Raw genomic sequence first — 62,875 nt, 5'->3', positions numbered from 1 at the left:
GCCCAACTCAAGCACTCCCAAAAGATGCCTTTCTGAACTCTATATAAAGGCTTAAGAACATGGTGGAGTCTTGGGATCTTAGAGTTGGAAGGGTCCTCCAAAGGCCACCTAGTCCAGCCCCTAATGCTTTGCAGGCACGCTCAACTCAAGCACTCCCAAAAGATGCCCATCTGACCTCTATATGAAGGCCTAAGAACACTGCGAAGTCTTGCAATCTTATGGTTGGAAGGGGTCTCCTAAGACCATCTCGTCCAGCCCTGTAGTGCCATACATGCAGGCATGCCCAACTCAAACACCCCCTAAAGATGCCCATCTTTTGTAGATCTAAGAACACTGCGGAGTCTTGCAATCTTATAGTTGGAAGGGGTCTCCAAAGACCCTCTAGTCCAGCCCTCTAGTGCCATGCATGCAGGCATGCCCAACTCAAGCACTCCCAAAAGATGCCCATGTGATCACTATGTAAAGATCTAAGAACACTGTTGAAGGGGCCCCCACAGGCCATCTAGTCGAGTTCCCTAGTGCCATGTATGTAGGCATGCCATGTATGTAGGCATGCCCAACTCAAGCACTCCCAAAAGATGCCTTTCTGATCTCTATATAAAGGCCTAAGAACATGGTGGAGTTGTGGGATCTTAGAGTTGGAAGGGTCCTCCAAAGTCCACCTAGTCCAGCCCCTAATGCTATGCAGGCACATTCAACTCAAGAACTCCCAAAAGATGCCCATCTGACCTCTATATAAAGGCCTAAGAACACTGTGGAGTCTTGGGATCTTAGAGTTGGAAGGGTCCTCCAAAGGCCACCTAGTCCAACCCCTAATGCTTTGCAGGCACTACCAACTCAAACACTCCCCAGAAATCTCCATCTGACCTCTATATAAAGAACTAAAAACACTGTTGCGTCTTGGGATCTTGGAGTTAGAAGTGTCCTCCAAAGACCATCTAGTCTAGCTCTCTGGTGCCATGCATGCAGGCATGCCAAACTCAAGCACTCCCAGAAGATGCCCATCTGATCACTATGTAAAGATCTAAGAACGCTGTTAAAGCTAGAAGGGGCCTCCACAGGCCATCTAGTCGAGCTCCCTAGTGCCATGCATGCAGGTATGCCCAACTCAAGCACTCCCAAAAGATGCCCATCTGACCATGTAAAGGCCTAAGAACACTGTGGAGTCTTGGGATCTTAGAGTTGGAAGGGACCTCCAAAGGACACCTAGTCCAGCCCCTAATGCTTTGCAGGCACTACCAACTCAAGCACTCTCCAAAAAACCCTGGAGTTTTGGGATCTTAGAGTTGGGTCCTCCAAAGGCCATCTAGTCCAGCCCCCTGAAACCATTGAGGCACGCTCAACTCAAGCACTCTAAAAAAAATGCCCATCTGATCCGTATTGATAGATCTAAGAACAACATGGAGTCTTGGGATCTTAGAGTTGGATCGGATCCAACGAGGCCATCTATTCCAACCCCCTTGCCTTGAAGGAACGCACAACTAACCCGCCCCTCCCAAAGTATTATTCTGCACTGGATCATCTTGCAAAATGGTGATGTTCAATGGCAGATCTTCAGAGTTGATGGAAATTGACACAAAGTCATAGAGCCAGCAATAGGTCCAAAGGATTTATTTTCTGGTAGCCTTTGCTTCTTGCATGGTCTCCTTGAACCCAGAACAACCTAGTTGGGTTTTTTCTCCCCCTTTGAGGCAAACAGTGCAACCAAGTTCAGATTCGGAGGGTCTGCAAGAGTGGAAATTACCCCCTTCTTCATTTATTTTGCACCGTCTTCAATTGCAAAAGAAATATTTTGGGGGTGAGCTGGGAGCAATGGGGCCACAGAATAAAAAAGTTACCTCAAGAGACTAAAGTTTGTTTATTTATTGGAACAGGGATATCTCCAAATTTATCTGGAATGATAAAAAACCAAGGATACATTATAAAAATTTAATAGAACAAAAAGAAAAAAGAGGATTGGCTGCACCGGACCTAAAAACATACTTCGAAGCATGTGCCCTAACATGGGCCAGAGACTGGACCATGTTAAAGAAAAAGAAATTATTAACATTAGAGGGGATAGATCTAAGAGCAGGGTGGCACCACTATATTTGGTATAAAGGGAAAGAAAAAGAAAAAAACTTCGGGAATCATTTTATAAGGTCTGCAATTTTAAAAGTGTGGGAGAAATATAAATTAAAACTGTACAATAAAACACCAATTTGGATATCACCTCTGGAGGCGACGCAAAGAAGGTGTCTGGGGTGGAATGACTGGCCTGTTTACAAAGAAATACTAAAAACTAAACAAGGGGAGATAGAAATAAAAGAACAACAAGAACTAGTCCTAATTGACAAAAATATATCATGGTTCCAATACTGGCAAATTAAAGAAAAATTTAAGCTGGATAGGAAATTAGGATTCGCACAAGGAGACGAATTCTGGGATACCATCATGAAAACAGAAAGAAAATTAATAACCAAGTTACACAAAAAACTACTAGAATGGTATCTGGAAAAAAATGAGGAGAAAAATTACATGAGAAGATGGAACGAAAATATTCAAAGAAATATTAGAAAAGAAGAATGGAAGGTAATTTGGAAAAAAAGACTAAAATTTACATATAGAATCATAGAATCATAGAATCAAAGAGTTGGAAGAGACCTCAAGGGCCATCCAGTCCAACCCCCTGCCAAGAAGCAGGAATATTGCATTCAAATCACCCCTGACAAATGGCCATCCAGCCTCTGCTTAAAAGCCTCCAAAGAAGGAGCCTCCACCACACTCCGGGGCAGAGAGTTCCACTGCTGAACGGCTCTCACAGTCAGGAAGTTCTTCCTAATGTTCAGGTGGAATCTCCTCTCTTGTAGTTTGAAGCCATTGTTCCGCGTCCTAGTCTCCAAGGAAGCAGAAAACAAGCTTGCTCCCTCCTCCTCCCTGTGGCTTCCTCTCACATATTTATACATGGCTATCATATCTCCTCTCAGCCTTCTCTTCTTCAGGCTAAACATGCCCAGCTCCTTAAGCCACTCCTCATAGGGCTTGTTCTCCAGACCCTTGATCATTTTAGTCGCTCTCCTCTGGACACATTCCAGCTTGTCAATATCTCTCTTGAATTGTGGTGCCCAGAATTGGACACAATATTCCAGATGTGGTCTAACCAAAATATGCAATAGAATTAAGAGAAAACTGGGTAAAAATATCGCAAAGGTGGTATTTGACACCGAAGAAATTAGGCAGAATATATAATAATACAAGCACGACCTGCTGGAAATGTAAAAATAAAGAAGGGTCCTTTTATCATGCATGGTGGACGTGTGACAAAGCGAGAAAATTCTGGAGGGGAATACACAAGGAAATTCAATCGATGATGAAAATACAATTGCCATTGAAACCAGAGATCTTTCTATTGGGGATGTATAATAGAAAATTAGATGAGAATAAAGATAAAATACTATTCTTGATATTAACAGCAGCAAGGATGTGCTACGCCAAAGTATGGAAGCAAGAAGAGATACCAGAGATAAATGATTGGGTAACAAAAATATTGGATATAAGAAACCTAGATAAGCTAACTTTTCTACTGTTAAAGAATAAAGAAATCAAAAGGAAAGAAACGGATTGGAGTGATGTTACAGAATATCTAAAAAAGAAGAAAAAAGAAATAGTATTATAAGAAATACAAAAATAGACTGAATTACGCCAAAAAGAGGGAAAGAAGAAAATCCAAGGACATAAACAGCAAGAAGACTGATAAGATCCTCCGAAGATACCAGGAGGTCAAATTTTAATATTTTTTTTTCTTTTTCTGTTTCTGTGGTCTGCCTTTATTTTTACCTTTTTCCATTTCCTTTTTTTTTCTCTTCTTCTTTTTCTTTCTTTTTTTTTCTTTTCCTTTTCTTTTTCCCTGCTATGTTTTATGAAAATCTCAATAAAGAATATTTATAGAAGAGACTAAAGTTTGTTTATTTATTTCGGGCTTTTCTATCCCGTCCTTTCTCAACCTCGGCAGAGGGACTCAGGACGGCTAACAAAGCGGCACCCCATGGCGCCCACATCGAAACATAAATATACAATTAACAGCAATGTAATAATAACAGCAATATAAAACAGTATAAAACCATATAAACAATATAAAAACAATATAAAAACAGACAACCAATAGTCAGTGGTCACAGATTTAAATCATTATCCAAGGGCAGTCCATCAATTGAAGAGAGAGATTGACAAGCTGGAATGTGTCCAGAGGAGAGTGACTAAAATGATAAAAGGTCTGGAGAACAATCCCTATGAGGAGCGGCTTAAGGAGCTGGGCATGTTTAACCTGAAGAGGAGAAGGCTGAGAGATGATAGCCATGTAGAAATATGTGAGAGGAAGCCACAGGGAGGAGGAGGGAGCAAGCTTGTTTTCTGCTTCCCTGGAGACTAGGACGCAATGGAACAATGGCTTCAAACTACAAGAGAGGAGATTCCATCTGAACATGAGGAAGAACTTCCTGACTGGGAGAGCCGTTCAGCAGTGGAACTCTCTGCCCCGGAGTGTGGTGGAGGCTCCTTCTTTGGAAGGTTTTAAACAGAGGCTGGATGGCCATCTGTCGGGGGTGATTTGAATGCGATGTTCCTGCTTCTTGGCAGAATGGGGTTGGACTGGATGGCCCATGAGGTCTCTTCCAACTCTTAGATTCTATGATTGTATGAATTCTAAATAAGTCAACATGTCAGTAGGTCAGCCTATTCCTCAAAGGCCTCATCCCATAGCCAGGATTTTACTTGTTTCTGGAAGGTCAAGAGGGATGCAGCAGGTCTAATTTCACTCAGGAGGGAGTTCCATAGCCGGGGGGGGGGTCACCACAGAAAAGGCCCTGTCCTTTGTCCCCACCAGACACGATTGTGACAATGGGGGGGGGACAACGAGCAGGGTCTCCTCAGATGATCTTAGGGCCCGAGGTGGATCTTAGCGAGAGATACGTTCGGACAAGTAAACTGGGCCAGAACCATTAAGGCAGCGTTTCTCAGCCTGGGGATCGGACCCCTGGGAGGGTCGTGAGGGGGTGGTAGAGGGCATCAAAAGTGGACCAAGCCAGAGCAGCTGTGGCCAAACTCCACAATCATAGAATCATAGAATCAAAGAGTTGGAAGAGACCTCATGGGCCATCATCCAGTCCAACCCCATTCTGCCAACAAGCAGGAATATTGCATTCAAATCACCCCTGACAGATGGCCATCCAGCCTCTGTTTAAAAGCTTCCAAAGAAGGAGCCTCCACCACACTCCGGGGCAGAGAGTTCCACTGCTGAACGGCTCTCACAGTCAGGAAGTTCTTCCTCATGTTCAGATGGAATCTCCTCTCTTGTACTTTGAAGCCAATGAGACCCAATAAATACTCAGGCATCTAATGAAGGACACACTCAATTAAAGCTTAGAAGCCAAGGACTTGAAGTGGCTGCTGCAGCGGATCTCTTGTTGGCATTTCTTTGGTGGGGATTTGGTTTTCCTGGCACCTTGGAGAATAATAATAAACCATTTAGAAACTATTTTCAACTGGTCATTGGGTGCCTCTGTCTCAGGCCAGCCTTCCTTCTCCTCCAGGCCAACATCCTGAACGAGAAAGACAGAGAGCCAGGCATTTACAGTGAGGTGGATCTGGAATTGGTTAAATGGACGAACCCAGAGGGTGCTCACCAATGCTTCCTCTTCATCCTGGAAAGAAGTGACAAGTGGAGTGCCATCAGCAGGGTTCCGTCCTGGGCCCGGTCCTGTTCAACGTCTTTATTAATGACTTAGATGAAGGGCTAGAAGGCAGGATCATCAAGTTTGCAGACAACACCAAATTGGGAGGGATAGCCAATAGTCCAGAGGACAGGAGCAGGATTCAAAGGGATCTTGACAGATTAGAGACATGATGGGCCAAAACTAACAAAATGAAGTTCAACAGTGACAAATGCAAGATACTCCACTTTGGCAGGAAAAACTAAATGCAAAGATACAAAATGGGGGACAATGAGGCCTGGCTCGAGAGCAGTACGTGTGAAAAAGATCTTGGAGTCCTCGTGGACAACAAGTTAAACATGAGCCAGGAATGTGATGTGGTGGCAAAAAAAGCCAATGGGATGTTGGCCTGCATCAAGAGGAGCATAGTGTCTAGATCTAAGGAAGTCATGCTCCCCATGCTCTATTCTGCTTTGGTTAGACCACATCTGGAATATTGTGTCCAATTCTGGGCACCACAATTCAAGAGAGATATCGACAAGCTGGAATGTGTCCAGAGGAGGGCGACTAAAATGATCAAAGGTCTGGAGAACAAGCCCTATGAGGAGCGGCTTAAGGAGCTGGGCATGTTTAGCCTGAAGAAGAGAAGGCTGGGAGGGGATATGATAGCCATGTATAAATATGTGAGAGGAAGCCACAGGGAGGAGGAGGGAGCAAGCTTCCTTTCTGCTTCCCTGGAGACGAGGACGCAATGGAACAATGGCTTCAAGCTACAAGAAAGAAGATTCCATCTGAACATGAGGAAAAACTTCCTGACTGTGAGAGCCGTTCAGCAGTGGAACTCTCTGCCCCGGAGGGAGTGTGGTGGAGGCTCCTTCCTTCTTTGGAAGCTTTTAAACAGAGGCTGGATGGCCATCTGTCAGGGGTGATTTGAATGCAATATTCCTGCTTCTTGGCAGAACGGGGTTGGACTGGATGGCCCAGGAGGTCTCTTCCAACTCTTTGATTCTAGGATTCTATGATTTTCCAAAGCAGTGCTCTTGCCTGGAGGTTTTCCCCTGTTTTGATGGAAGCAAAATGTTCTGTTTGCTTTGCGCCTCTTCCATCCCATTCTTGCAAAGGAGGTTTGATGCCATGCAGGGCACAAGTGCAAAGAACACTCCAAATGCAAAGAAATCTTTTCTTTGGCTGCTGCCTTTGCCCATAGAAGGAAACAGGTAGGGCAAATGGAGACCATGCAATTGAGTGGTCCCCCTCCCCACTCCCATTCAGCCCCACTGCAAGATCAGCCCCCTCCCTCTGTATCTGTGGGAGGAGGGCACATCCCTTGCGATGTATGGGCAAAAGGTGGCAGCCTAGATAAGGCTAATGAAAGCCAAGCCCCAAATCTCTGGGGAGGAATGGAGGGGATCTGGGCGGAAAAGGGGGGGCTTTTGCCCATCTTGGTTTCAGGCAAACAAGGGTCTCCTCTCCCTCTCACATACTTTGCACCTGCAAAGACGCCGTTATCACAAACACACACTTGTGCATCTGTCTGGGATAAAGACCTACAAGTGTGGGCCTTTGTGCCATACACAACTGCAACATGCCATCCGTGGACCATGCATAGCTCAAGGTCCCCTTGCCTGGACCTTCAGGTCAACGAGGAGGCATCTCAGGGTGAGAGTGCTGCCTTAAAAGAGACAGATGCATTACTTACTTACTTACTTACTTACTTAGGCAATCCCTCGTAGTCCAAGGATGATGGTCCTCCAAGTTTGGTGTCCTGGCGGTGGGTTCGTAGATGACTGTGGAGCCCTATTCTTGACCTGCATCTTCTTCTGCAGTGAGGGCATCGGTTTCCAGGTGGAAGGATGTCCCGGTCGAGGTTGGCTTGACGCACCTTCCTCTTGGCACATTTCTCTCTTTCACCCTCCATTCATGCCTCTTCAAATTCTACAGCACTGCTGGTCACAGCTGACCTCCAGCTGGAGCGCTCAAGGGCCAGGGCTTCCCAGTTCTCAGTGTCTATGCCAGAGTTTTTAAGGTTGGCGTTGAGCCCATCTTTCAATCTCTTTTCCTGTCCACCAACATTCCATTTTCCATTCTTGAGTTAAGAGTAGAGCAACTGCTTTGGGAGACGGTGGTCAGGCATCCGGACAACATGGTCGGTTCAGTGGAGTTGATGGCGGAGGACCATCACTTCAATGCTGGTGGTCTTTGCTTCTTCCAGCACGCTGATGTTTGTCCGCCTGTCTTCCCAAGAGATTTGCAGGATTTTCCGTAGGCAGCGCTGATGGAATCGTTCCAGGAGTTGCATGTGACGTCTGTAGACAGTCCACATTTCGCAGGCATAGAGCAGGGTTAGGAGGACAATAGCTTTATAGACAAGCACCTTGGTCTCCCTACGGATGTCCCAGTCCTCAAAAACTCTCTGCTTCATTCGGGAAAATGCTGCACTCGCAGAGCTCAGACGGTGTTGTATTTCGGTGTCGATGTTGACTTTGGTGGAGAGGTGGCTGCCAAGGTAGCGGAAATGGTCAACATTTTCTAATGTTACACCATTAAGCTGTATTACTGGCATTGGAGAGGGAGATTGGCTGGTGACTGCTGGAACAGCACTTTGGTTTTCTCGATATTCAGTGACAGGCCAAGCTTTGTGTATGCTTCTGTGAAGGTGTTTAGAGTGGCTTGTAGATCTTCTTCTGAATGTGCACAGACGATGTTGTCATCAGTATACTGGAGTTCTATAACAGGTGTTGTTGTAACCTTGGTTTTGGCTTTCAGTCTGCTGAGGTTAAACAGCTTGCCATCTGTCCAATAGATGACTTCCACTCTGGTGGGAAGCTTCCCATCAACAAGGTGAAGTATCATAGCGATGAAGATGAAGAATAGAGTTGGGGCAATAACACATCCCTGTGGATAAAGGAGGAGGCATCTCAGGGTGAGAGGGTTGCCTTAAAAGAGACAGATGTGCACACATGTTGCAGCTCAAGCCTGTTGATTGTGTTCCCTTAGATAGAACTCAGCACCCTGGACAGTTCCTGGTCTCAGTTAAAGCCATGGAAATCAGTGGGACTTGACAACATGTTGACCCATCATTCCTCAGGCTCATTGTTTACCATAGGCTATGCAACAGGATTCTAGATCTGGATAGATAAATAGATAGACACACACACATACACGCGACACATATCGGATTCTAAGTTAACACACATGCATGAGGATTGCTAGAGGACAGATAAATGTTGTTTCTGGTTGCTTAAGAGAGATATTCGTAAAAATATACCTAATTAATACTATACTCCATGCTCTACTGTACCATACGATAGATAGATAGATAGATAGATAGATAGATAGATAGATAGATAGATAGATAGATAGATAGATCAACCCCTGTACAGTGGAACTCGCTGCTGTCTTGGAGCCTGGTGCAGTCTCTTTCTCTGGAGGCTCCTTAGCAGAGGCTGGATGTCCATCTCTTAGAAGGGCTTGGATTGTGTCTTCCTATTTGGAAGAATGGGGTTGGACTGGATGGCCTTTGGGGGTCCCTTCCAACTTTAGTGGCGCATACATGGCCTGGAAGTGGGGTCTCCTTCTCTGGCCGAAGTTGGATGGCTCTCTGTTGGAAGGGCTTTGGTTGTGTCCTCTTATGTTGCAAAATCATAGAATCCTAGAGTTGAAAGAAATCAAGTTTGCAGACGACACCAAATTGGGAGGGATAGCCAATAGTCCAGAGGACAGGAGCAGAATTCAAAACAATCTTGACAGATTAGAGAGATGATTGGCCAAAACTAACAAAATGAAGTTCAACAGTGACAAATGCAAGATACTCCACTTTGGCAGAAAAAATGAAATGCAAAGATACAGAATGGGGGACGATGAGGCCTGGCTCGAGAGCAGTACGTGTGAAAAAGATCTTGGAGTCCTCGTGGATAACAAGTTAAACATGAGCCAACAATGTGATGTGGCGGCAAAAAAAGCCAATGGGATTTTGGCCTGCATCAATAGGAGCATAGTGTCTAGATCTAAGGAAGTAATGCTACCCCTCTATTCTGCTTTGGTTAGACCACACCTGGAATATTGTGTCCAATTCTGGGCACCACAATTCAAGAGAGATATTGACAAGCTGGAATGTGTCCAGAGGAGGGCGACTCAAATGATCAAGGGTCTGGAGAACAAGCCCTATGAGGAGCGGCTTAGGGAACTGGGCATGTTTAGCCTGAAGAAGAGAAGGCTGAGAGGGGATATGATAGCCATGTATAAATATGTGAGAGGAAGCCACAGGGAGGAGGAGGGAGCAAGCTTGTTTTCTGCTTCCTTGGAGACTAGGACGCGGAACAATGGCTTCAAACTACAAGAGAGGAGATTCCATCTGAACATGAGGAAGAACTTCCTGACTGGGAGAGCCGTTCAGCAGTGGAACTCTCTGCCCCGGAGTGTGGTGGAGGCTCCTTCTTTGGAAGCTTTTAAGCAGAGGCTGGATGGCCATCTGTCAGGGGTGATTTGAATGCAATATTCCTGCTTCTTGGCAGAATGAGGTTGGACTGGATGGCCCATGAGGTCTCTTCCAACTCTTTGATTCTATGATTCTATGATTCTATGATTCTATGATTCTATGAAACTCTCTTTTTTCGAAGGAGAAGAAAAGGAGGAGGAGGAAGCATCAGCAGCAATAGGGCAAAGTAATAATAATGGAAGATGTAAAATTACATTCTTATTCTTATTCTTATTTTCACCCTGCAAAAAGGTGAAAAGGAACCATTGCACTGCAAGAGGGCAACTGGTCCCAGTATGAGATGCCAAATAATGCCCAGCATGGAAGGCCAGGAGCGCCATCTAGTGGGGGAAAGGAGGCAAAGCACTGCCTTGACTTTAGAATGCATCTTCACTATAGAATTAATGCAGTTTGACCCCACGTCCTTTCATTGCCATGGCCCAATGCCATAGAAACCTTGGGAGTTGTAGTTTAGGGATGCATCGCCTGGTAACGCAGTGGATTAAACCTCTGAGCTGCTGCACTTGCTGACCAAACGGTCGCAGGTTTGAATCTGGGGAGTGGCGTGAACTCCCACTGTTAGACCCAGCTTCTGCCAACCTAGCAGTTCGAAATGTGAGTAGATCAATAGGTACCGCTCCAGTGGGAAGGTAATAGCGCTCCATTCACTCATGCTGGCCACATGACCTTAGAGATGTCTACGGACAACGCCGACTTTTCAGTTTAGAAATGGAGATAAGCACCAACCCCCAGAGTTGGACTCAACTAGCCTTAATGTCAAAGGGAAACTTTTACTACTTTGCTAGCAATTTTTTTTTGGTAGAGAAAACCTTGCAAAACTACAACTCCAAGGCTTCCATCGCATTCATAGAATCATAGAATCCTAGAATCAAAGAGTTGGAAGAGACCTCCTGGGCCATCATCCAGTCCAACCCCATTCTGTCAAGAAGCAGGAATATTGCATTCAAATCACCCCTGACAGATGGCCATCCAGCCTCTGCTTAAAAGCTTCCAAAGACGGAGCCTCCACCACACTCCGGGGCAGAGAGTTCCACTGCTGAACGGCTCTCACAGTCAGGAAGTTCTTCCTCATGTTCAGATGGAAGCTCCTCTCTTGTAGTTTGAAGCCATTGTTCCATTGCGTCCTAGTCTCCAAGGAAGCAGAAAACAAGCCTTCTCCTTCCTCCTCCCTGTGGCTTCCTCTCACATATTTATATATGGCTCTCATATCTCCTCTCAGCCTTCTCTTCTTCAGGCTGAACATGCCCAGCTCATTAAGCCGCTCCTCATAGGGCTTGTTCTCCAGACCCTTGATCTTTTTAGTCGCCCTCCTCTGGACACATTCCAGCTTGTCAACATCTCTCTTGAATTGTGGTGCCCAGAATTGGACACAATATTCCAGATGTGGTCTAACCAAAGCAGAATAGAGCATGGGGAGCATTACTTCCCTAGAACTAGACACTAAGCTCCTCTTGATGCAGGCCAAAATCCCATTGAGTCATGTGAGATGAAACCACATTAAGTCCATAATGTAGATGCTCCCTTTCAGAAGCAAAGCTCTCTTTGGAGAAAAAGCAAGCAACTTTCAAGAAAAGTATATGGGGTTTTTTTATTATAGAGATAGATAAATAAAGGAAGGCAGGCTTTGTTCCTTCTGTCTTCGACTTTCCCAAAAGGGAGACTTCGACTGACTTTGCAATACCTGTTTCAAAATAAAAAGCAATATGATGTCAGTGGGAAACAGGACCCCATAAAAATGGGGGAAGCAAATCCAGAAAATATAGCCAGAGCATGTGTCAGCAGCAGAAGCATGCAAACAGCTGAGATGGCTTCACATGGTGCTACTTGACTTCGGAATCAGTGAGCCAACACCAATAGAAGTCTTTGAAGACAATCATGGTTGTCTAAAATATTCCCAAACAGTGAAGATCAGCCCATTTGTCAGGAGCCAATTTCTGACAGCATAAAGACATCACAAATTTCCTCCGTGACATCCTGACTGAAACATCCTGGCTGCCTCAATTCTCTCTCTGTGACATTTTGAAGCCAGCGAAGGGCGCTGGAAGCCTTGTATTGGAACTTGTGAAGCAACAAGCGCTAATAAGGAAACTGAGAAGAGGGAGATGGGCAGGAAAGGTGTATAAAAGGAAGTGGTGGTGGGGAAAAGTCAGTAGGGTCTTTCTTTGCTACGGAGATACATGCAATATACCGGTGCTTGGCCGCTGTGACGGTCTGGATGAGGGCGAACAAATTGAAATTGAATCCAGACAAGACAGAGGTACTCCTGGTCAGTCGCAAGGCCGAACAGGGCATAGGGTTACAGCCTGTGTTGGATGGGGCCACACTCCCCCTGAAGACGCAGGTTCGCAGCTTGGGTGTGACCCTGGACTCATCGCTGAGCCTGGAAACCCAGGTTTCGGCTGTGACCAGGGGAGCATTCGCACAGCTAAAGCTTGTGCGCCAGCTACGCCCGTACCCTGGGAAGTCTGACTTGGTCACGGTAGTCCACGCTCTGGTTACATCCTGTTTAGACTGCTGCAACGCTCTCTACGTGGGGTTGCCTTTGAAGACAGCTCGGAAGCTCCAACTAGTCCAACGCTCGGCAGCCATGATTTTAACAGGAGCGGAGTGCAGGGAGCATACAACCCCCCTGTTGCGCCAACTCCACTGGCTACCGATCTGCTACCGGGCTGAATTCAAAGTGCTGGCGTTGGCCTTTAAAGCCCAGCCCAAGCTACCTATCCGACCGCATCTCTGCCTATGAACCCACCAGGAGTTTGAGATCTTCCGGGGAGACCCTGCTCTCGATCCCGCCTGCTTCTCAAGCTCAGCTGGCGGGGATGAGAGATAGGGCCTTCTCGGTGGTGGCTCCTCGGCTGTGGAACGCCCTTCCTACGGACATTAGACTAGCACCATATCTAATGGTATTCCGCAAAAAGGTGAAGACCTGGATGTTTGTGCAGGCGTTTGAGTAATTTAGTGCAATCTGGTAATGGAACATAGGAATGGAACAATGGACGACGAACCTGGACTACGCTTGGATGATGAGAAGATTGGGTACGGTTGTTTTTTGTAATAATTGTGCATTGTAATTGCTTATTGGTAATTTATGGATAATGTGTTAAGTCAATTGTTATATGTTGTATGGAACCACTGCTGTTTCTACTGTTTTTACTGTTTGTGAACCGCTGTGAGTCGCCTTCGGGCTTGAGATACAGCAGTATAGAAGCAAAGTAAATAATAAATATATCCATTTCAAAGCAAATCCGGCTTGTGAGTGGTTATTTAATATTGCTATATAGATCCTACAGTCTTACGCCATTGCTCAGACTTCGGATACAAAATACCATATTGTGAAGAATGCACATGAAGATTTATGATGCTGGAACACTACAAATCAGAAGATATGATTGCAGACATCTTGACAAAGCCGCTATCCAGACAAGCTGGAGAAGATGTTGAACCTGATAGATGTGAGCAGTCCTGCCTGATGAAGGGGATTGTTGGGTTTCATCCCTGGACTGCACAAATCTCCAGTCCTCAATGAGTAGCTAGATAGGATTAGAGTGAAGGATTCCTCCCCTCACATTCTTATGCATGCTTATCCCAGAAGGAGCTCTGTCTTTACGATTTTATGCTGACGACTTGGCCTTATGTAATTATATGATTTATTTTAATGTTTTAGTACATTATGTGATGTGATGTTTTTAACCATTGTTATGATGTTGTTGTTGTGAACCAGCCTGAGTCCCTCTGCGGAGGTCGAGAAGACCGGTATACAAAAGCTCTAAATAAATAAATAAATACTCTTCTTCTCTTGCCACTATCTCCTCCCCCCTTTGAAGATGTAGCAATGTAATGTCTGTGAAGGATGAGGTAACTTCCTCTTTAAAGGTATTTTTATTGCCCTGGGTTTGGCCATGTGGTCATTCTCCATTTTGGCCTTTTCTCTTCTGCCTTTGTCTTCCTTCGAGTGAGGACGCATTTTGCCTTTCTCCAGACAAAATGTAGCTGCATGGATACTTTTGTTATTTTTATCCTTTTACCTTCCTTAGACGATAGCTTAGTAAGCTAGTGAACTCTAAGACTCTTTTCTATCTAGGATGGATTTCTTTTTACTTTAATAAATATATTTTTCGAACCTAAAGTTGTGACTCTGCAATCCTGATCCATCCTCTTGAATGAAAGCCAATCCTATCTCACCACACATAAGTTTCTGCTGGTTATGAACCATGCTTCTGGCACTCTGCTATATTTTGTGGAATCATCCCAAGTGAGGGTTATTTTGAGCCTAACAGCTCCGATTCATTTTTAAACCTAAGAGAAGACCTCCCTAAGAATCTCTAGGTGCATCCACCTTCAGACGCTGACGTTGTCGGTGTTTTCGACTTCCTCCTCCTCCTCCTTGGTGGGCGCTGTGTGGCGGATGACGTGCCGCGTGGAGACATCCTGGTAGTCAAAGTAGTTCAGGTTCAGGTTGCGGGCAATGCGACGCCCCAGATTGTCAAGTATCTGAGGGAGGGATGGAGGGACAGGTGGAAGGACAGGTGGGTGGAAACACAAGGAGACAAATAGATAAAGGATGGATGGACAGATGAGCACATGGACAGGTGGATGGATCAACAAAGGTGAATAGATAGACGGATTGATAGACAAATTAAAGGATGGGTGGACAAATAGATGGATCAATGGATGGATGGATGGATAAATGGATGGATGGATGGATGGATGGACCGACAGACAGATGAATAGGTAGAAGGATGGATGGACAGATGGATTGATGGGCACATGGATAGATGGATGGATCAACAAACAGATGAATAAATAGAAGGACATATGGACAAATGAAAGGATGGGTGGACAAGTAGATGGATTGATAGATGAACGGATGGATGAGAGGTTAGATGTATGGATGAATAAATAGATGGATGGGTGGACAAATAAATGGATGGATGGATAGATGGATGATAGATGGATGGATGGACAGATGGACAGACAAATGGATGGATGGAGAGATCAATAGATGGACAGATAAATGGTTGAGAGGATGGATGGACACATGGATAGATAAATATATGGATGGATCAACAGACAGATCAATAGATAGAAGGATCGATGGGGAGATGGATGGATGGATGGGTGAGCATATGGATAGTTTGATAGACACAGATGAATAAATAGAAAGATGGACGCACAAATGAAAGGATGGGTGGACAAATAGATGAATTGATGGATGGGCAGACAGATGGATGAGAGATAAAAGTAGGGATGAACAGAAGGATGGATGGATGGTTGGTTGGTTGGATGGATAGACAGACAGACAAACATGGAGGGATGGATGGATGGATGGATAGAGGGATGGACAGATGGACAGACAAATGGATGGATGGATGGACAGATAAATGGTTGAGAGGATGGATGGATGGATGGATGGATGGATGGATGGACAAGTAGATGGGTGAATGGGCACATGGATAGATAAACATATGGATGAATCAGCAGATGAATAAATAGATAGAAGGATCAATGGAGAGATGGGTGGATGGATGGGTGGATGAGAATATGGATAGATTGATAGATAGACACAGATGAATAAATAGAAAGATTGATGCACAAATTAAAGGATGGATGGACAAATAGATGAATAAGTGGATGGGCAGACAGATGGATTAGAGGTTAAAGGTAGGGATGAACAGGAGGATGGATGGACAACATGGATGGATAGATGGATAGACGGATGGACAGATGGACAGACAAATGGATGGATGGATGGACAGATAAATGGTTGAGAGGACGGATGGATGGATAGATGGACAAGTGGATGGATGAATGGGCACATGGATAGATAAATATATGGATAGATCAACACATAGATTTAATAGATAGAAGGATCGATGGGGAGATGGGTGGAAGGATGGGCGGATGAGCATATGAATAGATTGATAGACACAGATGAATAAATAGAAAGATGGACACACAAATGAAAGGATGGGAGGACAAATAGATGAATCAACGGATGGGTAGACAGGTGGACGAGAGATTAAAGGTAGGGATGAACAGAAGGAAGGATGGATGGATGGATGGATGGATGGATGGATGGATGGATGGATGGACAACATGGATAGATGGATGGATGGATGGATGGATGGATGGATGGATGGATGGGCACATGGATGAAAGGTTAGACGTATGGTTGAACAAATGAATTAATGGATGGATGGATGGATGGACAGATGGAGGGATGGATGGATAAATGAATGGTCAGATGGATGGATGAGTGGATGAATGGGTAGACAGATAGACAAATGGATGAACAGTTGGACAGGCAGAAAAATGGAAGGACACATGTGACAAATGGATGGTCAGATGGACAAACCAATGGACAGGCAGTCAACCAGTCAGCCAGATGAATAGACAGACAACAGGATGGATGGGTAGATGGAGGCCGAAGACACAGAGAACAGGGTTGCTCAGGTTGACTTAATACCCAAAAAGGACAACACAAGGCATCTCCATGGGAGGTGAGAGGACATCCTGTGTGGTATATGTGTGTGTCAGTGTGGGATTAGATATGGCAGCCATTTAGCCCATTGCCCCAGGAAGTCCGGTTGGTGTCTTACTTGCGTGTAAGTTTCCCTAGGGAAACACTGGGATCCTGGCTGCAGAATGGCTACATTCAATTGCAGAACTGGCATTTTAGATACAAAAAATAATGCGTGTGTCTCTTCACCTCGTATTTCTCCGACAGGTCCGACAAGGTGAGCACCTCCAAATGATATCCATTGATAATCAGGCTGTAGAACAGTTTGCCATAAGCTGGAATGAGGAGGGAGATAGGCCAGGATTTAATTAGGACTTTACTCATTTAATTGGGGTTCTTGAAAGTTGTAGATAGGCACTTTAAAGGCCTCTGAATATGGCATTGTTTGGGATTGCTATAGGTGAGCATTGCTGCTGGCAGAATGTGGTTGGACTACATGACCCTTGGGGAACCCTTCCAACCCTAAGATTCCAGGATAGATAGATACATGGGGCCATAGCCTCTCCATCTTTCAGGCCTTAAACATGGGCATCTTTTCATAGTGCTAGAGTTGAAGATTGCTTCCTGGCAGAATGAGGTTGGACTAGATGACCCTTGGTGGTTCCTTCCAATACTAAGATGGATTGATAAAGATAGAAGGGGGCATGGACTCTCCATCTACACGGGGATCTTTTGGGAGTTCTAGGGTTGAACATTGCTTCCTTGCAGAATGAAGGTCCATGGTCTCTCCATCTTTGAAGGCCTTTGAACACGGGCATTGTTTGGGAGTGCCACAGGTGAGAATTGCTTCTTGGAAGAATGAGGTTGGACTTGATGACCCTTGAGGATCCCTTCCAATGCTAAGATTCCAGGAGTGCGATTGATGGATGGATGGATAGATAGATACATAGATACGTAGATAAGTAGATAGGGTCATGGACTCTCCCTCTTTGATGGCCTTTGAACATTTGCATCGTTTGGGAGTGTCATAGGTGAACAATGCTTCCTGGCAGAATGAGGTTGGACACATGGGGTTCCTTCCAATGCTAAGATTTAAAGCATGGGATGAATGGATAGATAGAAGGCTCCATGGAGTCTCCATCTTTGAAGACATTTGAATATGGGCATCTTTTGGGAATGCTATAGGTGAACACTGCTTCCTGGACTAACGAGGTTGGGTTACCCTTGGGGGACCCTTCCAATTCTAAGATGGATTGATAAAGATAGAAGGGGGCATGGACTCTCCATCTACACGGGGATCTTTTGGGAGTTCTAGGGTTGAACATTGCTTCCTTGCAGAATGAGGGTCCATGGTCTCTCCATCTTTGAAGGCCTTTGAACACGGGCATTGTTTGGGAGTGCCACAGGTGAGAATTGCTTCTTGGAAGAATGAGGTTGGACTAGATGACCCTTGGTGGTCCCTTCCAATACTACGCTGGATTGATAAAGATAGAAGGGGGCATGGACACTCCATCAACATGGAGATCTTTTGGGAGTTCTAGGGTTGAACCTTGCTTCCTTGCAGAATGAGGGGTCATGGTCTCTCCATCTTTGAAGGCCTTTGAACATTTGCATCGTTTGGGAGTGCCATAGATGAGAATTTCTCCTTGGCAGAATGAGGTTGGACTAGATGACCCTTGGTGGTCCCTTCTAATACTAAGATGGATTGATATAAAAGGGGCCATGGACTCTCCAGCTACAAGGGAATCTTTTGGGAGTTCTAGGGTTGAACACTGCTTCCTTGCAGAATGAGGGTCCATGGTCTCTCCATCTTTGAAGGCCTTTGAACACGGGCATTGTTTGGGAGTGCCACAGGTGAAAATTGCTTCTTGGAAAATTGCATTTTGGACTAGATGACCCTTGGTGGTCCCTTCCAATACTAGCCTGGATTGATAAAGATAGAAGGGGGCATGGACTCTCCATCTACACAGGGATCTTTTGGGAGTTCTAGGGTTGAACATTGCTTCCTTGCAGAATGAGGGTCCATGGTCTCTCCATCTTTGAAGGCCTTTAAACACGGGCATTGTTTGGGAGTGCCACAGGTGAGAATTGCTTCTTGGAAGAATGAGGTTGGACTAGATGACCCTTGGTGGTCCCTTCCAATACTAAGATGGATTGATAAAGATAGAAGGGGGCATGGACTCTCCATCTACATGGGGATCTTTTGGGAGTTCTAGGGTTGAACATTACTTCCTTGCAGAATGAAGGTCCATGGTCTCTCCATCTTTGAAGGCCTTTGAACATGGGCATTGTTTGGGAGTGCCACAGGTGAGAATTGCTTCTTGGAAGAATGAGGTTGGACTAGATGACCCTTGGTGGTCCTTTCCAATACTACGCTGGATTGATAAAGATAGAAGGGGGCATGGACACTCCATCAACATGGAGATCTTTTGGGAGTTCTAGGGTTGAACATTGCTTCCTTGCAGAATGAAGGTCCATGGTCTCTCCATCTTTGAAGGCCTTTGAACACGGGCATTGTCTGGGAGTGCCACAGGTGAGAATTGCTTCTTGGAAGAATGAGGTTGGACTAGATGACCCTTGGTGGTCCCTTCCAATTCTAAGATGGCTTGATAAAGATAGAAGGGGGCATGGACTCTCCATCTACATGGGGATCTTTTGGGAGTTCTAGGGTTGAAACTTGCTTCCTTGCAGAATGAGGGGTCATGGTCTCTCCATCTTTGAAGGCCTTTGAACACGGGCATTGTTTGGGAGTGCCACAGGTGAGAATTGCTTCTTGGAAGAATGAGGTTGGACTAGATGACCCTTGGTGGTCCCTTCCAATTCTAAGATGGCTTGATAAAGATAGAAGGGGGCATGGACTCTCCATCTACATGGGGATCTTTTGGGAGTTCTAGGGTTGAAACTTGCTTCCTTGCAGAATGAGGGGTCATGGTCTCTCCATCTTTGAAGGCCTTTGAACATTTGCATCGTTTGGGAGTGCCATAGATGAGAATTTCTCCTTGGCAGAATGAGGTTGGACTAGATGACCCTTGGTGGTCCCTTCTAATACTAAGATGGATTGATATAAAAGGGGCCATGGACTCTCCAGCTACAAGGGAATCTTTTGGGAGTTCTAGGGTTGAACATTGCTTCCTTGCAGAATGAGGGTCCATGGTCTCTCCATCTTTGAAGGCCTTTGAACACGGGCATTGTTTGGGAGTGCCACAGGTGAAAATTGCTTCTTGGAAAATTGCATTTTGGACTAGATGACCCTTGGGGATCCCTTCCAATGCTAAGATTTCAGGGGTGTGGTGGATGGTTGGATAGATAGATTAGATAGAGAGATGATAGATAGATAGATAGATAGATAGATAGATAGATAGATAGATAGATAGATAGATAGGGTCATGGACTCTCCCTCTTTGATGGCCTTTGAATATGGGTATCTTTTGGGAGTGTCATAGGTGAACAATGCTTCCTGGCAGAATGAGGTTGGACTAGATGACCCTTGGGGTCCCTTCCAATGCTAAGATTCAAAGCATGGGATGGATGGATGGATGGATGGATAGATAGAAGGGGCCATGGAGTCTCCATCTTTGAAGACATTTGAACATGGGGCATCTTTTGGGAATGCTATAGGTGAGCATTGCTTCCTGGACTAATGAGGTTGGGCTAGATAGCCTTTGGGGACCCCTTCCAACCCTAGGGTTCTACACCTTCTGTGCTTCCCTCCCCGCCGGGCCCCATTACCATCCCTCTGGGCCACGATCCGGACGTAGATCTGGTGCAAGGGCCCCTCGTGCCACAGGATGCCCTTGATGTAGAACTGGTAGAAGTCCTTGGCGTGGTTGATGATCAGCCGCCGCTTGTTCATGTTGCTGGCGATGAGCCACAGGCCGGTCACCATAGCATAGAAAAAAAGGATTGAGAAGTCCTGGGAGCCCTGTGAATCAGGGGGTCAAGCCGGACAGGTGAAGGGCATCAGAACAACACACCTAGCCAGGAACCAGGTGTGTTTTGGATGCTGGATTTTGTAATGTGTCTATATTTGAAGCTACATACATAAGGTGAGATCTTGGAGAGAGGGCCCACATTGGAACATGGTATTCATTTCACAGGCATCTCATCCAAATAGGGAATTTTATGCAACATGTTTTTGTGCACGAAGCTAAGTTGAAAAATCAGAAAGCAAAGAATCCACCATCTTAGCCACCCAGGTGGACCATTTTTAGAGTATTTCAAATTTCAGTATTCCAGATACACATATAATTTTGTGTATTTTAAGCTAGGATAGACATGCCCAAATAACATTAGTATGGCTAAGATGGCCAAAGATTTCAATGAAGAACATAAAAGCTGGCAGAATATGCACCAATTTGTTCTTGTATTGTTACCAAAAATCAACCCTCTAATAATAACTATAAATGTATAACATATTTTTAGACCTTGGTTGGATCTCTACAAAGTTCAGCCCCAGCCCAACCCCAAACATTCCTGGGAGGATCAACTCTCCTTTTGTGATTCTGAAGAAACCCATCAGGCCAACCCATTATACTATGCAACATGATGTATTATTATTATTATTATTATTATTATTATTATTATTATTATTATTATTATTTGAAACTCATTGAACCTGAGCCTGTGCTTGAACCTGAGGATATGTTTCAGTCTCCTGATGTTTCTGTGTCTGATGTGGGTAATGAGGAGGGAAATCAGTCCCCTGTTGCTTCTGATGTGGGGGATGCTGGGACTGACTCTGAGGTGCAAAATGGAGACACTTTGGTCAATGAGTTTCATGCAGACACTGACAGAGAGGCTTCGGTGCAAAGAGCAGATTCTCATGAGAATATTTCTGTCAGGCCTCGGGAGGAAGGTTTACTCCCTCCGTCTGCGAGCTCTCCAGATTCTAGTTTGGAAAACAGTCTGACACCTGGTAAAGTTAATGAGGAGTCACATAAGCAGAGTCGGTGGCTGGAGATTAGCCAGAATCGACAAGAGGCTCAATGTTTACGTAGATTCGAAAGAATTCATCAGTTAAGGTCACAGTCTGGAGGAAAACGAAACTGGTTTTTGGGATTTAAGGTTTGCTTGTAGAAAATCTTGTCAGATCAGGCATTGTTTGGAAACCAAGCACAAGCCTCATGGAATTCCTGTTCAAATGGTCTTGCCTTCATGGTTTTTTCTAGCCTTTCAAGTTGACTAGCAGCATCTGGTCTGTTCTTGCTTCTTGGTTGATTCCTGTTTGGATAATCAATGCCTTGGATTGTATCTTCATGCTTGTTGAACATTGCTTTTAATTGCTACATTTGGACACTGTTTTATCTTGCTGCCTTTGAATGCCTTATTGCTTTTTGGAATCTTCTCTATCTTTACAAGCATTTATTTCTACTGGCTTTTTTTTTTGCTAAGTTTTAATAAAAGGATTGTTCCTTCACCACACTCAATGTGTGGTGTGTTTATAGTCAGAGGGGCTACTTCCTGTTCTGGAGTGCAACAACGACCAGGGGAGGGAGTGGGAGGTTTGCATAACTGAAGTCCAAAACACCTGTAGGGCCGAAGTTTGCCCATGCGTGAGCTACACTGTCGCATTAACACAGTTTGAGACCACTTTATCTGCTATGGTTCACTGCTATGGAATCCTGGGGAATGGGAAAGCAGGGAAGAGAAGAAGGGTCCCCAGGAGATGCTAACCTACCTTTTCAGACCGGAAGTAGAAGACGCTGCCCACCAGCGAGGCCACAAAAAGCAGGGCTCCCTTCCAGACCATGTCTTTGTAATACTCCATCACAAACACTGCAAGCAAGAGTTGCACAAGGAGGAGAACCGCTTTGCATCTATGTGCTCCTTTGGGGTTTTCCTCGGAAGAGAGCCGGACCAAGGAGAGACTCACCTTTGGGCTGCTGCAGCTGGAAGGGGAAGAACTTGTTCTCCTGGAGCTTCTCCGTGAGTTTCTTCTCCGAATTGAAGTAATTCAAGTTCCAGAGAGCAAGAGAACCTTTGAAAGGAGAGACCGGCATCTCGATGGGCCTCCAATCTAGAACAGAGGAGGAGACAGTGGTGGAGGGTTCAAAACAGAAGTTGGATGGACATCTGTCAGGAGGGATCGGATTGTGCATTCCTGTCTGGCAAAAGGGGGGTGGACTAGATGACCCTTAGTTGCCCTTTCCAACTCGGAGTCCAGTGGAGTCTCATTCCTTGGAAGGTTTTGGACTGAAGCTGGATGGCCATCTGTTAAAAGAGATTAGATTGTGTCTTTGTGCTTGGCAGAAATGGGTTAGACTAAATGACCTTTGGCCCCCTTCTGCCACTATGATTCTAATCCTTTCCTTTGCTCATTATTTTTTTGTGAATTATAATTGAATATAGCCTGGGAAAGAAAGAAAGAAAGAAAGAAAGAAAGACAGAAAGACAGAAAGAGGGAAGGAGAGAGAGAGAGGAAGGAAGGAGGGAAGGAAGGAGGGAAGGAAGGGGGAGAGAGAGAGAAAGGAAAGAAGGGAGGGAAGGGAAGGAAGAGAGAAAGGAAGGACGAGAAAGAGGAAGGAAGGAAGGAAGGACGGAAGGACGGAAGGAAGAGAGGAAGGGAGGGAGGAAGGAAGGAAGGAAGGGAAGGGAAGAGAGAAAGAGGAAGGGGGAGGGAGGGAGGGAGAGAAGGGAAGAGAGAAAGAGAAAGGAAGGAAGAGAGAAAGAGGAAGGAAGGGAGGGAGGGAAGAAGGAAGGGAGGGAGAGAAGGGAAGTAAGGAAGGAAGTAAGGAAGAAGGAAGAGAAGAGAAGAGAAGAGAAGAGAAGAAGGAGGGAAGGAGGGAGGGAGGGAGGGAGGGAGGGAAGGAAGGAAGGAAGGAAGGAAGGAGAGAGAGAAATAAGAAGGAAAGAAGGAAGGAAGGGAGAGAGAGAAGGGAAGGAAGGAAGGAAGGGGGAGAGAGAAAGAAAGGAAAGAAGGGAGAGAAGGGAAGAGAGAAAGAGAAAGGAAGGAAAAGAAAGAGGAAGGAAGGAAGGGGAGAGAGAAAGAGAAAGGAAGGAAGGAAGGAAGGGAGAAAGGGGAAGGAAGGAAGAGAGAAAGAGGGAGGGAGAGAAGGGAAGGGAGAAAGAGAAAGGAAGGAAGAACGGAAGGGAGAAAAAAGAGGAAGGAAGGAAGGAAGGAAGGAAGGAAGGAAGGAAGGAAGGAAGGAAGGAAGGGAGAAAGAGGAAGGAAGGAAGGAAGGAAGGAAGGAAGGAAGGAAGGAAGGAAGGAAGGAAGGGGAAGGGGAAGGGGAAGGGGAAGGGGAAGGGGAAGGGGAAGGGGAAGGGGAAGGGGAAGGGAAGGGAAGGGAAGGGAAGGGAAGGGAAGGAAGAGAGAAAGAGAAAGGAAGGAAGGATAACCCAATGGGTATAAATGTAGCACCATTCCAGCATGTAAGTTGATTTTTCACGTTTATTTCACTTTTTTTTCTTTCTTTCTTGTACAGTTTCTGAGATAAAAGTAGTGGTAGTTAAAGAGCACATTCTCAGGATCAATAAGTAACGAAGGTGGAGGCATTACTTTTCATTCAACCCTTGTAGGTCAGGTATTTTGACTTAATTTTAAACTATTCCCAATGGACGACCTTTGGGGTTCCCTCCTTGCTCTGTGAATCTATCTTTCTGCGATTTGCTACATGAGAATGCAAAAGAACTGACCCTTCCAAAATCTCCTTGGCTCCTATTAGAAGAAGAGAGTCCAAGCGGTCACTGCAAGGTCCGAAGGGCAGCCAAAGCTTTCAGGAGAGCTGGCCAATAGGCCAATCACACTGGCCAACAACTCCATGGCAACTGCAAGCAACAGAATTCCATCTTTTCACACCATTGGCTTGACCCACGGACCTTGACCTTTGGTCGAGGATGGCAGCAAGAACAGTTAGAGAGTTGGGAGGGACCAATTGGGAAACAAGTCGTCCAGGAATACCTGGCCGCTCTAAATGAGTTCAAGTCCCCTTTTAGGGCCAGATCAACTACACCCAAGAGTATTGAAGGAACTAGCGGAAGTCATCTCAGAGCAATTGGCAATCATCTTTGAGAGTTCTTGGAGAACGGGAGAAGTTCCAGCAGATTGGAGGAGGGCCAATGTGGTCCCAATCTTCAAGATGACCCAAACAATGACCAATGTATTTATTTATTTATTTCTTGCACTTATTGACCGCCACTCTCAGCCCTAGGGCGACTCGTGGCGGTGAACAACAACATAGAAAAAACAGTTTACAGTAAATCGAAAACAGTACATACAATCTACTTCTACATAACATATACTTATGCTAAAAATCCGCTTCGTCAAATCCTGGGGTCATAGTCGATCTCATAGTCATAGTCCATTCCGGTCATCGTTTCCAATGGTATAGCACTCAATTGAAGGCCAGCTCGAAGAGCCATGTTTTCAGGCTCCTACGAAAGGCCATAAGGGAGGGCGCCTGTCTAACTTCAGCAGGGAGGGTGTTCCATAGCTGGGGGGCCACCACCGAGAAGGCCCGCTCTCTCGTCCCCGCCAGGCGTGCCTGTGAGGCAGGCGGGACCGAGAGAAGGGCCTCCCCAGATGATCTCAAGGTCCTCGTGGGCTCGTAGGCCGAGATGCGGTCTGCAAGGTATTTTGGGTCGGAACCGTTTAGGGCTTTGTAGGATAACACCAGCACCTTAAATTGGGCCCGGTAGCAAATCGGCAGCCAGTGGAGCTGGGACAGCAGGGGCATTGTATGCTCCCTGCGCCCTGCTCCTGTTAACAACATGGCTGCCGCGCGCTGGACTAGCTGAAGCTTCCGGGCCGTCTTCAAGGGCAGCCCCACGTAGAGAGCGTTGCAGTAGTCGAGGCGGGATGTGACCAAAGCGTGTACCACCGTGGCCAAGTCAGACTTCCCGAGATACGGGCGCAGCTGGCACACGAGCCTAAGCTGTGCAAATGCTCCCCTGGTCACCGCTGAAACCTGGGGATCCAGGCTCAGCGACGAGTCCAGGGTCACACCCAAGCTGCGAACCTGCGCCTTCAAGGGGAGTGCGACCCCGTCCAGCACAGGCTGTAACCCTATACCCTGCTCGGCCTTGCGACTGACCAGGAGTACCTCTGTCTTGTCTGGATTTAGTTTCAGTTTGTTCGCCCTCATCCAGACCATTACAGCGGCCAGGCACCGGTTCAGGACTTCGACGGCCTCCTTAGTAGCAGGTGGGAAGGAGTGACAGAGTTGGACGTCATCTGCGTACAGGTGACACCGCACCCCGAAACTCCGGATGATCTCACCCAGCGGCTTCATGTAGATGTTAAACAGCATGGGGGACAAGATGGAGCCCTGTGGAACCCCACAGGACAACGGCTGTGGTGTTGAACAGGAGTCCCCCAATAACACCTTCTGGGTACGACCCTCCAGAAATGACCGGAGCCACTGCAAAGCAGTGCCCCCAAGACCCATTTCTGCAAGGCGCCCCAGAAGAATACCGTGGTCGACGGTATCGAAGGCCGCTGAGAGGTCCAGGAGCACCAACAGGGACACACTCCCCCTGTCTAGCTCCCGGCGCAGATCATCCACTAAGGCGACCAAGACCGTCTCGGTACCATGTCCCGGTCTGAAACCAGACTGTGCCGGATCCAGATAATCCGTGTCTCTCAAGAATACCTGGAGTTCTGAGGCCACCACGCTTTCCATGACTTTGCCCAAGAAGGGAAGATTGGAAACAGGCCGAAAGTTGTCAAATTTAGTGGGGTCAAGTGATGGTTTCTTCAACAGCGGCTTTATAACAGCCTGTTTTAGGCTCGCTGGAATCTTGCCTTCCCGAAGGGAGGCATTAACTACCACCGTTACCCACTCGGCCAATCCCCCTCTGGCCTCCTTCAGAAACCAGGATGGGCAGGGGTCTAGGATGGACGTGGTGGGTCTCATTCCTCCAAGTATCTTGTCCACATCCTCGGGTTTCACAAACTGAAAAGAATCCAACAAAATCGGACAAGCAGGTGCTTGTGTCACATCCACGGAGACTGCATTTAATGTGGCGTCCAGCCCAGAGCGGATCAAAGCGACTTTGTCTGCAAAGAACCGAGCAAATGCTTCACAGCGCGTGGCCGAATTGTCAGGGCTCCCACCTGATATAGGGGGAGTTAAAAGACCTCTGACAATCCGAAACAACTCCGCCGGACGGTTTTTTGCAGACGCAATAGTGGCCGCAAAGAAAGTTTTCTTTGCGGCCTTTATTGCCGCGGCATATGCCCTTAGGAAGGACACAAACCGTGTTCGATTTGGCTCGCTTGGGTCCGAGCGCCACACGCTCTCTAGAACCCTCTTCCTTCGCTTCATCGCTGCCAGCTCCTCAGTGAACCAAGGAGCTGGTTTAGCTCGGTTACTTGAGAGGGGACGTTCCGGAGCGATCCTGTCGATTGCCCTGGTCATCTCCCCATTCCAGAGAGCGACCAAGGCCTCGACATGGTCACCTACCGAGGTGGCGGGAAACTCCCCAAGAGCCGTCAGGAATCCATTCGGATCCATAAGCCTCCTGGGGCGGACCATCTTAATGGGTCCTCCACCCTTGCGGAGGTTAGGGGGCGCCGTGAGCCTAAATCTGATCAGGAAGTGGTCGGTCCATGGCAACGGAGAGATAGACAACTCCTCCACACCGCCACCCTGCTCCCATCCCTGGCAGAAGACCAAGTCCAATGTGTGGACAGCCCCATGGTTGCCATGGCAGACATGAAGTCCTGAGCCGCTCCTGTGAGGGTTGCCTCGGCATGGATGTTGAAGTCCCCCAGCACAAGAAGCCGTTGGGACTCCACCGCCAGGCTCGAGACCACCCCCGCTAGCTCAGGTAGGGAGACTGTAGTGCAGCGAGGTGGACGGTACACTAACAGAATCCCTATTCTGTCCCGGTCACCCACCCTCAGGTGGACGCATTCAAAATTTGTGGTCTGCGGGATGGGGCTCCTGGTCAGATGGATGGAATCTCTATAGACCACTGCGACCCCGCCTCCCCGTCCTCCGGCTCTTGGTTGGTGTTGCACGGAGAAGCCTGGAGGGCAAAGCTGGGAGAGGTTTACGCCCCCAGCTTCATCCAACCAGGTCTCCGTGATGCACGCCAGATCTGCCCGCTCCTCCAGAATTAAATCCTGGATCCAGGTCGTTTTTCCGTTGACAGATCTGGCGTTCAACAACACCACCTTCAAACCGGAGGGTCCGCTCACCTGGTTACACCAATTTACCTTAGGAGACCGGTTGGGGGTTGTTAATATGGATAAGCGGTCCGAATTAGGCCGAATTCGGGGTCTCCTTTTGCCGCATCTCCTCCTTCCCACCACGACCTCTATGGGGGCCCCTCGGCTAGTGGAACACCTCCCCCCCTCCATGCCGCAGTTCAGAGCCAAGAAATTACTTTCTACTTTGCTCGTTGTTAGATTATTTGGTTCTTGCCAACATCCTCTCTCCCCCTCCCCCCCCCTCCCCACCACACCTTCATTCACAGGCTCCAACCCACCTCCTCTTCTGCCAACTCCGCTACACAGAAGTAACAGGGACAGTACACAAAGGGGGGCGGGGGACCACATGGGTAGCAGCAATACAGGTGGTAGTCGATGTTCCGGCCACTCCAATGGGATAGTTCTTAAAGTGCACAAGTTTTAGGTGCAACCCGCCAATAATAGTATTCAGTCAGCAGCAACACTACGTGCCATCAGGCACATTCATAAAGTGCTAGATCTAAAGTGCTCTATTCAACAATAATTAAAGTGCGGCACAGAGGGACAGGGAAGGGGCGTAAGTGCTGGTGCAATCTAGCAGCAGACGGCAGGCGCCTAAAGTGCTCTATTCGTTCTTATCACATTAGCAACAGATGACAACAGATGACAACCAGGAATATACTAGTTGGTAATATATGATCATCCTCGTATGGGGGTGGAGATAATGGTGGTTAGCTAAATATTGATATGACCCCGGTGAATCTCTAGACGGTTGGTATACAAGCAGATGGGGCTTCCGGAGATGGTAACTCGGGGGATGGGGCAGCACGGATGATCAATCACACTCTTACTCAGTAAGTAACAGCGTAAGAAAGGCCAGCTTAAAGGTCTACACAAGAATCTATATAGAGGCCAGCACAAGGGTCTACACATAGGTCTTCACAAGAAGGTCAGTACACCATATCTCATAGAGGTCCACACAAAGACGGTCAGCACAAAGATCTACCCAACTCGTCGCTTCGCCCTGATGGAGTTGGACGGGAGAGGAGGCCGTGACTCAGCAGCAGCCTAATGGAGGAGGCGGCCAGCTTATAATGATGGAGAAAAGCGGCGAAGGCCCCCCGCTCACGGCGACGGCGGCGGTCAGGCGGTCGTTCGGCCAATCCCACAGGTGGTGATGGTCTCGTCGGGTGGCGGCGGCAGCGGCCTAGCGGCAAATGTCCAGTCAGCCTCACGTTGATACCAGGCAAGATTCTGGAAAAGATTGTTAAGGAAGCGGTCTGCAAACACTTAGAAACAAAAGCGGTCATTGCTAGTAGTCAACATGGATTTATAAGAAACAAGTCATGCCAGACTAATCTGATCTCTTTTTTCAATAGAGTTACAAGCTGGGTAGATGCGGGGAATGCCGTGGATGGAGCGTACCTGGATTTCAGGAAGTCTTTCGACGAGGTCCCCCATGACCTTCTGGCAAGGAAATGTGGGCTAGGCAAAACTACGGTGACTTGAACTCATTTAGAGCGGCCAGGTATTCCTAGACGACTTGTTTCCCAATTTGGGGTTGGATTTCCTCTAATCCCTCATCCACTCCATCTTGCTGAGGTTGAAGATGACTTTCTTTTGGTGAGAAGACCGAGGCAAAGAAGGTATTAAGTAGTTCTGCCTTTTCCCCTATCCCCTGTCAGCATTGCCCCATCTTCTCCTCGAAGAGGCCCTATCGCCTCCTTGTTTTTCCTTTTTCTACTGACAAAGAAGTCCTTTTTATTGTTTTTAATGTCCCTGGCAAGCCTGAGCTCATTTAGTGCTTTAGCCTTGCGGACCTTTCCCCTATTTGTTTGAATTCTTCTTTGGTGATTTCTCCCTTTTTCCACTTCTTGTGCATGTCTCTTTTGTGTTTTAGCACAGTTAGAGGTTCTTTGGACATCCATTCTGGCTTCTTTGCACTTGTCCTATTTTTTCTCTTTGTTGGCACAATTTGCAATTGCGCCTTGAGTATTTCACTCTTGAGAAATTCCCATCCATCCGTAACTCCCTTGTCTTTTAGTATCTGTGTCCACGGAATGCTGCTTAGTGGTTCCTTCATTTTTCGGAAATCAGCTCTCCTAAAATCCAAAATGCGGGTTTGACTTGAGTTTCGGCCTTCCTTTGTACCTCAAATTGCAGGAGCACATGGTCACTTGCCCCTAAGGATCCGACCACTTCAACTGCATCGATCAGGTCCTCTGCATTTGTTAGGATGCGATTAAGAGTAGCCAACCCCCTTGTTGCCTCATCTACCTTCTGGACCATGAAACTGTCTGCAAGGCAAGCGAGGAATTTGTTGGACCTTGTACTCTTGGCCGAGTTTGTTTTCCAGCAAATATCGGGATAGTTGAAATCGCCCATGACTACTACATCTCTTCTCTGTGCCTGTATATAAATAAAGTTATTATTATTTATTTATTTATTTATTTATTTATTTATTATGTTCTATTTATTCTCTCCAACTGAGACCCAGAGACAGGAAGTGATGCGCCCAAGTGAAAAACCCTTTTATTCTGGAAGAGTTTGCATGTACAAACAATTAGAAAAAAGACAACAGAAACAAAAGTACAAAACGAGAGGAAGGAGGGCCCGGCGTCCTTCACACCAAACCCTTCCCTTCCTCGAATATATTACAAGGGAATGGGCTGTCCGTGGTCCTGCTTGGGGTCAACAAGCCCCTCTTGGAGCGGTCAGCGAATGAAGCTGTCCAAAGTTAAGAGGGACCTCTCTGAGCCTCTGGAACGACTTTATGTGGTGCTGCCCAGTCCGGCGGACGCCTCCGAGCTGCTCAAGAGCTGGTGCAAGCAGTGGCGGATCTCCTCTTGGCCCCGGTAGGCCTTCTTCATCCCGCGGGGCAAATGGCGGCAGGAGGAGAGGTTGAGTGAGCGCAGGGACGGGCAGCTGGCGATCAGGGAGCTGTTGGTCAAGCAGGAAGGAATGGGGTCAGTTCAAAAAAAGGGGGGGGGGAATATGTTCAACCATCAAACACCTCTAACCATCAGAAACACCTCTAACCATGCTCTGACCTATAAGAAGCACTGCCTGAACATCAAGCAAAAAGTGGGCGCTAGAAACAATATCATACGAAAGCTGACTGGCACAACCTGGGGATCACAACCAGACACAGTGAAGACATCTGCCCTTGCACTATGCTACTCTGCTGCAGACACTCTGCTGGCTGTTGTATTGGATCACACGTCGGACACTTCCCAAGTGCCTAGGACTGTGTGATGTGTTGTTGTTGTTGTTATTATTTATTATTTATTTATTTATTTGATGCATTTATTAAACGCCATTCTCAGCCCTTAAGGGCGACTCATGGCGGTGTACAATACATATAAAGACAATTTACAAAAGGCTAATTACAACAACATATAAACTATACGACAATTACAAACTACACTAAAAATTCGCTTCGTCTCATAGTGGAATCATAACCAGTCTCATATACCTTGTTCCATTCCAGTCATCTTTATGATTTGAAACACAACAAGATGAGTCCACAGCAAACACTTTGCTGGCTGTTGTATTGGATCACACGTCGGACCCTTCCCAAGTGCCTAGGACTGTGTGAACACAAGGCTATTGTTCCAGGTATAGAGGTCTGACCAAAGCAGAAGACAGTGGGACGACAACTTCCCTCAAATCTCGTCATTTGACTGCTCTTGATGCAGCCAAGAGTTGAATCGGCTTTTTTCGCTGCTGCATCACGCTGTTCGCAAGAGCTCCCTGCATGCAACTCACCTGACGGTGTTGAGGGTGACCTTGGTGCCCGTGAGGCTGAGCGAGCGCAGGACCGGTTCCCCTTCTGCTCCGGGCTTCTGGCCAAAGGCTGCCATGGCCTCCTCCAGGTCGGCCTCGCTGAAGCTCTGCCCGGTCAGGTCCAGCTCCCGCAGGCTGTGGTTCCACTTCCAGGTGATGAGAGGGCAGCCCTCGAGCGGCAGGTGGAGGTGGATAGCGCTGCAGTAGAGGCCCAGGTAGAGCTGCTCTAGGTCTGAAGGGGACACCTGGGGTTAGGACACGCATGGGCAAACTTAACCCTTCCATATGCTCTCCAAAGCTATATATATTTGGCTGGACTTAAATAATGTCCCTTTTCTGAATTACATACAAATTCCAATTAAGAAAAAAACTTGGAAACCCATCTTGTTCGTAATTCGGGAAACGCCTGTACAGCTATTTAACAAACCAGTTATGCGGTGTCTGTGTGTCTACTTCTTTCCCTGGAAGTGCCTGATGCTGTTATAGTTCAGCCCATGATTGTGCCTGCTTCTAATGTCAACGAGGAAGTGGATCATGGGGTTCCTGGACCCGCAAGCCAGCATGAGATTTTAAGTCCTGAAACGGAGCAGTCTGTGTCTACAGCAGCGAGTGAAAGCCACTGTAATGATTCTTACCTTGTAGGCCGAAAGAGAAGCCTGGAATATTAGTAGGCAGGACTCCATTTTGGGAGGGTTAGCAAAGGAAGCAGACATCTTGAGAAGGTAAAGTGAGAAGAGGGGAGGAGCTGGAGCTCTCTTAGGATTGGTTAGGACAGATGGGAGGAGTTTACTCCTGAGAGGGAAAAGTGTCAGCTTCACGGAAAGAAGGGAGATTGATTTTGGGAACAGAAGAGAAGAGAGGTTGTAAAGGTGCGTAAAATTACTGCCACCTAATCTGTGAGGAAGCCCAGTAATTCTCAGCATCAACTTAGGAACTGTTTTACAAGGAAGGATTTACTTATTTGATAGCGTAGCGTTTACTGTCCCTGGTTTGGTTTTACTTCTTATGCAGGCTGTTTGACTTAGGAGAAACTGTATCTGGCAAGGCTTGAGGAGAACAGTAACAAATTTATTTAACAGGAGTATAACATATTCAATTGTTTCTTCACAAGAGGCACAAATCTTGATTGGTTACATTAGTAAGTTTTCATGAGTAACTTTAGGTACAGACTTTAAGAGGTTTCTGTAAGCAGATGTATCTTTCCTGGACAACTGTCCTAATAAAACAAATAAGCTAAAAGGCTTATTTAACAGAATTGGCTCCCAGCCAAACCTTGATTCTTAATATTAAAGAACCAGTCTTCCCTATAGTTCTCTAACTATAGTATTCCTGATGGTTTTCCACACACCACAGGATCAACTACCTTCTCTTGTAACTCTTTGGTCACAGACTAATGCCCTGTTTCTCCCACTAGAGAAATCAGTCTTCCCTGTAGCTCACCGGCTTACGGACTGCCACTTTCAAACAGCTGCCCCGTGAAGTGACAGTTGGCTCCGCCCCCGTTGCTATGGCAGCTCAGCTCAAGCCAAACCAGCCACCATCTCTAACAAAATATAATCCTACATACTTACCATTTATTAACTACTGTTTAAACAACACATAACCATAAGAATAAAACTTACACATCATCACTGAGGTATTTTTGGAAGCTTAGATTTTTTCTGACAGAGAGCTTTTGTGACAGGCAAGGCTGCATTATTTGGCCAGGACGGTCAAAGTAGTCGCCTGGGTGCTTGTGTGGGTTTTTACCCAAGTGGTTGGCTCTCTGGGTTAGAGTAGATTAGTTTATAGAGGACTCTGCTTAGAGTGTAGCTAATTGCTCTGGGGGCAACCTGGTTAGGTTAGTCTGGGGAACTCACTGCTACTGTGTTATTGTAGAGTGAGGAGTTCTACTCGTAACTAAGTCTAGTAACCTGTTTAACGAAACCATCAAGAATATTGTACACCAGTAACCATTTAAGCTTGTGTGCCTCATTAAAGAAGATAGTTGTTTGTTTGGTTTTATCAATAAACATTTTCTCCATTTCAACTTTAAAGAAGCCTCAGCAGTGATTCATTCCATAACAATGTGATGTGGCGGCAAAAAAAGCCAATGGGGTTTTGGCCTGCATCAAGAGGAGCCTAGTGTCTAGATCTAGGGAAGTAATGCTCCCCATGTTCTATTCTGCTTTGGTTAGACCACACCTGGAATATTGTGTCCAATTCTGGGCACCACAATTCAAGAGAGATATTGACAAGCTGGAATGTGTCCAGAGGAGGGCGACTAAAATGATCAAGGGTCTGGAGAACAAGCCCTATGAGGAGCGGCTTAAGGGGCTGGGCATGCTTAGCCTGAAGAGGAGAAGGATGAGAGGAGATATGATAGCCATGTATAAATATGTGAGAGGAAGCCACAGGGAGGAGGAGGGAGCAAGCTTGTTTTCTGCTTCCTTGGAGACTAGGAGGCAATGGAAGAATGGCTTCAAACTACAAGAGAGGAGATTCCATCTGAACATTAGGAAGAACTTCCTGACTGTGAGAGCCGTTCAGCAGTGGAACTCTCTGCCCCTGAGTGTGGTGGAGGCTCCTTCTTCGGAAGCTTTTAAACAGAGGCTGGATGGCCATCTGTCAGGGGTGCTTTGAATGCAATATTCCTGCTTCTTGGCAGAATGGGGTTGGACTGGATGGCCCATGAGGTCTCTTCCAACTCTTTTGATTCTATGATTCTATGATTCTATGAAGCAATAACTCTTGCCAAGTCCTAGTCAAGCCTGCTAAGGGAATTCTAGTTCCATGTCTCCATTTGTTCATGTTTCCTGCTTTCAAGTTTGAAGGATTATTTCTGGATTTTTGTATTGGATTGTACGTTGCCTTGTGTTTCCTGGTTATTGTATCCCTGTTCCGGATGCCCTGATATTTTGGGTTTTTGAAACGACTCTTGAACCTTATTATTTATTTATTTATTTAGACTATTTCTACCCCGCCCTTCTCACCCCCGAGGAGGGGACTCAGGGCGGCTAACACAGGCAATAATTCAATGCCAACAGTATCAAAACAACAATATAAAACAGCAATAAAAATCCATTACATAACAATTAAGCAGTGATATTAATTAAAATTACATAACCACATAGAACAGATCACAGAATCACAGGTCATAAAGCCATTTCCAATTTTCAAACAATCCAATTGTCCGAGTTCAGTGCCTAAAGTGCTGTTGTGCCCAGTAGCCAAAGGCCTGCCTCCAAAACCACGTCTTTAGTTTTTTTCCTAAAAGTAAGGAGGGAGACGCCGATGTAATCTCGCTGGGGAGCGAATTCCATAAGCGGGGGGGGGGGGGGGGGTGTCACTACCGAGAAGGCCCTGTCCCTCGTCCCCACCAGACGTGTTTGAGACGCTGGTGGGACCGAGAGCAGGGCCTCCCCAGTAGATCGTAAATTACGAGGTGGAACATAGAGATAAGTTCGGATAAGTAAGCTGGGCCGGAGCCGTGGAGTATTTCTGTCAGGAGTCAATTTCTGACGGCATGAAGACATCACAAATTCCCTCTGTGACATCCTGACTGAATCATCCTGGCTGAATCAATTCTCTCTCTGTGACATTTTGAAGCTAGCAGAGGGCGCTGGAAACCTTGTATTGGAACTTGTGAAGCAACAAGCTCTAATAAGGAAACTGAGAAGGAATTGGGGGGAAATGTGCAGGAAAGGTGTATAAAAGGAAGTGGTTGGTGGGAAAAATCAGTAGTGTCTTTCTTTGCTGCAGAGATACAAGCAATATATTTATTTCCAAGCAAAACCGGCTTGTGAGTGATCATTTAATATTGCTATATAAAACCTACAGTCTTACAATTTCACACATTTGGACTTGCTTGCTGTTATAATTTGGACTGGAGTGTGGTGGTTAAGTACAGAGGTGCTTCCTGCCCTGGAGTACAACACATTTGCTCTATCCACTGACAACGGATTGAAGAGCCTTGTTAAGGTCCAGAAAATGCTCACCTGGGCAGGGCAGCAGCTCCATCCCCTTGGGCGTGACGCGGAAGCAGCCGCGCAGGTCCAGGACGCGGAGCCGGCTGGAGGCGCAGAGGATGCGGCGCAGCATGTTGTTGTCCACGAAGGAGAAGGAGGTGGTGGCCAGGCAGAGCTCCTCCAGGTGAGGGAACCCCGGGGACTGCGGGGCCGAGGAGGGCACCGACTTCGGGTAGCAGATGACGTTCAGAAGCCGCAACACCTGGAAAGAGGGAAGAGCCCGGCGGCAAAGTGAGGCCGAGAGGGAGGAGAAGGAGAAAGGTGAGGGTGGGTGCCACTTCCCCAGGAATCAGCAGGACAGGAAGCCATCAAGTTGACACCCCCAATTTGACATTTTTACAAAATATTTTATCCCGCTTGCATGTTTAAAAAGCATAGCTTTGTAGGTTTGGTCCTCACTACCTCTAAGGATGCTTGCCATAGATGCAGGCGAAACATCAGGAGAGAATGCCTCTAGAACATGGCCATATAGCCCAGAAAAACCTACAACAACCCAGTGATTCCAGCCATGAAAGCCTTCGACAAAGCAACTAGGGTCAGATCAGTCATGCAAAAGTAAATATAAACAATTTGAACCCTCTAATGTGAAGGTTTCTTCCAAAATAATACACCCAGGGATATTTTTCCAGTGCCATCCTTCTGAGAATTTCCATTGTTGTGACTAAGTTTGCAGAGATGGATTGGAAATACATTTAGATCAGGCCTGGGCCAACCTGGGTGTTTTGGACTCCAACTCCCACCATTCCTAACAGCCGATAGGAAGTTGGAGTCCAAAACACCTGGAGGGAGGGCCCAAGTTGGCCCAGGCCTGCTGTAAACAAAACCGGTCTCACCTGGAGCTTTGGGCAGGCGGCCTGGAGCTGTTCGATGGGGAGCTGGAAGTGGTGCGGGCTCTGCTTGAGCTCCGTGTTCACCTCGAGGAGCTGCAGTTCTGGGCAGGTGCCGTTCTGGAAGGAAAGTTAGGCACAAAGAGTGGAGGACAGGAGAAGGCCTCGTCCTGCACTCTTTGCATAGACCACGTGGGTCATCGAGTCCAACTCCTTTTTGCCATGCATAATCAAAGCTCCCCTGACAGATGGGTTTCGTGGGAACGAGAGACAGGGCCTTCTCAGTGGTGGCCCCTTGGCTATGGAACTCTCTCCCGAGCGAGATTAGATCTGCCCCTCCCTCTTGTCCTTCAGAAATCCTGGTTATGGAAGGAAGCACTCCCAGAATAATGGCTGAGACTGGTTACAGACCAAAGTGAGTGACCACATATACGGACTGAGTTGAACATGATTTTCCCTTGGTGGTTTGGTATATATGTATTTTATCTATATGTATTTTCATCTTGTATTGTTGTATGATGTTTTAACTTGTATTAGTAGCATTGAGTCCTTGCTGTAAGCCGGTCTGAGTCCCTCTACGGAGGTGAGAAGGTCGGGATATGAAAGTTTTAAATAAATAAATAAATAAATAATGAATAAATGGCCATCCAGCTTCTGGTTAAAAGTTTCCAAAAGGGAAAGAAAGAAGGGAAGGAGAGAAGGAAAGAAAGAAAGGTAAAGAAGGAAGGAGGGAGAGAAAGAGGGAAGGAGAGGAGGAAGAAAAGAAAGAAAGGTAGAGAAGGAAGGAGAAGAAAGGAAAGAAGGGAGGGAGAGAAAGAAGTAGAGAAGGAAGGAAGGAGAGGAGGGAGAGAAAGAGGGAAAGAAGGAGGGAAGGAGAGAAGGAAAGAAAGGTAGAGGAGGAAGGAAGGAGAGAAAGAGGGAAAGAAAGAAGGGAAGGAGAGAAGGAAAGAAAGGTAAAGAAGGAAGGAGGGAGAGAAAGAGGGGAGGAGAGGAGGAAGGAAAGAAAGAAAGGTAGAGAAGGAAGGAGAAGAAAGGAAAGAAGGAGGGAGGGAGAGAAAGAAGTAGAGAAGGAAGGAGAGGAGGGAGAGAAAGAGGGAAAGAAGGAGGGAAGGAGAGAAGGAAAGAAAGAAGGGTAAAGAAGGAAGGAGGGAGAGAAAGAAGTAGAGAAGGAAGGAGAGGAGGAAGAAAAGAAAGAAAGGTAGAGAAAGAAGGAGAAGAAGGGAAAGAAGGAGGGAGGGAGAGAAAGAAGTAGAGAAGGAAGGAGAGGAGGGAGAGAAAGAGGGAAAGAAGGAGGGAAGGAGAGAAGGAAAGAAAGAAGGGTAAAGAAGGAAGGAGGGAGAGAAAGAGGGAAGGAGAGGAGGAAGAAAAGAAAGAAAGGTAGAGAAGGAAGGAGAAGAAGGGAAAGAAGAAGGAGGGAGAGAAAGAAGTAGAGAAGGAAGGAAGGAGAGGAGGGAGAGAAAGAGGGAAAGAAGGAGGGAAGGAGAGAAGGAAAGAAAGGTAGAGGAGGAAGGAAGGAGAGAAAGAGGGAAAGAAAGAAGGGAAGGAGAGAAGGAAAGAAAGGTAAAGAAGGAAGGAGGGAGAGAAAGAGGGGAGGAGAGGAGGAAGGAAAGAAAGAAAGGTAGAGAAGGAAGGAGAAGAAAGGAAAGAAGGAGGGAGGGAGAGAAAGAAGTAGAGAAGGAAGGAGAGGAGGGAGAGAAAGAGGGAAAGAAGGAGGGAAGGAGAGAAGGAAAGAAAGAAGGGTAAAGAAGGAAGGAGGGAGAGAAAGAAGTAGAGAAGGAAGGAGAGGAGGAAGAAAAGAAAGAAAGGTAGAGAAAGAAGGAGAAGAAGGGAAAGAAGGAGGGAGGGAGAGAAAGAAGTAGAGAAGGAAGGAGAGGAGGGAGAGAAAGAGGGAAAGAAGGAGGGAAGGAGAGAAGGAAAGAAAGAAGGGTAAAGAAGGAAGGAGGGAGAGAAAGAGGGAAGGAGAGGAGGAAGAAAAGAAAGAAAGGTAGAGAAGGAAGGAGAAGAAGGGAAAGAAGAAGGAGGGAGAGAAAGAAGTAGAGAAGGAAGGAAGGAGAGGAGGGAGAGAAAGAGGGAAAGAAGGAGGGAAGGAGAGAAGGAAAGAAAGGTAGAGGAGGAAGGAAGGAGAGAAAGAGGGAAAGAAAGAAGGGAAGGAGAGAAGGAAAGAAAGGTAAAGAAGGAAGGAGGGAGAGAAAGAGGGGAGGAGAGGAGGAAGGAAAGAAAGAAAGGTAGAGAAGGAAGGAGAAGAAAGGAAAGAAGGAGGGAGGGAGAGAAAGAAGTAGAGAAGGAAGGAGAGGAGGGAGAGAAAGAGGGAAAGAAGGAGGGAAGGAGAGAAGGAAAGAAAGAAGGGTAAAGAAGGAAGGAGGGAGAGAAAGAAGTAGAGAAGGAAGGAGAGGAGGAAGAAAAGAAAGAAAGGTAGAGAAAGAAGGAGAAGAAGGGAAAGAAGGAGGGAGGGAGAGAAAGAAGTAGAGAAGGAAGGAGAGGAGGGAGAGAAAGAGGGAAAGAAGGAGGGAAGGAGAGAAGGAAAGAAAGAAGGGTAAAGAAGGAAGGAGGGAGAGAAAGAGGGAAGGAGAGGAGGAAGAAAAGAAAGGTAGAGAAAGAAGGAGAAGAAGGGAAAGAAGGAGGGAGGGAGAGAAAGAAGTAGAGAAGGAAGGAAGGAGAGGAGGGAGAGAAAGAGGGAAAGAAGGAGGGAAGGAGAGAAGGAAAGAAAGGTAGAGAAGGAAGGAAGGAAGGAGAGAAAGAGGGAAAGAAGGAGGGAAGGAGAGAAGGAAATAAAGAAAGGTAAGGAAGGAGGGAGAGAAAGAGGGAAGGAGAGGAGGATGGAAAGAAAGGTAGAGAAGGGAGGGAGGGAGGAGAGAAAGAGAAAGAAAGAAGGGTAGAGAAGGAAGGAAGGAGAGAAAGAAGGAAAGAAAGAAGGGTAAAGAAGGAAGGAAGGAGAGAAAGAAGGAAAAAAAGAAGGGTAAAGAAGGAAGGAAGGAGAAAAGGAGGGAGATAATGAAATAAAGTGAAAGAGGGAAGGAAGGAGAGAAGGAACGAAAGAGAGACAGAGGGAGGGAGGGAAGGAAGGAAAAAGACAAGGAAGGATAGAACCAAAGAGCAAAGGAAGCGAGAAAAGAAAGAAGAGGGAGGGAAGGAAAGAGGGAGGGAAGGAAGGAAGGAAAGAAAGGAGAGAAAGAGGGAGGGAAGGTTGGCCACAGCAACGCGTGATGGGTATAGCTAGAGATAGATAGATAGATAAATAGATAGATAGATAGATAGATAGATATCCTTTAGCAACAGATGCAAGTCAAACAAGGGTGAGTGAGACTGTGGCCAAATCTGCTGTTGCCAAGAAGGGTGCAGGATTTGAAACGCTCAAAGTGTTGCCAAGGCAGAATGAAAAGGTGAAACTTGGGCAAAACAGTGCACAAAACACCCCTCCGCATCTTGCCTTGCCGCCAGCTGCACTCCCCTCTTCCCTCTGGTGCACACACACACATATAATGCTTACCAAAATCACCCCGATGATGGCGCTCATGCGGCTGCTGTATGTCAACCAGAGGTGCCGGATACGAGAGCCAGCCGCTTCCAGAAAGCTGAGCACTGCTGAAGAATCCGTCTGGAAAGACAGAAGGCAGGAAAGGGTCGGAGCTTCCTTCTTGCAAAAGAAAGAGGCCCTTTGGGAATGTTTGGGATCTCAATCAGGCACGGGCAAACTCCGGCCCTCTGGGTGTTTTGGACTCCAGCTCCCACCATTCCTAAGTGTGTCGATGCCTGTTCTATAGATCCCTTCTGAGCCAAACTGCACCTCACCTGGGAATTCTGTAGGTTCAGGCTCTCCAGGTGTGGGCAGCTCTCGGCTATTGCGCAGAGGGACTCGGTGGTCACCCCATTGCAGTGGGACAGCTTCAGGGAGGTCAGGAGGGGGCAGGAATGGCCAATCGCCTGGAAACAGAGGAAAGAGGACATGGAAAGGAATCCTCATAAAATAATAATAATAACAACAACAACAACAACAACAAAGTATGGTCCATGTCGCAATCCCAGGTGACAGCAGGTGTTGGGGTTCAGCCTGGGTGTGAACCTGAACCTGCTTCTCTGATTGTATTTCCTGATGCTGCCTAAAATGTGTTTCTTGGTTCTAATGAAAATGTTGATTCTGAGGTCAGTGTAGAAGAAACTCCTGCAGGCTTGGAAGGCATGGAAAGTGAAAGTACACATTCTCCTGAGAATGTTTCAGGGTCAAGCGGTGATAGCTCTCCAGAGAGGCTAACACCTGGGATCCTTAATGAGAAGAGGACAGATTTGGAGAAACAGGAGTGAATCGCAGAGTCTGCGAAGGTCAAGCAGATTAAAAGAAAAAGAAACAAGGGCTTCGAAGCCTGGAGGCGTGTCATGAAACAGTTTCCTTGGCTTTAAGTGCCTCTCGCCGGGTTGACTCTTTAGATCAGGCATCGTTTTAGACTGAGGCATTACCTTGGCAGATATCCCGTTTCCCGTGGCCTTCATCCCAAGAGGCGTCTAGTGCTCCAAGTACGGTTAGTGGATTGCTAACAGGTTCCAGGATTTTACAGTGTTGCTTTTGGTTTTTGATCTAGTTCATAGAAATTTGTGATTGCTGATTTTTTACTGTGGCTTTTTGACTTTGCATTTTCCTCTATTTTGTAACCATTTTTCATCAATAAATAGGGATTGTTTTTCCTACAGTCAAGTGTGGTGGATGGTTATCTTAGGGTCTCGTTTCCTGCTCTGGGTTGAAACAGCAGGATTGAAGAGAAACAACTGAAAAAGCTGACACTGAAAGGGTCTTTGAGTGAAATTTCCAAATGCTAAGCAAGGAGCTTTGAATGAAATTAACAGCAAAAGAGAAATATACCCTTTCTCTGTAGAATAGGAGCAACAGGGGAGAAAATGTTCTTAAGAAACATGAAGTGACATGTAGAGGTCATGCAAAGTTCAAGCCTACATAGGACATAGTTGTGTTGTGGTTAAGTTCAAAGGTTGCGGTTAAGGTTGTGGGATTTTGGCCTGCATTAATAGGAGCCTAGTGTCTAGATCTAAGGAAGTAATGCTACCCCTCTATTCCACTTTGGTTAGACCATACCTGGAATATTGTGTCCAATTCTGGGCACCACAATTCAAGAGAGATATTGACAAGCTGGAATGTGTCCAGAGGAGGGCGACTAAAATGATCAAGGGTCTGAAGAACAAGCCCTATGAGGAGCGGCTTAAGGAGCTGGGCATGTTTAGCCTGAAGAAGAGAAGGCTGAGAGGAGATATGATAGCCATGTATAAATATGTGAGAGGAAGCCACAGGGAGGACGGAGCAAGCTTGTTTTCTGCTTCCTTGGAAACTAGGACGCAATGGAACAATGGCTTCAAACTACAAGAGAGGAGATTCCATCTGAACACGAGGAAGAATTTCCTGACTGCGAGAGCCGTTCAGCAGTGGAACTCTCTGCTCCGGAGTGTGGTGGAGGCTCCTTCTTTGGACGTTTTGAAACAGAGGCTGGATGGCCATCTGCCAGGGGTGCTTTGAATGCAATATTCCTGCTTCTTGGCGGAATGGGGTTGGACTGGATGGCCCATGAGGTCTCTTCCAACTCTTTGATTCTATGATTCTAGGATTCTCAGGCTATATGGCCATGGTCTACTCTGGAGGCATTCTGACGTTTTGCCTGCATCTATGGCAAGCATCCTTAGAGGTAGTGAGGTCTGAAAGAAAGATAGAGAAGCAAGGGAGGAGAGAAGGAAATAAAAAAGTGAAAGGAAAAAGAGAGGGAAAGAAGGAGAGAAGGAACGAAAGACAGGGGAGGGAGGAAGGGAGGAAGGGAGGGAGGAAGGGAGGAAGGGAGGGAGGAAGGAAGGAAGGAAGGAAGGAAGGAAGGAAGGAAGGAAGGAAGGAAGGAAGGAAGGATGCAACCAAAGAGCAAAGAAGGGGGGAAAGAAACAGGTAGAGATGGAAGAAAGAAGAAGAGAAATAGGAAGGGAAAGAAATAGAGGAAAGGGAGGAAAGAGGGAAGGAAGGAAGGAAGGAAGGAAGGATGCAACCAAAGAGCAAAGAAGGGGGGAAAGAAACAGGTAGAGATGGAAGAAAGAAGAAGAGAAATAGGAAGGGAAAGAAATAGAGGAAAGGGAGGAAAGAGGGAAGGAAGGAAGGAAGGAAGGAAGGAAGGATGCAACCAAAGAGCAAAGAAGGGGGGAAAGAAACAGGTAGAGATGGAAGAAAGAAGAAGAGAAATAGGAAGGGAAAGAAATAGAGGAAAGGGAGGAAAGAGGGAAGGAAGGAAGGAAGGAAGGAAGGAAGGAAGGAAGGAAGGAAGGATGCAACCAAAGAGCAAAGAAGGGGGGAAAGAAACAGGTAGAGATGGAAGAAAGAAGAAGAGAAATAGGAAGGGAAAGAAATAGAGGAAAGGGAGGAAAGAGGGAAGGAAGGAAGGAAGGAAGGAAGGATGCAACCAAAGAGCAAAGAAGGGGGGAAAGAAACAGGTAGAGATGGAAGAAAGAAGAAGAGAAATAGGAAGGGAAAGAAATAGAGGAAAGGGAGGAAAGAGGGAAGGAAGGAAGGAAGGAAGGAAGGAAGGAAGGAAGGAAGGAAGGAAGGAAGGAAGGATGCAACCAAAGAGCAAAGAAGGGGGGAAAGAAACAGGTAGAGATGGAAGAAAGAAGAAGAGAAATAGGAAGGGAAAGAAATAGAGGAAAGGGAGGAAAGAGGGAAGGAAGGAAGGAAGGAAGGAAGGATGCAACCAAAGAGCAAAGAAGGGGGGAAAGAAACAGGTAGAGATGGAAGAAAGAAGAAGAGAAATAGGAAGGGAAAGAAATAGAGGAAAGGGAGGAAAGAGGGAAGGAAGGAAGGAAGGAAGGAAGGAAGGAAGGAAGGAAGGAAGGAAGGAAGAATGCAACCAAAGAGCAAAGAAGGGGGGAAAGAAACAGGTAGAGATGGAAGAAAGAAGAAGAGAAATAGGAAGGGAAAGAAATAGAGGAAAGGGAGGAAAGAGGGAAGGAAGGAAGGAAGGAAGGATGCAACCAAAGAGCAAAGAAGGGGGGAAAGAAACAGGTAGAGATGGAAGAAAGAAGAAGAGAAATAGGAAGGGAAAGAAATAGAGGAAAGGGAGGAAAGAGGGAAGGAAGGAAGGAAGGAAGGAAGGAAGGAAGGATGCAACCAAAGAGCAAAGAAGGGGGGAAAGAAACAGGTAGAGATGGAAGAAAGAAGAAGAGAAATAGGAAGGGAAAGAAATAGAGGAAAGGGAGGAAAGAGGGAAGGAAGGAAGGAAGGAAGGAAGGAAGGAAGGAAGGAAGGAAGGAAGGATGCAACCAAAGAGCAAAGAAGGGGGGAAAGAAACAGGTAGAGATGGAAGAAAGAAGAAGAGAAATAGGAAGGGAAAGAAATAGAGGAAAGGGAGGAAAGAGGGAAGGAAGGAAGGAAGGAAGGAAGGAAGGAAGGAAGGAAGGAAGGATGCAACCAAAGAGCAAAGAAGGGGGGGAAAGAAACAGGTAGAGATGGAAGAAAGAAGAAGAGAAATAGGAAGGGAAAGAAATAGAGGAAAGGGAGGAAAGAGGGAAGGAAGGAAGGAAGGAAGGAAGGAAGGAAGGAAGGAAGGAAGGAAGGAAGGAAGGAAGGAAAGAGGGAGGGAAGTTTGGCCACAGCAACGCGTAGCGTGTACAGCTAGTCTATATAAATAAAAAGGTCATGTTCGTTTGTGGGATTGACATAACTCAAAAACCACGGAACGAATTGACACCAAATTTGGACACAAGACACCTCTCAGGCCAACGAGTGACCATCCCTCAAAAAATTGATTTTGTCATTTGGGAGTTGTAGTTGCTGGGATTTATAGTTCACCTACAATCAAAGAGCATTCTGAACTCTACCAATGATGGAACTGAACCAAACTTGGCACACGACTCCCATGACCAACAGAAAACACTAGAAGGGTTTGGTGGGCATTGACCTTGAGTTTGGGAGTTGTAGTTCACCTACATCCAGAGAGCACTCTGGACTCAAACAATGATGGATCAGGACCAAACTCTACACAAATACTCAATATGCCCAAATGTGAACATGGAGCTTGGGGAAAATAGAATCTTGACATTTGGGAGTTGTAGTTGCTGGGATTTATAGTTCACCTACAATCAAAGAGCATTCTGAACTCCACCAATGATGGAACTGAACCAAACTAGGCACACGACTCCCATGATCAACAGAAAACACTAGAAGGGTTTGGTGGGCATTGACCTTGAGTTTGGGAGTTGTAGTTCACCTACATCCAGAGAGCACTGTGGACTCAAACAATGATGGATCCGGACCAAACTCTACACAAATACTCAATTTGCCCAAATGTGAACATGGAGCTTGGGGAAAATAGAATCTTGACATTTGGGAGTTGTAGTTGCTGGGATTTATAGTTCACCTACAATCAAAGAGCATTCTGAACTTCACCAATGGCTAGTTGCTGGGATTTATAGTTCACCTACAATCAAAGAGCATTCTGAACCTCACCAATGGCTAGTTGCTGGGATTTATAGTTCACCTACAATCAAAGAGCATTCTGAACCTCACCAATGGCTAGTTGCTGGGATTTATAGTTCACCTACAATCAAAGAGCATTCTGAACCTCACCAATGGCTAGTTGCTGGGATTTATAGTTCACCTACAATCAAAGAGCATTCTGAACCTCACCAATGGCTAGTTGCTGGGATTTATAGTTCACCTACAATCAAAGAGCATTCTGAACCTCACCAATGGCTAGTTGCTGGGATTTATAGTTCACCTACAATCAAAGAGCATTCTGAACCACACCAATGGCTAGTTGCTGGGATTTATAGTTCACCTACAATCAAAGAGCATTCTGAACCCCACGAACAACAGAATTGGGGCAAACTTCCCACACAGAACCCCCATGCATGACCAACAGGAAATACTTAAGGCCACCCAGTCCAACTCCCTTCACCAGGGCAAGAAAATGAAATCAAAACCCTCCTGACAAAGGTAAATATATATGATTCACACAAACAGATATGGTATCGTAGATTTGAAAGGGACCCCTAAAGAAGGACAATTATATGTTGAATGTTCCAGAGTAGAGAAACCAAACAATCTCCACATCAACACTGACAAAGAAACAGAAAGAAATACTGTTTACCCACAAGCAGAAAGACATGAAAGACATATTAGAAACCAACACTTTCTCATGACTTTATTTTCCAGATCAACAGACTGGGCCACAGCAACGCATGGCAGGGGATGGCTAGTGTTATTATATGTCTTAACTCAGTGGTTCTCAACCTTCCTAATGCCACGACCCCATAATACGCTTCCTCATGTTGTGTTGACCCCCAACCATAACATTATTTTCATTGCTACTTCATAAATGTCATTGTTTTTGCATTTTATGTAATTTATTTTTTGATTATCTGTTGTGTTCTTTGTGTTTATATTGTGTTTACTGTATTGATGGGCGTGGTCTTATGTAAGCTGCCCCGAGTCTACTTGGGGGGATGGAGGCGGGGTATAAATAAAAATTATTATTATTATTATTATTATTATTATTATTATTATTATTATTTATATCTGATACGCAGGATGTATTTTCATACACTGGACCAAATTTGGCACAAATACCCAATACACCCAAATTTGAATACTGGTGGGATTGGGGGAGGGTATTGATTTTGTCCTGTGGGAGTTGTAGTTGCTGGGATTTATAGTTCACCTACAATCAAAGAGCATTCTGAACTCCACCAACAATGGAATTGAATCAAACTTGGCACACAGAACTCCCACGACCAACAGAAAATACTGGAAGGGTTTGGTGGGCATTGACCTTGAGTTTTGGGAATTGTAGTTTACCTACATCCAGAGAGAACTGTGGACTCAAACAATGATGGATCTGGACCAAACTCTACACGAATACTCAATTTGCCCAAATGTGAACATGGAGCTTGGGGAAAATAGAATCTTGACATTTGGGAGTTGTAGTTGCTGGGATTTATAGTTCACCTACAATCAAAGAGCATTCTGAACTCTACCAATGATGGAACTGAACCAAACTTGGCACACAGAACTCCCATGACCAACAGAAAACACTAGAAGGGTTTGATGGGCATTGACCTTGAGTTTGGGAGTTGTAGTTCACCTACATCCAGAGAGCACTGTGGACTCAAACAGTGATGGATCTGGACCAAACTCTACATGAATACTCAAAATGCCCAAATGTGAACATGGAGCTTGGGGAAAATAGAATCTTGACATTTGGGAGTTGTAGTTGCTGGGATTTATAGTTCACCTACAATCAAAGGGCATTCTGAACTCCACCAATGATGGAACTGAACCAAACTTGGCACACGACTCCCATGACCAACAGAAAACACTAGAAGGATTTGGTGGAATAGAATCTTGACATTTGGGAGTTGTAGTTGCTGGGATTTATAGTTCATCTACAAACAAAGAGCTTTCTGAACCCTACCAACAATTGAATTGGGCCAAACTTCCCACACAGAATCTTCATGACCAACAGAAAATACTGTGTTTTCTGCTGGTCTTTGGTGACCCCTCTTACACCCCCTTGCGACCTCTCCAGGGGTCTCGACCCCCAGGTTGAGAAACACTGTCTTAACTGGTTCATGTGTTGTTATCAGATAGTAATATCATATGTTCTCATTCCCCACATTGATCCATGTGTAAGATATCATCATCATCATCACTGCAGGTAAACATCAGCCATGCTCACCTTCAAGACAACCGGCACCAGGCTTTTCCAATGACAGAGGGAAAACTCCCGGAGGTGGGAAAACCTGGAAAGAAAAACAGGGACTAAATGATTCCAAATGGGATTTTGGCCTGCATCAATAGGAGCCTAGCGTCTAGGTCCAGGGAAGTCATGCTCCCCATGCTCTTTTCTGCCTTGGTTAGACCACACCTGGAATATTGTGTCCAATTCTTGGCACCACAATTGAAGAGAGGTATTGACAAGCTGGAATGTGTCCAGAGGAGGGCGACTCAAATGACCAAGGGTCTGGAGAACAAGCCCTATGAGGAGCGGCTTAAAGAGCTGGGTAGGTTTAACCTGAAGAAAAGAAGACTGTTTTCCTCTTCCCTGGAGACTAGGACACAATGGAGCAATGGCTTCGAACTATAAGAAAGGAGATTCCACCTGAACATGAGGAAGAACTTCCTGACTGTGAGAACTGTTCAGCAGTGGAACTCTCTGCCCCAAAGTGTGGTGGAGGCTCCTTCTTTGGTGGCTTTTAAACAGAGACCGGATGACTATCTGTTGGGCGTGCTTTGAACACAATTATAGAATCATAGAATCCTAGAGTTGGAAGAGACCTCATGGGCCATCCAGTCCAACCCAATTCTGCCAAGAAGCAGGAATGTGAACAGGGAGGGGGCCGATCTAATTTCTGTGGGAAGGGCGTTCCACAGCCGAGGGGGCACCACTGAGAAGGCCCTGTCTCTCGTCCCCACCAACCGTACTTGTTATGCAGGCGGGACCGAGAGCAGGGCCTCCCCAGATGATCTTAACGTCCTAGCTGGTTCATAGGAGGAGATACGTTCAGACAGGTAAGTTGGGCCAGAACCGTTTACGGCAATGGTTCTCAACCTGGGCTCCCCAGAAGTTTTTGGCCTACAACTTCCAGAAATCCCAGCCACTTTACCAGCTGTTAGGATTTCTGGGAACTGAAGGCCAAAAACATCTGGAGACCCCAGGTTGAGAATCACTGGCTTAGGGCTTTATAGGCTAATGCCAGCACTTTGAATTGTGCCCGGTAGCAAACTGGCAGCCAGTGGAGTTGGCACAACAGAGGAGTGGTATGCTCCCTGCACTCCGCTCCTGTTAGTAACCTGGCTGCTGAGCGTTGGACCATTTGAAGCTTCCGGGCAGTCTTCAAAGGCAACCCCGCATAGAGAGCATTGCAGTAGTCTATACGGGACGTAACCAGAGTGTGGACTACCGTGGCCAAGTCAGACTTCCCAAGGTATGGGCGCAGCTGGCGCACAAGTTTTAACTGTGCAAATGCTCCCCTGGTCACCGCTAATGTCCCTGTATCCCTGCTCCCACCCGCTCTAGTTATGATGTCGAATTATGAGGAATACAAGAGTCTGGAGGACATGGCAGGCCTGGTTTGATCCACAGGCCTTGACACATGTGCTCTAGATCGAGGGAAATAAGAGTCTATCAAAGGTTTGGATTGTGGATATTTTCATGGCAGATTGGGGTTGGGCAGGATGGCCCTTGTGGTCTCGTCCAAGTCGATGGGTCTGTGATTCCAACAATAACATTGCAAGGAGCAAGACATAACCTCACCTGTTGGGGACCAGCCACTCCAAGGTGCCAAGGACTCTCTTCTCCGCTGCAGGAGGAAGCCGTTTCCCTGGAGCCACCCAGCAGTGGCCGATGGACACCTTCTGCCACAGGACAGGGTTGGAGGCTGCTCCGTACCACAGCCGGCACACACGGGACATCCTAAATAATAATAATAATAGATAATAAGGATTACTTGGAGGAAAAATAACATCTTGCCAGTAGAACAAAAAGGCAATAAAAGGGGGCACGAAAGATCAGCTTCTAATTGACAAAATGATACTGGAGAATTACAAAAGCAACAAAACAAACCTCTATACAACTAGGATTGATTACAAAAAAAGTAATTGACTCACTGCCACACTGTTGGATTATCAGATGTCTAGATGTCATCGGGGTTTGTGAAAATATTAGAAAGTTCACCAAAAATGCAATGAAACAATGGAAAACTGAGTTGCTCGTGGGCAACGAAAGCTATGGAAGTGGGTTGTTGTAGGTTTTTCCGGGCTATATGGCCATGTTCTAGAGGCATTCTCTCCTGACGTTTCGTCTGCATCTATGGCAAGCATCCTCAGAGGTAGTGAGGTCTGTTGGAACTAGGAAAAAAGAGTTTATATATCTGTGGAATGACCAGGGTGAGACAAAGGACTCTTGTCTGCTGGAGCTAGGTGTGAATGTTTCAACTGACCACCTTAATTAGCATTTGATGGCTTGGCAGTGCCTGGGGGAATCTTTTGTTGAGAGGTGATTAGATGTGCCTGATTGTTTCCTCTCTGTTGTTTTGCTGTTGTAATTTTAGAGTTTTTTTTAATATTGGTAGCCAGATTTTGTTCATTTTCATGGTTTCCTCCACATACTTATGGATTTCAATGGCTTCTCTGTGTAGTCTGACATAGTGCCCAGACACACATCAAGGAACATGAAAGGCACTGCAGACTACTTCAGCCAGAGAAGTCAGCCATAGCAGAGCACCTGAGGAACCAACCTGGACACAGCATATTATTCGAAAACACAGAAATGCTGGGCCACTCTCACAACCGCCATGCCACATTGTTGGATTATCAGATGTCTAGATGTCATCGGGGTTTGTGAAAATATTAGAAAGTTCACCAAAAATGCAATGAAACAATGGAAAACTGAGTTGCTCGTGGGCAACGAAAGCTATGGAACTGTTAACATCAAGAGAGACATTTTCCAAGGCGACTCACTGTCACCACTGCTGTTCATCATTACACTGATCCCACTGTCAGTAATTCTACAGAAAACAAACCTTGGCTACCAAACAGCAAGAAATTCACCAAAAATTCCCACTTACTGTACATGGATGATCTAAAGCTTTACGGAAAATTAGAAACAGCAATATTTTTTTATATTCTTTATATTCTTGTTCTAAAGGCACTCCGCCTCTTTTTTCAAAGTTCCATTTGTTGTTACACTATTATTATTATTATTATTATTATTATTATTATTGACACAAAAACACAGTATGTCACAGCAAACGAGATCTCTATGCTGGATATTGTGTCACAAAATCACAAGTACTGTCCCCGATGTTATTTAACATCTACATCAGTGGTTCTCAACCTGGGGGTCGGGACCCCTGAAGGGGTCGTGAGGGGGTGTCAGAGGGGTCACCAAAGACCATCACCGACAGTATTTTCTGTTGGTCATGGGAGTTCTGTGTGGGAAGTTTGGCCTAATTCTATTGTTGGTAGGCTTCAGAATGCTCTTTGGTAGTAGGTGAACTATAAATCCCAGCAACTACAACTCCCAAATGTCAAGGTCTATTTTCCCCGAACTCCATCAGTGTTCACATTTGGGCATATTGAATATTCGTGCCAATCCAGATCCATCATTGTTTGAGTCCACAGTGCTCTCTGGATGTAAGCGAACTACAACTCTAAAACCAAGGTCAATGCCCACCAAACCCTTCCAGTATTTTCTGTTGGTCATGGGAGTTCTGTGTGCCAAGTTTGGTTCAAGTTCATTGCTGGTGGAGTTCAGAATGCTCTTTGAATGTAGGTGAACTATAAATCCCAGCAACTACAACTCCCAAATGACAAAATCAATCCTCCCATCCCAACCCCACCAGTATTCAAATTTGGGCATATTGGGTATTTGTGCCAAATTTGTTTGGTCCAGTGAATGAGAATACATCCTGCATATCAGATATTTACATAACGATTCATAACAGTAGCAAAATTACAATTATGAAGTAGCAACGAAAATAATTAATGGTTGGGGGCCACCACAACATGAGGAACTGTATTAAGGGGTCGCGGCATTAGAAACGTTGAGAACCATTGATCTACATGAAGCCGCTGGGGGAGATCATCCGGAGTTTCAGACTGAGGTGTTATCTCTACGCAGATGACGTCCAAATCTATCACTCCTTCCCACCTGTTACTAAGGAGGCTGTCCAGACCTTGAACCGGTGCTTGGCTGCTGTGTCGGACTGGATGAGCAAATTGAAATTGAATCCAGACAAAACAGAGGACCTCCTGGTCAGTCGAAAGGCCGAACAGGGCATAGGGTTACAGCCTGTGTTAGACGGGGTCACACTCCCCCTGAAGACGCAGGTTCGCAGCTTGGGAGTGATCTTGGATTCATCGTTGAGCCTGGAAGCCCAGGTCTCGGCGGTGGCCGGGAGAGCTTTCGCACAGTTAAAGCTTGTGTGCCAGTTGCGCCCGTACCTTGGGAAGTCTGACTTGGCCACGGTGGTCCACGTTCTGGTTACATCCCGAATAGATTACTGCAACACACTCTACGTGGGGTTGCCTTTGAAGACTGTTCGGAGACTTCAACTAGTCCAACGGGCAGCAGCCAAATTACTCACCGGAGCGCCATACAAGAAGCACACCACCCCCCTGCTGCGCCAGCTCCACTGCCTGCCGGTCCACCTCTGAGCACAATTCAAAGTGCTGGTCTTAGAATCATAGAATCATAGAATCAAAGAGTTGGAAGAGACCTCATGGGCCATCCAGTCCAACCCCCTGCTGCCAAGAAGCAGGAATTGCATTCAAATCACCCCTGACAAATGGCCATCCATTATGGTCTTGGCCTATAAAACCCTATACGGCCCCGGCCCTGCTTACTTATCCAAACGTATCTCTCTCTACATTCCTCCTCGTAAGTTAAGATCTACTGGGGAGGCCTTGCTCTTGGTCCCACCAGCGTCTAAAACGCATCTGGTTGGGACAAGGGACAGGGCCTTCTCGGTGGTGACCCCCCGCTTATGGAATTCGCTCCCCAGCGAGATTAGATCGGCGTCTTCCCTCCTTACTTTATCCGAACGTATCTCTCTCTACATTCCTCCTCGTAAGTTAAGATCTACTGGGGAGGCCCTGCTCTTGGTCCCACCAGCGTCTCAAACGCATCTGGTTGGGACGACGGACAGCGCCTTCTCGGTGGTGACCCCCCGCTTATGGAATTCGCTCCCCAGCCAGAGTAGATTGGCATCCTCCTGCCTTACTTTTAGGAAAAAAACTAAAGATGTGGTTTTGGAACCAGGCCTTTGGCTAATGGGCACTTTAGCAGCTCTAGATGGGTTGGGGATCAGCTGGTTTTCCCTGTAGTAGGCAGTAAGAGCACCTAGAGCTTCGGAGAGCTTCTGTTCTACCATCTCAAAGCTCCCTGCTTGAGCGGTAATGGCACGATCATCAGCATAGATGAAACTCTCTGTCCCTTCTGGCAGTGGCTGGTCATTTGTGTAGATGTTGAACATGGATGGAGCAAGCACGCTCCCCGGAGGCAGGCCGTTCTTCTGTTTCCGCCATCTGCTTCTCTAGCCCTGGAACTCAACAAAGAAGCTCCTGTTTTGTAGCAGGCTTCCTATGATATATGCTGTGCTCTGCCTTGAGTCCCCTTCGGGGTGAGAAGGGCGGAATATAAATGTTTAAAATAAATAAATAAATAAATAAATTTTATTATCCCGCTTTTCTGACATGGGTGGGACTCAAAGTGGCAAACAAATGGTTAAAGCAGAAATTACATGATACAAGAGCACAACATACCTGTTTCGACAGGCCTTTGATTGTTGATATTGCTGTTTTTAAATTGTTTTAAACTGTTTTTAAATTGTGTTAGATTTTAGTCATTCTTGTAAGCCTCTCCGAGCCCCAGGGGAGTGGCAACAAGTTAAACATGAGCCAACAATGTGATGTGGCGGCAAAAAAAGCCAATGGTATTTTGGCCTGCATCAAGAGGAGCATAGTGTCTAGATTCAGGGAAGTCATGCTCCCCATGCTCTATTCCGCCTTGGTTAGACCACACCTGGAATATTGTGTCCAATTCTGGGCACCACAATTCAAGAGAGATATTGACAAGCTGGAATGTGTCCAGAGGAGGGCGACTAAAATGATCAAGGGTCTGGAGAACAAGCCTGAAGAAGAGAAGGCTGAGAGGAGATATTATAGCCATGTATAAATATGTGAGAGGAAGCCACAGGGAGGTGGAGGGAGCAAGCTTGTTTTCCGCTTCCTTGGAGACTAGGATGCAAGGGAACCATGGCTTCAAACTACAAGAGAGGAGATTCCATCTGAACATGAGGAAGAACTTCCTGACTGTGAGAGCCGTTCAGCAGTGGAACTCTCTGCCCCGGAGTGTGGTGGAGGCTCCTTCTTTGGAAGCTTTTAAGCAGAGGCTGGATGGCCATCTGTCAGGGGTGATTTGAATGCAATATTCCTGCTTCTTGGCAGAATGGGGTTGGGCTGGATGGCCCAGGAGGTCTCTTCCAACTCTTTGATTCTATGATTCTAAGATTCTAAGTTTGAATAATAAATAAATAAACAAACAAACAAACATCATTCCCTCCACCAAAACAAATAAACAATAAGCAAAAACATATTGCATAAACTATATAAAACAAGCTTAATAACTGATGCCATTTATAGCTGTAGGTAAATAATCTCCGTGTACCTGCAGAGGAAGGGCACCGCTCCATCAGATGCTACGGCCACATGGAAGATTTGCACCAGGATCTCCACGGGGAGGTGTTCTCCCCAGGAACTTCCATTAGCTGACTGGGAGGCAACTGGGAGCGCATCTCTGCCCTCTCCTGGAACGCCAACACTCCCCGGTTGCTTTGCTAGAGACCCTCTTTGGGCGGCTTTCCTTCTATTTGCGGCCCGTTTCGTTGGACTTTTCTGCTGCTTCTTCTGCTTGGCCTTCCCCTTCTTCCTCTTGGAGGTCTTCCGAAGGGTCCGCTCGGGGGCTTCGCCCATATTGGAGATGATCAGCAGCATGTCGTTGTCTGTCTCGTGCACAAAGTAGTGTGGGGCGGGAGTCCTGGGGGCTCGGCGGGGCTTCTTCCTCTTCTTCTCCTTGGGGGCTCGGCTGGAGGGTCCTGCGCCCCCGCTCACCTCCCTTTTCCGCTTCCGGGGGGCCCTTGGCTTTGGCTGGGAGTCTGGAGCCCCCCCACTCCCTGTGGGCTCCTCGTCCATCCTGGACCCCTTCTTCTCATTGACGGCTGGCCAGCGGGACTCTCCTGGGGAATCTGACCTAGGAGAAGGAGAGAAGGAGAGATAACATCATAAAGTTCAATAAAGTTACATGCTGGGTAGATGCAGGGAATGCTGTGGAAAGTTGTTTTGAGGTCATTTGCTTAACCAATTGCAGATCCACCTAATACAGCGGTTCTCAACCTGGGGGTCGCGACCCCCCAGGGGGTCGTTGGGCCATTTTCGGGGGGGGTCGCGAAGCTGCCTTGGTTGGCCCCGCCACGCCAAAATGGCTGCCAGCCCTTGCAATTTGGGCAAGGGAGGGCTGCCCACCCTCCGTGCCTTTCTGAGTGTGTGTTGCAATCCAGAGCAGGGAACGAGGCCCTAAGATAACTATCCACCACCCTTGGCTGTGAACAACAATCCTTTTTTATTGAAGAAAAATGGTTACAAAATAAAGGAAAAATGCAAGTCAAAAGCCACAGCAAAATCAGCAAACATGAATTTAAATGGACAAAACAAAACCAAAAGCCTCACTGTGAAATGCTGGAACCTGTTAGCAATCCACTAACCGTACTTGATATCCTAGAAATCTTCCCAAACTATGGCCAGGGAACCAGGAGAACTGCCAAGGTCTTCATCATTTCTGAAACGATGCCTGAACTGAGACAGTCAGCCCAGCGTAAGGCAATTAAAATCCAAGAATTGGTTCCGTGAACCGCCCCTCTGCTTTGAAGCCATTGTTTGTATTTCTCTTAATCGGGAAGACCTTCGCAAACTGAGTGATTTACTTCTGTCTTGCCAGATCTGGCCCCTTCTATTCTCATTAGAGTTACCAGGTGCAGAAGGGAGTGAAAGGTCATGGCTTCCCTCTGAAACATTCTCAGGAACACTGGTACTTTCATTTTCCAAATCTACAGAAGTTCCTTCCTCACTAATTTCAGGAGCATTGGCATCAAAAGGTACATTTCCATTAGCATCAGTAAATATACTTTCATTAGCAACAGGAGGAACAAACAGAGAATCAGGTTCAAGTTCAAACTCAGGCTGAACCCCAACAGTGTGGAAGGGTGCGGGGGGGAGGCAGAGGGATGCGCTCACAGCCTTGCCATGAGCGCAAGCCTTCCCCCCCCCCCCCCCCGTGCACCCTTCCGAGCTCTGATGGCAGGGGAGCTATTCATCCCAGTAGCTTCCAAATGCCGTGGTCTGTTTTCCCCACACTCCACCAGTGTTCACATTGGGGCATATTGAGTATCTGTGCCAAGTTTGGTCCAGATCCATCATTGTTTGAGTCTGCAATGCTCTTTGGATGCAGGTGAACTACAACTCCAAAACTCAAGGTCAGTGCCCACCAAACCCTTCCAGTATTTTTCGTTGGTCGTGGGAGTTCTGTGTGCCAAGTTTGGTCCAATTCCATCATTGGTGGAGTTCAAAATGATTGTAGGTGAACTATAAATCCCAGCAACTACAACTCCCAAATGACATAATTCTCCCTCCAACCCCACCAATGTTCAAATTTGGGCATATTGGGTAAGGTAAGGTAAAAGTTTTCCCCTGACATTAAGTCCAGTCGTGTCCAACTCTGGGAGTTGGTGCTCAATTTCTAGGCCAAAGAGCCAATGTTGTCCATAGACACCTCCAAGGTCATGTGGCTGACATGACAGCATGGAGCGCTGTTGTTGGGTATTTGTGCCAAATTTGGTCCAGTGAATGAAAATACATCCTGCATTTCAGATATTTACATTATGATTTATAACCGTAACACAATTACAATCAGGAAGTAGCAATAATAATAATTTTATGGTTGGGGGTCACCACAACGTGAGGCCCTGTATTAAGGGGTCGCGGCATTAGGAAGGTTGAGAACCACTGACCTAATAGTAGCCTTGCCTAGCCCACATTGGATGAATTTGCTTGCAAGAAGGTCATGGGGGACTTTTTCAGAGGCCTTCCTGAAATCAAGATATACTACATCCACAGCATTCCCTATATTCACTGGCAATCATCTTGGAGAATTCTTGGAGAACGAACGGGAGAAGCCCCAGCAGATTGGAGGAGAGCAAACGTGGTCCCTCTCTATCTTCAAGAAGGAAAAAAAGGACGAACTAAACAATGACCAATGTCCGGTCAGCCTCACATCAATACCAGGCAAGATTCTGGAAAAGATCCTGAAGGAAGTGGTTTGTAAACACTTAGAAACTAATGTGGTCATCGCTTATAGTCAACACGGATTCATCAAAAAGATGTCATACCAGACTCATCTGACCTCTTTCTTCGATAGAGTTACAAGCTGGGTAGATGCGGGGAAGGCCGTGGATGGAGCGTGTCTGGATTTCAGGAAGGCCTTCAACAAGGTCCCCCATTGTTGCACCTCAGAATAGAATCACCTTGCTGAAGACACCAAACAGCACTCAGCCTGTCGTCTTTTGGTTTATTAAAAAGTAAAGGATAAAAAGTCCATAAAAGAAAAAGTAATGTTCTAAAGATCAATATAAGGAAACCCTTGAAAGCAGGATCCACAAAGGCACCAGCAAGGCAAAGTCCCATGAGAACATGACAAAGTCCTGAAACCATGAACACGAAAACTGCAAAATAAATCCAGGCCAACAAATGTAAGCCTCTTGATTGAAACGAGAAGTTGTTCTGACACTGGGATATTCTCAAACAGCCTGTTTAATACCCTTTGCAAAACATGAAGGGGTTTCTCTGACCCTTGGCCTCCCTCTTGTTAGCTATTCTTACACTCCTTCATGAACCTGGGGATCACAACCAGATACAGTGAAGACATCTGCCCTTGCGCTATGCTACTCTGCTGCTGAGTATGCATGCCCAGTGTGGAACACATCTTACCACGCTAAAACAGTGGATGTGGCTCTTAATGAGACATGCCGCATTGTCACGGGGTGTCTGCGCCCTACACCACTGGAGAAATTACACAGCTTGGCTAGTATTGCACCACCTGACATCCGCCGGGAAGTAGCAACCAATAGTGAAAGGACCAAGGCAGAGACATCTCCAGCTCATCCCCTGTTTGGGTATCAGCCAGCACGTCAACGACTTAAATCAAGACATATTTTTCTAAGATCTACAGAGACACTGTCTGAAACACCTCAGCAAGCGAGAGTCCAAAAATGGCAGGCTCAAACCCAGAATCTCAACCAATGGCTGATACCAAACGAGATACTCCCCCCTGGACACACAGAAGACTGGGCGACTTGGAAGGCGCTGAACAGACTGCGCTCTGGCACCACCAGATGCAGAGCCAACCTTCAGAAATGGGGCCACAAAGTGGAATCCACGACATGCGAGTGTGGAGAAGAGCAAACCACTGACCACCTGCTGCAATGCACTCTGAGCCCTGCCACATGCACAAGGGAGGACCTCCTTGCGGCAACACCAGAGGCACTCCAAGGGGCCAGAGACTGGTCAAAGGACATCTGATCAACTCCCAAGCTTGCAAATATTGTGTTTTGTCTGTCTGTCTGTCTGTCTGTCTGTTTGTTTTTGTTCTGTTAGAAATGTAAAACAATTGACTGGTTGCCCTGACATGACAAATAAAAACACTCCTTCAACCTTGAATTCCAAATGGTCAGCTTGATCTAAGGTTCCTGCTTCATCAAGGTCAATCTGTTTGTTAGCGCTTTCTTGCTCATTATCTGGCTGAGAACAACTGTCCTCAATTTCTGAATCAACATGCACCTGGTTAGTTTCATTATCAACAGCGTCATCCCTTGCTGTGGGAAACTGATCTTCTGCATCCTGTTCCTCATCATTTACCACAGGGACATCACTGTGAACCTGAATCCCATCATCCTCATCAGAATCATTGACACTATCACTCTGTGATTCCAGCTGAGTCACAACACCCATAACCTTCTGGCAAGGGAACTAGTTCAATGTGGGCTAAGCAAAACTATGGTTAGGTGGATCTGGAATTGGTTAAGGGAATGAACCCAGAGGGTGATTCTCCCCAAGGCTTCATCCTCTTCATCCTGGAAGGAAGTGACAAGTGGAGTGCCATCAGCAGGGTTCTGTCCTGGGCCCAGCCCTGTTCAGGATCTTTATTAATGACTTAGACCAGTGGTTCTCAACCTTCCTAATGCCGTGACCCCTTAATCCAATCCCCCGTGTTGTGGTGACCCCCAACCATAATATTGTTTTCGTTGCTACTTGATACCTGTCATTTTACTACTGTTATGAACCATAATGTAAATATCTGATATGCAGGATGCATTTTCATTCACTGGACCAAACTGGGCACAAATACCCAATACACCCAAATGTGAATGCTAGTGGGGTTGGGGGAGGATTGATTTTGTAATTTGGGAGTAGTAGTTGCTGGGATTTATAGTTCATTTATAATCAAATAGCATTCTGAACTCCACCAGCAATGGATTTGAACCAAACTTGGCTCCCATGACCAATGGAAAACACTGGAAGGGTTTGATGGGCATTGACCTTGAGTTTGGGAGTTGTAGTTCACCTATATCCAGAGAGCACTGTGGACTCATGTAATGTTGGATCTGGACCAAACTTGGCATAAATACTCAATATGCCCAAATGTGAACACTGGTGGAGTCTGGGGAAAATAGATCTTGACATTTGGGGGTTGTAGTTGCTGGGATTTATAGTTCATTACAATCAAAGAACATTCTGAACTCCACCAACGATAGAATTGGGTCAAACTTCCCACATGGAATTCCCATGACCATCAGAAAATACTGTATTTTCTTATGGTCTTTGACAACCCCTCTGACACCCCCTCGCAACCTCCTCAGGGGTCCGACCCCCAGGTTGAGAAACACTGACTTAGACGAAGGCATGATCAACAAGTTTGCAGACGGAACCAAATGGGGAGGCAGAGCCAATACTCCAGATAACAGGAGAGGAATTAAAAATGATCTTAACAGATTAGAGAGATGATTGACCAAAGCTCACAAAATGAAGTGCAACAGTGACAAATGCAAGATACTCCACTTAGGCAGAAAAATGGAAATGCAAAGATACAGAATGGGGGACGATGAGGCCTGGCTCGAGAGCAGTACGTGTGAAAAAGATCTTGGAGTCCTTGTGGATAACAAGTTAAACATGAGCCAGGAATGTGATGTGGCGGCAAAAAAAGCCAATGGGATTTTGGCCTGCATCAGTAGGAGCATAGTGTCTAGGGAAGTCATGCTCTATTCCGCTTTGGTTAGACCACACCTGGAATATTGTGTCCAATTCTGGGCACCACAATTCAAGAGAGATATTGACAAGCTGGAATGTGTCCAGAGGAGGGCGACTCAACTGATCAAGGGTCTGGAGAACAAGCCCTATGAGGAGCGGCTTAAAGAGCTGGGCATATTTAGCCAGAAGAAGAGAAGGCTGAGAGGAGATACAATGAGGGCCATGTATAAGTATGTGAGAGGAAGTCATAGGGAGGAGGAGGGAGCAAGCTTCCTTTCTGCTTCCCTGGAGACTAGGAGGCAAAGGGAACAATGGCTTCAAACTACAAGAGAGGAGATTCCATCTGAACATGAGGAAGAACTTCCTGACTGTGAGAGCCGTTCAGCAGTGGAACTCTCTGCCCCGGAGTGAGGTGGAGGCTACTTCTTTGGAAGCTTTTAAACAGGGGCTGGATGGCCATCTGTCAGGGGTGATTTGAATGCAATATTCCTGCTTCTTGGCAGAATGGGGTTAGACTGGATGGCCCAGGAGGTCTCTTCCAAGTCTAGGATTGTATGATTCTATGATTCTCAGGCTATATGGCCATGGTCTACTCTGGAGGCATTCTGACGTTTCGCCTGCATCTATGGCAAGCATCCTCAGAGGTAGTGAGGTCTGAAAGAAAGATAGTGAAGCAAGGAAGGAGAGAAATAAATAAATAATATAATATAAATAATATATTATAATATAATATAAATAAATCTAGGATTCTATGATATCAGGCTTGGGCAAGCTTGGGCCCTCCAGGTGGTTTGGACTCCAACTCCCACAATTCCTAACAGCCTACCGGCTGTTAGGAATTGTGGGAGTTGGAGTCCAAAACACCTGGAGGGAGGGCCCAAGCTTGCCCATGCCTGTAATATATCCTCCAGATGAGAATCCAAAGCCCTTAAGCATCATGTCCCCTTTAAGAGAAACCCCACTTCCGCCTTCTCTGGCCAAACAAGAGGCGGGAACTACAACTCCCAGAGTTCCACAGCATTGAGGGCTGGCGCTTAGAGCCGCAAGGGAGCCTGGGGGTTGTAGTTTGTCTCCCTGGACAAACTACAACCCCCTGAATGGCCTGTACAGGGTTGGAACCACTTCCAAAAGAGTGGGGAGGCCTCTTCCTTTGAGATTAGGCCGCGCGCGGGGTATTCTGGGAAACAAGGAAAGATGGCGGCGTTTCTCACCTGTCAGACGCGAAGGAAGGAAAGCATGGCTGCCTCTGCTTCGAGGGGCGTGGCTTCCGGGAAGAAAGGAGGCGTGGCTTTGACGACTTTCCATCTGACCAATCAGAGGCCTGGCTACTGCCTCGAGGGGCGTGGCTTACTGAAGGAAAGGGCGGGTTCTTATTATAGCCACGCCCCTCTGATCCATCAGAAACCTGACTGCTTCCTCGAGGGGCGTGGCTTAGTGAAGGAAAGGGCGGGTTCTTATTATAGCCACGCCCCTCCGACCAATCAGAAACCTGGCTGCTGTCTTGAGGGGCGTGGCTTACTGAAGGAAAGGGCGGGTTCTTATTATTATAATAAGAACCCGCCCTTTCCTTCACTAAGCCACGCCCCTCCGACCAATCAGAGGCCTGGCCTCTGCCTCGGGGGGCGTGGCTTACTGAAGGGAAGGGCGGGTTCTTATGGTAGCCACGCCCCTCTGACCAATCAGAAACCTGGCTGCTGCCTCGAGGGGCGTGGCTTACTCTAGGAAAGGGCGGGTTCTTATGATAGCCACGCCGTCTGGCCAATCAGAGGAGAAGGCCGTGACTTTGGGTTTGCCCCGCTCCCTTGCTAACACAGACCCGGCTTCTGCTTCTAGGGGCGTGGCTTCTTAAGGAAAGGGCGTGGCTTTGCTGCTGCCACGCCCCCTGACCAATAAGAGATCTCGCTGTTGTTTTAAGGGCGTGGTGTATTGCGGAAGTGGGCGTGGCTTTGTCCTTACCACGCCCCTTTCTGCTCTTAGTCTTCATTCAGCTCTGGTCGCCTTTGAGGCGGGTGAGTCTGCGCCTGGCTGGGGATTATGGGAGTTGTAGTAGGCCAAGGGCCACTAGATCTATATTTTTGGGGAATGTAGTCCAATAAATACATCCTATTGTCCAATGTTCCAGCTCTGGGTGCATCTACACAGTGGATTTAACTCACTTTGGCACCAATTGAACTCTCCTAACTCTGTCCTAAGGGAGCTGTAGTTTTGCAAGGCCTTGTTTTGGTGTTTTAATAGATTTTAGCAAGTATTGTTGATTGCTCTAATGTTTAATTCTTTTTCAGTGTGTATATGTTTCTTTTATTATTCTCTTTTATTCTTATTACAGTTATTTATATTTATTTTTTATTATATTTATTTTACTTATTGGCTTTTATTATCCGTATTAATTTGTATTATTCTTATTAATTTTTATTATTTTTTTAATATTTATTATGCATCAGTTATTATATTATTTATCACATTATTGATTTTTGTTATTATTAATCTTTAATAATCTTATTATTATGCTAATTTATTTTATTATTGTGATTAATTTTATTAATTTTACTAATTAATTTTTATTATTCTTATCAATTATTGTTATTTTATTTTTATTCTATTATTTATTTTTATTATTCTTATTAATTTTATTATACTTATTAATTTTTATTATTGCGCTCATTTGTTTTATTATTATTAATTTTATTTATTATTTTTATTATTTTTACCAATTATTGTTATTTTATTTTAGTCTATTATTTATTAATTTTATTATTATTAATTTATTATTATTATTAATTTTATTATACTTATTAATTATTATTATGCTCATTTATTATTATTAATTTATTATTATTATTAATTTTATTATACTTATTAATTATTATTATGCTCATTTATTATTATTAATTTATTATTATTATTAATTTTATTATACTTATTAATTATTATTATGCTCATTTATTATTAATTTATTATTATTATCAATTTTATTATACTTATTAATTATTATTATGCTCATTTATTATTATTAATTTATTATTATTATCAATTTTATTATACTTATTAATTATTATTATGCTCATTTATTATTATTAATTTATTATTATTATCAATTTTATTATACTTATTAATTATTATTATGCTCATTTATTTTATTAATAATAATTTTATTAATTTTATATAATTTTTATTATTCTTATCCATTATTGTTATTTTATTTTTATTCTATCATTTATTTATTTTATTATTCTTATTAATTTTATTATACTTGTTCGTTTTTTATAATTATTAATATTTATAATTATTAATATGCTCATTTATTTTTATTATTATTGATTTTATTAATTAATTTTTATTATTCTTATCAATTATCATTATTATATTTTTATTCTATTATTTATTTATTTTTATTATTTTTATTAATTTTATTATACTTTTTCGTTTTATTATACTTATTAATTTTTATTATTATGCTCATTTGTTTTTATTATTATTAATTTTATTAATTATTTTTATCAATTATTGTTATTTTATTTTATTCTATTATTTTTTTTATTATTCTTATTAATTTCATTATACTTGTTATTTTTATTATTCTTATTATGCTCA

General features: G+C 45.7%; 2 protein-coding genes across 2 annotated transcripts; both read right to left on the bottom strand.

The window, feature by feature from the left end:
• Positions 1-14,502: 14,502 nt before the first annotated feature.
• Positions 14,503-22,657, bottom strand: TMEM249 (transmembrane protein 249). The gene is made up of 5 exons (XM_060772799.2): positions 22,518-22,657; positions 22,323-22,420; positions 20,375-20,567; positions 16,895-16,980; positions 14,503-14,676 (listed from the first exon to the last, which is right to left on the bottom strand). The coding sequence occupies exons 1-5, from the start codon at positions 22,642-22,644 to the stop codon at positions 14,524-14,526; spliced, it is 657 nt and encodes a 218-aa protein (XP_060628782.2). The 5' UTR covers positions 22,645-22,657; the 3' UTR covers positions 14,503-14,523.
• A 7,820-nt stretch (positions 22,658-30,477) lies between these two features.
• Positions 30,478-60,542, bottom strand: FBXL6 (F-box and leucine rich repeat protein 6). The gene is made up of 10 exons (XM_067467213.1): positions 60,496-60,542; positions 53,598-54,179; positions 48,684-48,842; positions 47,106-47,169; positions 40,189-40,320; positions 39,887-39,994; positions 36,406-36,519; positions 35,543-35,774; positions 31,548-31,797; positions 30,478-30,719 (listed from the first exon to the last, which is right to left on the bottom strand). Exons 2-10 carry the CDS (start codon positions 54,119-54,121, stop codon positions 30,551-30,553), a joined length of 1,752 nt encoding a protein of 583 aa, XP_067323314.1. The 5' UTR covers positions 54,122-54,179; positions 60,496-60,542; the 3' UTR covers positions 30,478-30,550.
• Between the last annotated feature and the right edge of the window lie 2,333 nt (positions 60,543-62,875).

Source organism: Anolis sagrei, chromosome 4, assembly GCF_037176765.1.
Source record: "Anolis sagrei isolate rAnoSag1 chromosome 4, rAnoSag1.mat, whole genome shotgun sequence".
Classification (NCBI taxonomy): domain Eukaryota; kingdom Metazoa; phylum Chordata; class Lepidosauria; order Squamata; family Dactyloidae; genus Anolis; species Anolis sagrei.
Note: the sequence above shows the minus strand (reverse complement) of the source record. Positions and strands in the feature narration are given on the sequence as shown.

What these genes read in the sequence shown, in the direction of transcription:
- TMEM249 (XM_060772799.2), bottom strand. Translation starts at nt 22,644, where the DNA reads ATGCCGGTCTCTCCTTTCAAAGGTTCTCTTGCTCTCTGGAACTTGAAT. An exon ending in TCTACTTCCGGTCTGAAAAG is followed by an intron (nt 20,568 to 22,322) that starts GTAGGTTAGCAT and finishes CCTGATTCACAG; the next exon opens with GGCTCCCAGGACTTCTCAAT. An exon ending in GATCGTGGCCCAGAGGGATG is followed by an intron (nt 16,981 to 20,374) that starts GTAATGGGGCCC and finishes TCCTCATTCCAG; the next exon opens with CTTATGGCAAACTGTTCTAC.
- FBXL6 (XM_067467213.1), bottom strand. Translation starts at nt 54,121, where the DNA reads ATGGACGAGGAGCCCACAGGGAGTGGGGGGGCTCCAGACTCCCAGCCA. An exon ending in TGAACCTACAGAATTCCCAG is followed by an intron (nt 39,995 to 40,188) that starts GTGAGGTGCAGT and finishes CTGTCTTTCCAG; the next exon opens with ACGGATTCTTCAGCAGTGCT. An exon ending in GTCACCCTCAACACCGTCAG is followed by an intron (nt 30,720 to 31,547) that starts GTGAGTTGCATG and finishes CTTGACCAACAG; the next exon opens with CTCCCTGATCGCCAGCTGCC.